The sequence below is a fragment of the Antechinus flavipes genome, chromosome 3 (genome assembly GCF_016432865.1).
Source record: "Antechinus flavipes isolate AdamAnt ecotype Samford, QLD, Australia chromosome 3, AdamAnt_v2, whole genome shotgun sequence".
Lineage (NCBI taxonomy): Eukaryota > Metazoa > Chordata > Mammalia > Dasyuromorphia > Dasyuridae > Antechinus > Antechinus flavipes.
The window spans coordinates 134,703,496-134,775,584 of NC_067400.1; the positions used below are offsets into that span (position 1 = coordinate 134,703,496).

The 72,089-nt window shown below is 31.9% G+C and overlaps 1 protein-coding gene across 3 annotated transcripts; it reads right to left on the minus strand.

Annotated features, from left to right (window-relative positions):
• Positions 1–17,248: 17,248 nt before the first annotated feature.
• Positions 17,249–24,221, minus strand: SLITRK6 (SLIT and NTRK like family member 6). 3 transcript variants are annotated; one of them, XM_051983991.1, is made up of 2 exons: positions 23,728–24,221; positions 17,249–21,033 (listed from the first exon to the last, which is right to left on the minus strand). In XM_051983991.1, the coding sequence occupies exon 2, from the start codon at positions 21,007–21,009 to the stop codon at positions 18,484–18,486; it is 2,526 nt and encodes an 841-aa protein (XP_051839951.1). In that variant the 5' UTR covers positions 21,010–21,033; positions 23,728–24,221; the 3' UTR covers positions 17,249–18,483. The 3 variants fall into 3 exon arrangements, with proteins under 3 accessions (XP_051839951.1, XP_051839950.1, XP_051839949.1); XM_051983990.1 differs by having other exon boundaries at positions 23,585–24,221; XM_051983989.1 differs by having other exon boundaries at positions 23,707–24,220.
• Positions 24,222–72,089: the final 47,868 nt, after the last annotated feature.

A 72,089-nucleotide genomic window follows, 5' to 3' on the forward strand; every position in this document is an offset into this window, starting at 1 on the left:
TTATAACCAAAAAAGATCTAGTGAACATTATGAAAAGTAAAATGGACAACTTTGATTACATTAAATTGAAAAGTATTTGCACAAACAAAACCAACAGAAACAAGATCAAAAGGGAAGTACAAAACTGGGAAAAAATCTTTACAGCCACTGTTTCTGATTAAGGTCTCATTTCTAAACCATATAAAGAATTGTGTCAAATTTATAAGAACAGAAATCAAATTCCCCAATTATAAATGGTCAAAGGATATGAATAGCTAATTTTCAGATGATGAAATTAAAGCCATTTATAATTATATGAAAAAATGCTCTATATCACCATTGATTAAAGAAATGCAAATTTAAATAACACTGAGATACCATCTCACACATCTCATATTGTCTAAAATGAAAGAAAAAGATAATGATAAATGTTGGAAGGGATGTGGGGAAACTGGGACACTAATGCATTGTTGATGGAGTTGTAAAATGATCCAACCACTCTGTAGAACAATCTGGAACTATGCTCAAAAAGCTATAAAATTGTGCATCTCCTTTCACCCAGCAGTGCCATTACTGGGTCTGTATTCCAAGGAAATCATAAAGGAGGGAAAATGACCCAATGTGCAAAAATATTTGTAGCAACTCTTTTTGCGGTAGCAAAGAATTGGAAAAGGACTGGATGCCCATCAATCAGGGAATGACTGAATAATAAGCTGTGGCACAAGAAAGTAATGGAATATTATTGTTCTGTTAAAAAAAAATTATGAACAAGCTGATTATAGGAAGGCCTGGAAAGATTTACACAAACTGATGCTGAGCAGAATCAGGAATATACTGTACACAATAACAACAAGAATGTCCAATGATCAACTATGAAAGTCTTGGCTCTTCTCAGTAGTTCATTGATCCAAAGCAATCCTAATAGATTTTGGACAGAAACTTCCATCTGCAACCAGAAAAAGAACTAAAATGATAATCAACACATGCTATGCTCTCTTCTTTTTTCTGTTTTTTTTTTTTTTTAATCTCTCCCAAGGTTTTCCCTTTTGCTCTGATTTTTCTCTCTGAATTCATAAAGCAATGTGTATTAAAAAATAAATATATTAACAATATAAAAGAGAATGACATTGAATAAGTATTTTAATTTAGGTAGAATTGTCATTTTTATTATAATAGCTTGTCACATTCATAACAATTGATTTTTTCCCCAACTGCTTAAATCTGACTTTATGTGAAAAGTGTTTTGTAATCAGAAACCTACAGTTCTTGGGTTTTATTTTCTTTGTAATCAGGAACCTATTTTTCCTGGATTTGTCTTAGATAGACTCACGGATATTTTCTATCATTTACAGTTATAGTCAATTGAAATTCTCTTTCTCTCTTTTGCTGCTGTGTTTCATTGGTAATATATAGAAATGCTAATGATTAATATAGATTTTTTAAATATATTGCAATTTTGCTAAAATTGTTCATTCTTTCAAGTCATTTTTAGTTGATTAAGTGTAACAACAGATCATTTGCAAAGAGTGATAGTTTTGTTTCTTTATTGCTCATTCTAATTCCTTTATTTTTCTTCTTTATTGATAAAGTTAACATTTCTAATACAATATTGAATAATGATGAAGAGCATTCTTGTTTCACCTCTTATCTTAATGGGAATGCTTCTAGCTTATTCCCATTATATATAACGCTTGCTGACTGTTTTATATAGATACTAATCATTTTAAGGAATGCACCCTTTATTGTTATGTTTATTTTTTAAAATAAGAATGGATGCTATATTTTGTCAATAATGTTTTCAGCATCTTTTGAGATAAACATGGGATTTTTGTTAGATTTGTTACTGATATGGTCAATTATGTTAATAATTTTCCTAATACTGAACTGGCCCTGCATTCCTGGTATAAACCACAACTTGTCTCTATTTGTTAATATTTTATTTAAAACAAGTTTTAAAAAAATCAATACACTGTTTTGTGGCCAGATAACAAAGTGGAATTTAACATCCCTGCTTTTTACAAATATGATTTTAGTTTTATTTCAAGTATAAAATAATATCAGTATGGTATGTGGATAAAGTCAAGAAGATATGAATTCCAATTCTTTTACAGACACAAATGAACTATATAACCATGAGTAAATCATAATCTCTGTGTTTAAAACACTAGGTTGGCAACACGTTATCTACATGAAAAGAAGAAATTTCCAAAGCTGTGATTCCCTATAGCTTACAATAGTAAAATTTTAAGTTGACACCTTATATAAATGCATACAAAAATGTATGAGTATATATAACTGAGTCATTTACACATGAATAAATTATAGAACCCCATATATACACTCATATATGTATAAATGAGGCAGCTAAATGGTATAGTGGATAGAGTGCCATGACTAAGCTATGAGACTTTGGGCAAGTCCCTTGATCCTATTTATCTCTTTCCTCAATTATAAAATGAACTCAAGAAGGAAATAGCAAACCACTTCATTATCTTTGCCAAGAAATGCCCAGATAAAATAACTGAATAACAAGAAGTATGTGCATATACATGCGAACATAAATATCTATCTATGTTCTATGTTCTTAACTCCTATATGTCTATTCATAATACCACTCTCCTCCCAGTCACAATGTTTTTTTTTTTTTGTTTTTTTGGTTTTTTTTTTTCTCATTTGCTCCTCATCTACTTTCATTCCCTATATTCATTATGTTGCCAAGTTGTGTTGATTTTACCTTTGTAGTATCTGTTGGAGGATGAACTAGAGTGGGTATAACTGAAACAAGACAAGCCCTAAAAACTTTATATAGTATAGACATGAATTGATGAGGGTCTTTTTTCCTTTAACACAACTTCCATTCTAGTATTTTTTGTCCATTAGGTCCTAGGAACCAAACATTTGGCCATTACCACACAACAATTCTGAATGTAGCCTGAGACAGATTAAATTATAACTGGAAAATGATTAAGAAAATAAACTTGCAGTAGAACATAAACAATTTAAACATGAGATTTTCTAAGTCAATATATGTAGGCTCTACAGGGATACTTATGTATGTTTTAGTGATTTTTTTTGTATGATATTGTGCCCTAGATATTATGCCCACATAGATATTATATGAAATTAGGTAAGAGATCAGACATATTCTTTCAGTTGGGTCTCTTTCACTGACTTTGAAAGAATACCTCAAACACACACACACACACACACACACACAAAACCCTCCACAAAATCTGGACAGGTCAATCTGAATTAATTGACTTAATTATTCTGTGATTGAATATGAGCGAATACCCAAAACAAACTATTTATCTAAACCTCTCCGTCTTTTCACACTATATTCTTTAATCTATTATTTAATATTCATATGCTAGTTTCTGTTCCATTTCTCTTCTAGTCATAAGTATAAAGAAGGTTATCAGAAAATAGCATCTGAGTTGAAATTTCTATGAATGTTTTCAACTCAGAGTGACCTGATGCATTATTTTGTCTCTTTCTTTTAACTCCTCTTATTGGGGAAATAAAGGATCAGAGTCACATGTGTGATTTTTCTAAAATAATTTGCCATTAATTCATCTATACAAGTAACTACTGAGGATTGTGAATATACTAAGCACACATCCTTATCCATATCAAACTCTGATTGGCTCCTCTGATTGGAAGATGGAAAGATCTTTGCAGAACTTCCACTTAAAGAGGGTTCCAAGGCTATCTCTTTATTTTCACCCAGGAGCCTTTGGACCTCATCATACTTCTACCAAAGGTGACTTTTCTCCCTGACTCTTTTTTAGCTTCCTATTGCATTCTTTCTACTTTTATTAGAAGTTCCTTGAGTTTGTGGACTGTCTTTCTTTGTCGTATTTATATCACTACAGCTTATCACAGCATATTGCATATAGCAGGTATTTAATAAATGTTTTTGGTTAGCTTGTGATTTTACCATACATGCAAGTTTTACTCTTGTTAAACTGTCTGCTTCACCTAGAAGCATGGATCTCTTAATTACTGTTTTAAGTAAAGAACAAAAGATACCAGAAGGATAATCCTATAATAGCTGGGGTCACACCTTTTACAGATTTCAAAAGTCATAAACACCTAAGAGACACCAAAGAAAAACAAGGAAAATAGATAAAAATTCACAAATCTGACAAATTTACAAGAATTTAAGCAAATATTTTATAACAATTAAATGCCAGGTACCAGGCATACAGAGATAAACACAAAACAATCTTTTCCCTGAAAGAATTCCTCTATTTTATTGAAGACATATAATGTGCTAGGAAAGACATTATTTATGGTATGTCATATAAGCAAAGTCTTCAAAGAAGGCAGACATTCTAAGAGATAAAATTAGGGAAGAAATTTGTTTTAGACAGCAGGACTGATTCTTCAAAGGGCTGATTCTTCATATGCATCCAGTTTATATGTCAAGCAAACCAATAGGCTAATTTGACTAAAACATAGAGTGAAAAAGAATATGACATTTATAGGGAAAGATAGGTTGGGATTGTTAAGGATCATGCCTAGGTGAAGCATCAGGTCAATTCTCCAAGAGTTGCAAAGCAGCCTTTATTGATACAGGTGTTCCTTGTGGATTGGGAATGAAATAAATTGGAGGCAGAGGGACGAAGAGAGAGGTCAGACCATGCAATTGCCTCTCAGTAAGGAGGTCAGAGAACAGCAACTGCCTCTAAGTCTCCTTGTATCATCATTATCCTCTCACGTGAAGAGAACCATTCTACAGGGCAGAGTTAGACCTCCAGCAGCCACTGGCAAGTGGCTCCTATATATCACAACATGGGATAAGTTTGAGGATGGATTTTTGCATGAGAAAGGGACACTGCAAACCCAAAAGCAGACTTTATTTCCATTCATCACCCTCTGCTGATGAAGACTGATTTAACTCCAGCCCTTACCCTCAATCTTTCCCCTTCAATAGCCAATGTTGTGAAATTCAAGTCATGGTGACCTTTGTGTTGGATTATAGGCAGAATAATATAAAAGTCAGCCAGCCAACTTCCTGGAGAAGTCATTGATTCAAGGGAAGAGTGCATTAAACTTGAGGCTAATACATTTTTTTTTTAAATAATAACAGCTAATCTATAAACCTAATCCCTTCCCCTTCCCTGAAATTGAGATGTCTATTGGCTGGGATTCAGGGGTATAGGGACATTATACCTCCCTTGTATTGTACAATTGTTATTATATCTTTGATTAAATATTCTTTTGTAAAAAGTAAATCTATATCTAACTATATTGTTTGATATTTTTGGTGTATTCTTTGCTCATTATGGATATTTCTCTTGTTGCTCTCATTAAATGTACTACTATATTTTTGTATTTATTACTAATACATTTATCTACAAATATCTAGAATGATATTTGTATCATTCTACATGCCAACATTGCTATTTATGTTTCAGTTATTTTAGTCACTATTGTAACAATGTTATTTCTTGTATTCTTTGATTTTTTTTCTTTTCTTTTCATTTTTTTGGAAAGGTTGAGTGGGAGGAGAGTCTGGATATGTGATTTTCATTTCTGGTCCTGTGATTTTCATGTCTGGACCTATACTCTTAGTTTGTACAATTTAGTATCTTAGGTAGGCAACTGCTTTTAAACTTGTAATATTAGAGTTATTTAGACAACAAGAGGTTAAGTGACTTGTCTGAAGTTACACAAACACTGCGTGTTAAAAGAAAAATTGAACCCAGGCCTTCTTGATCGGGACCAGCTCTTTGTCCAGTATCTTTCAGTCTCTAACTTCTGCATTAGGCATACAAAAAACAGGTTTCAAATGTCTCATAAAAACTTGCCCATAATAAAACACTAGACTATACTACATACTACACACACATACATACAAACACACACACACACACATATACCCCATTTTGAGATAAAACCTAGTGGACTTTGGATCACCATGACAGTCTTCTGTTATAGGCAGCTGTAGTTCATAGAATCTATACATGCAAAACATTGTTAAAAGATTAGACTATGAAAAAATACTGACACTTTAAGGTTCATACAGCTATGTGTCCAAAAATAATAACTTGCCAACTATAACTTGTCTCTCCCCACTTTATATCAAAAATCCCCCATGTGCCCTGAACAAATTCAAATTGATCAGGTTCAGACAGCTAGCAAAATAAGGGTATCCCATTTTCAGAAGGGTAATGAGAAAGCACTATCACCCCTCCCACTATACATGTCACCTCTGTGAGACAAAGCATCCCATCTGAATGGACTACTTGAATGGATCTATGGCCCTGTGCTCCACAATGTAGTGCCATCTTTGCATGAATATTATTCTATGTTAATTTGTATGTGTTTAATTTACATATTGGGTTCCCTTTCCCCTTTCTTGCTTTCCCCTCCTCTTCTATTCTTTTCTGTTTTATCAAGAAAACTTAAATACTGAACTGACCCCTATTATTATGACATATAGTTCATGACAGTTAAATTCATTAAAGTATTGTTGCTCTCCCATTATCCCATTCCAGCACATTCTCATGTCTTTGGCCCTTTCATTATTCATAAACCTGCTTTCTGGACATGGATTTTCTTTTTAGACAGTTGCACCTCTGATAAGGTCTTGGGAACTGTGACATCAATTCTAGAAAGTAAAAGTCAAAAGGGGAACCTCTATATTCCCAAAGGGAATTCCCTTTTCCAGAAGACTGCTACCAGAAACACATATACACCTAGCAACATGCCTTATATTTTTTTTCCAAATTGCATACTTGCTCCTAAAGATTATTTTTTTGGAAGAAGAGTTTAACATATTGATTTTACTTTTCAGAAGTTCCACTTAAAATGATAACTTGATACCATTTAAAAAATAAGAAAATATTAATTGATATTCTTTTCAACCACAGTATAAAACTCTTATATTCTCAAAGTTTTAATTTTTATAAAGCTTTGGAGTTCTTGCAGATATATACTTCATAGTACTGATGATCACAATAAGCCACTGAAAAGCCAAAAACCCTGCATTGGCATTTTTAAAAGGAAGCATAATGACACATTGATGTGTCAATCATCATTTGCACAAGATATAATTCATTTCATCTAATTACCAAAGGAATAGTTGTGCAATCAAATCTATTTTCTTAATCTGGAAAAATTGAAATGGAGAATGACAAGAATGAAAGCTTGTTCTACCTCATATTTTCACTTATAATTGGTTAGTAGTGTAGCATATTTTTTGATATATCCAATGGCTTCTATCACTGCTTTGAAATGTGAACCTGATCAGCTTACTAGGAACAGAGAAGTAGACGCAGAGAAGTAGAAACCCAGGCAGAGACATGTTCTCCAAACACTTTAAACTTCCAAAGTAATGTATTATACTCATGGTTCCCATTTTTGGCCAGACATTTTTCTGATCATGAAACTAAATAACAACAAAACTAACAAGATAGTCAGCAAAAAGTGTAATGTACAGAATAAACAACTCTAAGTTTTATCAATATTACTTTAATATCTGGCTCATGGTTATGATTGATTAAAAATTAATTTGCTAAACTAGAAAAAAGTTGAAATATCAAAAGTGATGTTGGATAGAAATAGACATAAAATCCAATATCAGAGTTTAAAAAAGAACAGTTTTACAAGTACCATATTGGGGAGATCTGGTACTTTATAGCAATTCATGAGGGGAAAAATAAATAATTTAGAGAATGCATCAACAGTATGACATAATTGATTAAAATAAACATACTCAAGTTGTCATAATAGGGATATGTTCATAAACAGAGACATGATAATTACACTATAATAAACTGCAATCAAATCATATATGTAAGTATTATGTACAATTCTGAGTGGAACCATTGAAAACATATATAATCAAAGGACAATGCACAGAAATGGGATACTAGGATACTGAATTGTTTAGATACCATATTATATGAAGAATATAGAACTGGAAATATTTAGAATAGAAAAAAAAATGTTGATTGAAGATATAAGTGTTACACCCTCTCCATATTAGTTAATGTTTCATTCATCTTTCAAATCATTCTTCCTAAAATGCAGAACTGATCATGTCATTGTCCATATTCAATAAATTTCAGTGTCTTTCTGTCACATAAAGTTCTCTGCTTGGTGTTCAAAACTCTTCATAATTTGACCCCTTCCTACTATTGCAGTCTTACATCTTGCTCACCCCACATAGTCTATGATTCAGTGACAATGGATTTCTTATCGTTCCTCTTATAAAACTCTGTCTCCTGACTGCATTTTCACTGGCTTTTTTTTTTTTAATCTTGCTCTCCTAGAATTCTAATCTCACCTTATCTCCTTTCCTTCTTCACTTCCTTTAACTATCAACGAAAATCTCAAACTGTACAAGAAGCTGTTTTGTATCACCCTAAATGTTTGTGCTTTTCCACTATTATCTCCAGTTAATTCTTGTTTATAGATAGGTGTTGTTGTTGGGGTTTGTTTGTTAGTTGGTTGATTGATTTATCTCTCCAATAAGACTGTGAACTTTCTGACATCAGGACTGCCTTTTGCCTTTCATTGTATCCTCAGTTTTAAACCCAGTGCTTATCATAGAGAGAGTGTTTAATAAGTGATAGATAGACTATATTCAAATAAGTATAAGAATAACAGTCATTCTCTGGAATATCAAAGAGCATAACTGAGAGCAATGAATTTACTTAAAATAGATTTTAGGTCAATATAAGTCAATCTTTATAAAATTAGAACTGTTTAAAAATTATAATTTTCCATACGAAGCATTTTATTATAAAAAGAGAATTGCTGCAATTGATGGAAATTTCATCCAGTTGGTCATGAAAACATTTTTAATCTAATTTTTAGTATACAATCACATAATTCATCACTAAGGTAATTTAAGGTACTAAATGGATTTAAGGATTAATAATTTAATCTTTATTACTTATTTATTTATTTAATTTTACTGGAGCTAATCAGGATTAAAGGACCTGCTCAGGGTCACAGAGCTAGTAGTTGTCTGAGATAAAATTTTAGCTTAGACCCTCCTCCCTCCAGGGCAAATGTTTTATCCACTGTGACATTCAACTGCCCTCATTTAATCACATTTTAAAGAAGTAATCTCAGTGTTATGTGATATAATGAAAAAGAAGTATAGTTCACATATCCAGAGTCTAGAATAGAGATAATTGACTTGTAAGTATGGTCGTACAGTGTGTTGATTGGCTTCAGTGCCTGTGTTTTCATGACTCTTATAGATGGGATGGGCCAGGAAAAGCTTTATTAATGTCATTTGACTGTCTTTGTCCTAAAATAACATCCTTAAATTCCAGGTTTTATTTTGTTATACTCTTTTGTTATTACTTCTTCTACTTAGGATTCAAGGGTGTTAATGGTCTATGGTTTAAATCATTTACCAGCTTGTTGTTTATTTATATACTATGTATTTTTTAAAATTCATATGTAGCTATGGTCATCCATACAGAAAGAATGAAAAACTGTGATGAAGTGGGGAAAAAATAACTTTCATGATTATTGTTTTTTAGCAATAAAAAGTTATAATTTACAATTGTCATCCTTACAACATAGATCAATAAATATTGAAAATATGCCTATTTTAAAGCAGAGGAAACTGAATCATAATTTGTCAAGTGAGCAATTTTTTGATGATCACAAGGCAATAATTTCTTGAAGCCAGGCCTGTAATCTAACAAAGGTAAAATTGTAATAAATGTAGCATTCTTTCTACTTTACCATATAGAATCTGATGAAGGAAAAAAGTAACAATTATGGAGCAGGGATGACTCTAAAAAATGGGTAAATATTAGGTGTTTTTGAAATACAAAAAAAGATTTTTTGTCAATGATTAGTTAACTGGGGACAGGACAAGTGGAAGATCGGAGCAAGAGAGGAAGGAGAGGATGAAAGGAATAATAATTTAGAAAAAAAAAATTAGGTCTCAATATTCTTAGCTATAAAATGAAAAAAAAAAGTAGATGATCTCAAGATATTCATGATATTTTAAATATTAACAATAATTGTTAAATTACCCAAATTTATTTAGGACAGGCAGGAGTCTGAGCATTATGGACATGTTGGTTCTGTCAAATGAGTCTTTGTAATAACTAAAATGAGGTAAATTAAGACACAAAGTCCTAAGCATGATTAATTTATTAGTCAAATACAAACTTACCAATAAATAGTATCTCAATTTCCTCAGTAAAACTAAGACCCTGTATACAGGTATAACTCCTTTATAATTTTGAGGAGTCCAGAATAAAGAACAGGACTTTGTGGAGAACAAGTTTTGATTTCTGAAAAAGAATTTGACATCATAAATAGTGAAACCAAGATGATTGGTCGGAAATGAAAACTGCTCATTGGTGGGAATAAGGTGTTAGTAACAATCTCCTCCTCCTTTCCTATGACTAGGAAATGTTCACTGTTTTAGAACACCAGCAAGGTTAGAAAGAATGGACAGACTTTTTTGGATAGCAAATCATACATCTTTGAACAATACCTTATGATGTAAAGACAATAGACCAGATTCCCCAGTGTTTACTCCAGTCCCTCAAGGATAACAGATTTCCTTGATGCAAAAATAGTGATTAGCAAGAGGATTGAATTGCTAAACTAAATTCTTTATAGTACAATTGAATTTCTGAAGTAAGTTCAGAGACAAAGAACAATGACTTAGGCAGTCCAGACAAAATAATTGAAGATAGGATAAATTAAAAAATGATATGGAATCAGTTTGATCATTTGATCTCACTAATAGGAGTTAACAAATATATTGTTTCAAGTTAGGATATTTATTGTTCATAGGGAACATCAGAAAATGATGATTTTAAAGAGATACAAAGAACAAAAGAAATAAAGAGTTAAGTAAAAAAAAGGAAAATAAAATTCATTTAAACAATTAAAGTAACTAGATTAAGGCCTGAATGGCACCCCATGGTGGATGAGAAATCAAGTTGGAGTTCACCAAGTTGTTTGTAGAACTTTGATTTAATATAATTTATGACAAATGAAAAACAAAAAAAAGAAATAGCATTACAATATGCAAAAGGGAAAAATCCCATTTGCCTATATATACACAAAAAAGGTGAAGTGTGCAATTAAGGGAAAATTCAGAAAGAAAAATCAACCTTATTGTTAAAAAAAAAGTTTTATTTATATAAATTCCTCATATTGACCATCCATATTGACTTAATTCAAATAATTCTTTTTTCTTCCCTTTGCCTCTTGTTACTTCACAGGTCTAAAATATGAAGTTATATTTATACAGATGTACATATATAAAAATATATGTATATCTAGATTTAAATATACACATACATTTTAAGAAATTCAGAATTTTCAGATTTCAAGAGTAGCTTGTGATTCATGCCAATGACAATGGCATAAAGACATGCATAGGAACTAGACAATATACACAAATGATCTGTAGAACTTTAATTGTGTTTTTCCCCCCATAAAAAAATACACATAAAATTTGAGATGAGAATGAGACTGGCCCTATTTATATAGATTAAACTGAAGCAGAATTTTTTTTTCCCCTCAGTTATCTGATTAATCTGAAAAACTAATGCAGTATCATTATGCAACAACATATGCAGTAACATTTATATGAAAGTAAAGATTTTGCTCTAACTGATAATACTTGACAATTTTCCTTGGAGTTGTCTTTTAATATAGAAGAATTCTTCCCTAGTCCTGGTAATCTGCATAGATTTGAGAATGTTCTATAATAGCCTGAATTTATTCTTTGAGCATCCCATATGTTATTATCCATAGTTAAACTTGCTACAATTTATATGCCAATAGAAGAATGTGTAACACAAAAATGATGCAATATCCAGAGCAATTGAGGATTAAATAGGAAGAGATAAATGGATTATATTACATAAGAGGAAACAATGAAAAAGCTTATAACATTATTGAACATATGTCAATAATTTTTGTTATTATTAATATTTTCTCATCGGTACATACTTATTACTTAGGGAGTTAAAAAAAACTAAACTAAAAGCTAATTTAAAATTAATCTTGAAGTATTATAACTAAGATTGCTGAATTGTAATATTGAGAAGAAATTTTAAATAGTTTCTGAGCATAATCTGTAATTTTATAATATTGATAAACACTAAGATTATATAATTCATTATTGCCTGTATAAAATCCCAAATCTGGAAAACTAGATTTTATTTTCTATTCTTTTGATTTGTTTAAATGTTTAACTCTCCCCCTCCCCCAAGGATAATTTGACTGTAATACAATGGATAGAAACGGTGAATTCCTAATAAACCATATTTGGGAAATTCAGTATTTAGAAACTGGCATAGCATTTTTTATTTTAAAAGCAAAATCAAGTAATTGTTCAGTCATGTTCAATTTTTTGTGACCCCATTAGCCTATTCTTGGCAAAATAATGAAGCAAAATTAGATTGGCCATGTCCTTTTCCAGATCATTTTACTGATGAGGAAAGTGAGGCAAACAAGGAAAAATGACTTGTCCTTGATCACATTGCTAGTGTCCGAGATCTATTTTGAATTTAGGAAGATAAGTCTGACTCTAGGCCTGGCACTCTATCTATTGCTCTACCTATCTGCTATTCTATTCTTTACACTTTTAGATTATTTCAGCCTTACACTTTGGGAATTATTTGTTTTACAATTATAATCATGAGCTGATTACTGTCTCAAACTTTTGCATATAATGGGATAATGCAAACAATGAAAAGGAAAGACATATCTGAATTGTATTGATTTGACTTAGTAATTTTTATTTGTTGATTGAATCCAAGGAACCACTTACTACTAATATGAAGACCTCATTTAAGAATGGGAAGATAAGCAAGAATAGTGACAGGGTGTACATAACATGTAGATTCTTTCAGTGGGAATAGAATATGCATTTGGTATACATATTAATAGTTATTGTTGTGCTCTGATTCATCTGAAATCTATTCATATGTTTCCTTGGAATTTCTTTAAGAAGATCAAGAAGCAAGTATAAACATGAGAACTTCAGAGTATTTTTCTTAAGTGAAGAAATATTAGGATTAGATCTCTGAATTCATGTAATACTTGATGTTACTTTATAAAATGTTTGCCATCAGTCTCATAAGCTTAAATTCTAATGATTATTTATCTTGCCTTTTTTATGAGATTGTGACCTCCATACAGGTATAACTCCTATTTCATATGTCTTTATATATACTAGAGTGCTATTATATATTCCTGAACAATATCAGGCACAAAGTAGGCAATAAGAAATAATTCTTGTTTGATTGATTAAGCCACAGTGAATAAGTATGCCATAGGGTTAAGCTCAAGGTTAATTCACTTTGAAATAATCAATATATTCCTCAAGGCAATAAATTGGTATTGGAGATCTCAAGCAAATAATGTTTAATAATTAGCACCTTATTTTTTTAAACACTAACATGTTTTCACAAGATACTTCCGAAAGAGTAATGAGCTCAATTGCTGAACTTGACAATCAAATTTAAAATTAATTATTTTTTGATCTATATATACCACCTTCTTTTTTCAATTTCAGTTCTTTCAAAACTTTAAAATGAAACAATATATTAAAAAGTCTATACATTTAAAATCAAGCATCTAAAAGAAAAGCCTAAATACTTGAATTAAAAAGTGAATTGCTTTTTTCTTTGCTGACTAATCCAATGGAAATTGCTTTTTTTTTTGAACAGAGGTACTTTTGTCTCTAATATTAATCTTTCAAAATAATCTAGGACATGAAATTTAGCGTCTTGTATTTTGTTTTATCTCATCTATTTTAATATTATTTGGATTCTGTTAACTTGTGTGCCAGCAACTTTCTTTGGTGTGTATAGAAGGGGGAGGGAAGGCCAGGTTGACTATTTACAGGTGAAAGAGAAAGGAATGTAAACTATTTTTATTTTATCTAATAATCGGCTTCTTGAATTTAAATCAAAATAGTTTCACAACTGGAAGAACCTAATATTGATTACTATTGGCACCAGGAAAGGAAAAAAGCTATGGGCATAACTTTTAGCAAATATAAGAGGATATTTCTGTCTTATAGTATTGAATTGAAACTACAAAAAGGATTACAGTTATGTCACCTACCCCCAACCTCAAATCCCCAACTTGTCCATTCTTCTTCAATGAAGTCATTTCCAAAGTGGCTGCCTAGATATATAGCCAAAGCTTCTGAGAAAGTGTAGTACTTGCCTCTTCTCCTTTAATTCAGTCTTGTACTTGTCATGATAATCCAAACGTCTCAGAAAAGAGAGCTGTAAATTTTCTTGCCTTTATGGAAAAGAACTCTGTAGGGAAAACAGACAGAAATCCACAAGTTCACTGCCAAACCCTTTTCTAATTAATGGGAAATTCAAAATTTAGCTTATTCTTCTATTTAAGTATTTTAAAAATAAACTACAATTATAAATATATTGGTTTGGTTGATCCTTATTTTGGATACAGAGAGCAGCTCTCTGTATTAACTTAGAAAAGATCATTTTATTTCATAATACCTGCCATTTTTCACCAGAAATTCAAATTTTAGGTAAACATTTTCTTTTCAGAAACATTTTCTATTAATTTTGCATCATTAAATTATCTCCTAATTCAAACATACACACGTCTGGGAAAGAATACTTATCATGAGAAGGTGAACACAAAAGTAATTATAATGAAAATTATATATATATATATATATATATATATATATTTATATATATATATGTGTGTGTGTGTGTGTGTGTGTGTGTGTATGTATATTTATATATTTAAACTGATTCTCCATATAAATTCCATAAGTATATATATACATATATATGTAAAGTGTGTGTATGTACAGTTAAATATATAAATCCTTATTTGAATAAGTTTGTTTTAAAGACAAACTTAAAAAGCAATCTCATTTTTTAAGAAAACGTCAGGTTCAAAGTATTCAACAGTTTTATGTAGGGTCTTTTCCCACCTACCTTAACCCACACCCCTCACTAAAGGAGCAGCAAAAGATAAAGATTTCATTTTTTCAGATAATGAATTCATAGTCCCAAGGGGAAAACTCTACTGACTTTTTGTAACCATCTGCTGTCTGATCTTTAAAGCTTAATAATGAAACCAAAAGGAAAAAAGAGTTAAGTAGGGTGGGAATCAATGTAAGAGAGCTAAATTTCACTTTAATTGATTCACCATAATTATTGCTACTTTAGACTAAATATCCTAAAAATGGTAATATTTTTAGTGAGATAGATAGATAGATGGATAGGTGGATGGATGGATGGATGGATGAATGAATGGATACTAGAGCTGAATTCACTTGTCTTACTCCTTAAGAAGAAATAGTTTTCATTTGATTTAGTTGTCCTGCTACACAAATATACATACTCCCAACACTGAAATGAATCAGATCTCAATTTTGTATACAAAATACAAATTATAAATTCTATTTTAAACTATTAATACATTAGGACTAGCCAAAATTCCAATTTGTATTGCCCTGGGTCAGTATTGAGACTATTCATCCAGTTTATCAGTCAAGAGTAAAAATAATTGTTTCAGCATATAATTGGGATGAATATGGCAAAATCTCTTTTGAATCAATAGGGAAAAGAAGAAAACAGGTAAAGAGAAATTAAGAAGAAATTAAATGCTTGCATTTTCCTCCATAGGTCAAATGATTCTTCATATTACTAAACATAACTTCTAACACACTCTAGTGCTACTGTTCCTATACTAATACTATGAGTATATTACTACTTTAAACTTACTACTTTAAATAAAACTAAAACATCAGGGGGTGGGGTATGAAACATTAAAAACATTGACTTATTTACTAGAATTTGTCAAGTATTTTTACATTGTGTTAAACCTGAGGCATACAGAGTCTAGATCAGCAGACTTCAGTGTTTGGCATATATTTTATATCTATCTATCTATATTTAAAGCTATTTTATTCACTATCAATAAGATAAAAATCATAGTGCTACTGTTGTCAATAAACAGAGTAGTGAGATTGAAACACCAAAATGCCCTTTTTCTTCCATTCCTCTGACTCTCAAGAACAACAACAACAACAAAAATTCTGTAGGACATGCCTCTATCTGCCACCATGGAAATATTCCAAGAGTCCTCCAGGCAAGGAAATTTTATTAATCTTCCTAAGTACCTTTGTGTACCTGTTTTGAATCAGCAAGTTTTGGCAGACACTCAGCTGATGAATAAACATGCAACAGCCTGAGTTCTGCATATGCATTGTCTTGCAGTTTGAAATCTATAATGTAAAGAAGGAGCTAGGGGAAGGGGGTAAATAATGGGAAGTTACCTTATTGCAGGGTGTGGACTATTGCCTGCTGGGTTTACTGGTCTTTGTTGTTAAATATAGACATCATTATAGACACATTTCCAACTTGAAAGCATTCCTCTTACAAAAACAAACAAATAAATAAATAAATTAAAATTAAATGAAAACAAAAGGTTTCCCATTACATTTGTTCTTACCTAACTTTTGGAAAATAATGTAAAACAAATGTTTAGTTAAAGGACATACATGTTCTACTTCTCAATCATTATAAATATGCTGATTAATGACACTTTTAAAACATAAATTCCCCAAACTTGACTACATTATGTTCTCTATTAACATACTGTTTCATTAAAGCGATGTGGGGAAGTGATTTTATAATAGATTCCTAATTAGCCATCACACTTTGCATCTTGTTCAGACCCCTGCTGACTGTTAACATGATCACTTTTCAGCTAAAGTCTGAGAAACAGCTACATTGTGTGGCTAATGTGGATCACTGAGTCTTGAGAGACAAACATTTTAAGCATATACAGTAAAAAGTAAAACATTGAGAAACAAATCGACAACTGATGCTGATACATTTCAATAAACCTGTACCTTTACCCACTATGCATTGACCTGTATGCTTAATAGAAAATAGAAGTTGGCTGCTTCCAAGAAAAGAGCCCTGTCTGTCTCTGTTAGTAGTTAACATTGATGCATGTTTTACTGTACAAAACGCTATTGCTTGACTGATTCAACAACCAAAAGGGAGAAAATAGAAATGACCAAAATGTGTATTATATGTGAAAAGAATTTGCTGTAGGGGGGAAATTCTGGTCAGATTTTCAGTTTGGCACTGTGTCAATCATGCCCAGAAATTGAATAGCCTTTTTTGCACACTGTGAACAAGATGCTTCTGTGTACATGACAACAGACAGAAGCATCTTTTTGGACTCCTGACTTGATTGAGTTGCAGATCAGAGAGAATTTTAAAAAAGCAAATTTTAAGAAGACTTTTTTTTTCAATTTAGTTTTATTTATAGTGAGCAATTCCCTTGAAAGGCACCCAAGAATAATTATTTTTGTGAACCAAAAAATATATATACAAAACTGTACAGAATAAATAGTTTATAGAAATCTAGCTATATTTTCTTGTAAAATAAAGCTGCAGTGCTCCACATTCTAAGTCCTTTGTACAACTTACCATCAGAAGTGCCTTTTGCTACTTATTTGGGGCAAACTTGCATCTTTACAGATAAAATGAAAACAATGATCTCTACACACACCCAATTTTTGTTTTACACCTTTAAATTGATGGCTACAGTGAAATTAATTTTCTCATGAACAATCAAATCCACCAAAGAAGCCACTGCTGTGAAAGAAACCAAACTTACTTACACTAAATATATTTACAGTGGATTCTCAGTAGCTTCAAAATTGTCCAAGATTAAGGATTGAAATTGAATATGTGATCATACAACAGATTACAGCAGCATTGAAAATGAGATTGTCCAAACTTGGATATAACCCCTATGTGAAGAAAAATAAGAGATTTTGTTCCTTTCTCCTGAACTTTTAGTGTTTTTGTTTCTATTTTATTTTGGTCATCTTTTATGTTTAAGACCTTTCACAGTAGCAATGGATAAATAAATCTCACAGATTTCAGCTTTTTTTATGCCACTGGAGTTATACATAGCTAACTATATCCTTTTATATTCTATTTAGATTAATCAAATTCCAGTTTTGCTTGTTATGAGAAAAGTGCAATTATAGACAATGTTTACCCCCTGTAGTGCATATACTAAGCATTTAATCAATATGCTTTTTAATTTTAAAATTTTATGTACAAACATATCTTAAAGTGATATATTCCAATTCTTATTGAATCATTGGGAACAGAATTTCAACTTAAAATGTTTAATTCCCAAATTAAGTATGTAAGAGGATTGACCAAAAAACTAAAAAACAAAACAAAACAAAAAAAAAACCCTAGAGATCTATGATCATCTTCTTTGCATGATTAATTACATACAAGTTTTGATTTAATTTGGGGTCCGAAAATAATACGATGGCTTCTACCAGTGATCCCTGAGTTTCATTTTCTTTTTTTGCCCATACCCTTCCATCCCAGCACTACTGCTGTGCTTAAATTCTGATTTATAATACACTATTTTAAGGCACTTTTATTTACAATGTTCTGACTTTAAACAGAATCATAGCATTCCTTCCCAAACCCCCAAAGTGTAGTCTTATGTTTGCTGTTCCAGGACTTCTAAATAGTCAGGTTCAGCATGTAAGTTAGCTTTGAGCTCAAAATACTCATTTTTTGTCTTTTCCACTAACACCTTCCTTGGTCTGGAGTACATTAATGTCTCCATTAATTTTAGCTCCTCATGTGTTCCAGGATAATGCACCTCTATCTCAGGCTGGAGCTGGGCAATATTTTTTCTCAGGTACTCTGTGATCCCCAGTTGCTGAAGTTCCCGTTCTTTCTCCAAGATGTTTCTATATAAGGAACTGGCATCCTGGAAGGATAGAAATTCTGCTGTTTGATCTGTAGCTTTATACTTCACATTTGAACCCGTGAGAGGTGAATTATTTTCCCTTTCTAGAAGACTCCTCTGGAGATGTTTTGAGTCATTTCCGTCTTTGTCATTTTTCTCCTCCTCTTGTTCTAGATGTTTGGGGCTGAAAGATGGACTTCGGTAGACATGAACCATTGGGCTCACCATATGCTGCTCATACATTGATGCACTGGGCCGCTCAGTAGTATGATGTGTCATCTTATGACCATACATGCTATACTGAAGGTGCACAGGACTGCTGTCCCTCATTTGCTCATCAACTTGTTTCTTTTTGCACCTTCTCCTACGATGGAGGACAAGAACTACTATTCCTGCAGCACAGAACACAATAGTTATAAACACAATGAGCAGACCCAAAATTAAAACAGAAAGTGGAACTGCATCTGTGAGTGATCTTAAAATGGTATCAGCAGTATTGGTTGTAGTTGTAGGAGTGGTGACAATTATAAAACTAGAGTGGGTTGGTTGGGATGGACTATTAATTAGGCCTGGACATAAAAGTTCACTATTCAATGACTTTAAATCTTTTTTATCTAAATGCCCTGGGGATGTACAGAGAATGTCATCAGTAACTACATCTTTGCTTAGTTTTTGTATCCATTGCTGTAAACCTACTAAATCACAAGAGCAGTCCCAGGGATTATCCTCAAGCTCAATCTGGATCAATAAATCCAGTTCATCTAGGATGTTACTTGCAGGCAGATGTGTAAACTGGTTTGTTTTGAGGTTTATCCTGGTCAAGGGAACTCCTGAAAAAATGTGAGGTGGTAAAGCTTGTAGTAGATTGTTATTCAAATAGAGGACCTTAAGTTTTGGCATTGTATTAAAAGTTCCAGGTAATATTTCCTTTATAGCATTATATTCAAGGTACAGGTACTCAAGATTGTGGAGTCCTAGAAATAAGCCACGGTTTAATTTAGTCAAATGGTTACCATTAAGATAGAGCTTTTGTAATCTGCTAAGGTTCATGAATGACCCTTCCTCAAGAATCTCAATTCGGTTGTTCCCCAAGTGAAGCAGTTCTAAAGTGGAATATTCCACCAGGTCAGATTTCATTAGAGTTTGAATAATATTGCCTGCTAAAATAAGTTTTTTAGGATTTTGTGGAGGAGGCTTTAAATCAGATAAACTTTCGATATTTCGTTCCTGGCAATGAATTAGAAGTCCTGATGGAGAAAGGACTTTGCAGTTACAAGGAACTGGACAATAAGGTCCTGGGAGTGGAGTGGATGGCTTTGTAGCATAAGATACTAAACCGGGTACTTTGGTAGGACTTTTTGTAATAGATGTTGTCTTGGTTGATATATGACCATCATTTATAGACGAGGTCACCACTAAGTGTAATGACCCTGAAGGATCCTCATATTCTTCATGTACTGGGGGAGTAGGACAGATAGATTCCTTTTTCAGTCTACTTAAAACACTTCCTTTGACAAATGAAGGACTGTTGCAAACAACATCACCAATGATAGACTGAGGAGGCATATTTTCCAACCATGTTTTTAACTGCAATAAGTCACAATTGCAGACCCATTTATTGTCTTCCAGCTGAAGGTCCAATATCCTGCCAATGTGTTCCAAAAACCCAACATATGGCAAAGTTTGCAGTTGATTACCACGGAGGTCCAGATGAGTCAATGGGACAAAGCGAAATATATTTGGAGGAAGAAACTCAATGGCATTATCATTTAAAATTAAGACTTTTAATCTATGGAGCTTGCTAAAGGCACTTGGTTCAATCACCGTGATGAAATTGTTATCTGCTTGAAGGAATTCCAAGTTCTCTAGGCCATGGAAAGTGTCCTCTTTCAGAATTTCTAAAGAATTATGATTAATATGTAGTTGCTTCAGAAGGCCAAGGCCATTAAATGCACCAGGTTCAATATCCACAATATTATTAAATCCAAGATGTATTAAGATGGCACTGGTAAGTCCAGAAAAGTCATTGGTGTGTAGTGTAGTCAATCCATTTTTTAATAAAAATAGATGGAAGGGTCTTGATGGTGGAACATTTATTTGGGATAATGTCTTGATACCTCTTTCCTCACAGTTTATAAGCAGTAAACCATCCTTTTCCTCACATGAACATAGAGAATCACAAGATCCTCTAACTGGTAACAATGCAGGTGGAGACTGTAAAGAAGCTGAGGCAATCAAAGCTGAATATAGCAGATGAATCCAGAGCTTCATGTTGTTGTTCAATGAATTCTTATTCTGCAAAATAAAAATTGAATATCATGGAAGTTCAGTTAGGGCAGTGAAGGGCATTTTCTCTTACACATTTTCAAACTATCATTTGCTTAGTTGAACATTAAAATATTCTTTCTGTGAGAAGCTTATGAATTTACTAAAGAATATATTTCTTATTAGGAAATGAATAAGATCAGACTTTCTATTAATTCTATCACCCCAGGTTATAAAATTGATATAAAGAATTACTTTCAAAAAAACTGATATCATTTTTATATAAAATCCTCATCTTTTTTTCTTAAAGTTAACATTAATAAAATACAGATCTGAAACATACTAAAACATTTAACAGAATAAAAAAAAAAGATTCATGTATTTGATATGTTTGAGTTATATATGTTTTGGGGTTATACTGATATTTTTCTATCCTAAACATGATGAGTTATTGATTTAAAAGAAAAATAAAATGCATAGGTTTTATCTAATACAGAAAGAAAGGGGAAAAAAAATGCAAGAAAGTAAAGTTTGAAAGGAGAGCTCTTTACTTCCTAATTCTCAACTTGTGATTTAGTCATTAGAATTACTTTTTCAGTAGATTGATACATTGGCTAAATGTCAAGAGTACCTCAAATTTCTGCTAAAATCTACAGACACTTGAGGAAAAAACACTTTCAAGTCACCAAGGCAAGCAATTAGTAAAGCCATAACTTAGGGAAATGTTACCACTGATTAGCCAAAATCAGAAACATATTACTGATAAACAACTTTACATTTAGGTTTTTATGGTGCAAAGCATTATGAGATAGCATAACCTTACCAGGAACCATGTGGTAGAGCTCATACTAGGTTTTACATAAGGCACAGTAAATTAAGACGATCAAATTTCACACAGAGAGAAGTTTTTTTGATGCTCATAATGAAATCATAGGAATATTTACAATCTATTACAAAGCTTTCAAGAAGAAACACTGAACTAAAATACAACCTGTGCTGTAGGTTATTATACTAAAGGCAGATAAAACATAAGCTGCTTCTCAAATAACCTACTAGCAAATGCCAGTTGACCTCCCCAAGCATAGTTTTGAAACGGGCTAGAGGGTGCTGAATGTCATCACATAATTAACCAGCTGATGTGTTTCCTTATTAAGAGCTTAAAGACTTTTTTTACAATGACCTCTGAAACTAACTGTACTCTAACAGGAGCATTTGAGAATATGATATGAGTGATTTGGTAAACTGACAATGAAAATTAACTTAGAATAACACCACCACATATGCTATTTCATTAAAGGAGATTCAAGTATTTTAACAGAAACTTTTTTTTTAATCTATAGATTGAAGAGGTCTTGAATCAATGTAAATTCCAATCAGGCAATACTAAAGATTAATTTGATCTATTATTCTCTTTCCTGAAATGTTGTTTATAATATTATCTATCAGCTAAGATGGAAAATCTCACACCCACCCATACACAGAGAGTGGATGTTATTATAGTCACTAATTTATGGTGTTGTTTTTCCTTTTCTATTTTAATAATGACACATTCATATGAGAAATAGGACATTATAATGAAAACCACACAAAATAACTTCCACCCTAGAAACACAGCATAGGATTCAAAAATTGAATGGTAGAAATTTGATGGTAGTACAAATTATCTTTTTTAAAGTACTAGTCATTTTTAATTCTCTAGCAAATAAAGGAGAGAAAAACATTTTTTTTTCCTTCCCCAACAAATTGCTAGAGAAGCTTCTAAGTGTGAAATGTTTCTGAGACATTCAGGATCATGAGAAATATATTCAATATACTTTCAGTTTTTGTAGCAAGCAACATGTAGTTCAGTCCACAAGTTGTGATTCACTCAAAATAACAAACAATGAACTCCCCCACCCCTTTATATGCTATAGGAGGAAATATAATGAACCATTCTGTGAGGTTAAGGACTTTAGGAAAACAGGAGATAATTTCCAGATGTTCATTCCACATTTTCCTTTACATCTTAGGGAAATTATGTTCTGCAAAGTCTAAGTTAAAAAAAAAAAAAAGAGGGAGAGACTCAGAAAGATCTATGAAATCCATGTGTTTGTTTTTTTTAGGTTTTCCAGAAATAGTCAAATATGAGAAATAAGTTGTTGCTGATAAAAAAAAATTATAATGCTTAATTCATCTTAAATACCTTTCTGTTTATATCACACACAGAGACACACAAAAATGTCTCCAAGCAGGAGATTAAATAGCAAATACATTTGTTAATTTTTGCTCATACTGAAATCAAGAATACTTAGAAATATTTACAAGTAAAAAAGCCTGCATTTAGCTCACAATATCCAACTGTACTATATAATCTACCACTATCCCAACTATTCTGCACAGCCAGCTGTTTTACTAAATGTCTCCTCTTAGAATACAGGCATCTGGTACTATATTAGGAATGCCAGTGACTGAGACTAGGAAATTCAACATCACTTAAAGCAAAGTTACACACAAATGACACAACTGTAGCAAAACAATTAATTAAGAAAATTAAAAGAGCGATACAAAACTACTTGGAAACCATTTGAAACATTCACCTTACCTGTACAGCAGACACTCCTCTAGACACAGTCAGTTACAAAATGCACAGTTGGGAAAGCAATTTGAAATAATTCAGGCTTTGTTAAATAATGCAAAACACATCAAACAGATAAACAAACCCACCACTAAGTGATTTCTTCTTACATGTCACTTTTCTGCAAGTCCAGACATAGCTGCAGCATTGCAAAGTTAAAACTCCAGGTCAAGAGAGAAAATGTAGAACATTTTACTGGAAATCTTTCAGGCAGAGTGAATGCTAGACCATCCTGAAGCAGTTGCCCTTTTTCCTCAATTAAAATTCACAGCATACTTCACAGCTATGCTGACTTTTTTTTTTTTTTTTTTTTTTGCATATAGTTAACCATTTGCAAGCTTCCGAAAGCAGTAAATAAGATGTTAAACAGAGCTTGAATTGATCACTCTTGCTTTCTTAGGCTTTAGATGTAAGCTGCAGCTAGGTTCTCTTTCCTCTCTTTCTAGTCTTTCTTGTTAGCTCAGTTTGTTATTAGTCAGACTGCCAAGGGCTGGGAGGTAGGCGTAAATAAAGAGACTTCTTGGCTTTTGACTCAGCCTTTAAGCCCTTCCCCATCAGAGAGCTTTAATCTGCCAGTGTCATTTAATACAAGAGACAGCTCCACCTTGGGACTGCTCAACTCCTCCTCTTTCTGAAAATGGTCTCACCTCTTTCCCTTCTCTCCCACCCTCTTTTGCACTACTTGCATACTAAGTATAGGGTGAGTGAATTTATATGGAAAGAATTGCATACCACTTAATAAAACATTTTAATGAATGATTTTGCTAATGAAGCAGGCATCAAGGATATTTTACTATATCTTAAATTCTCTGATCTGTCACAATTCTATAAATGTGGTGTGTGTGTGTGTGTGTGTGTGTGTATGTTCTGGAATAACAACAAAAATATTTTTTCTATAATGTGATTTTTAGTTTTTCTTTGGTTTGATTTCAGGAATGAGATTTAAGCTTTCATCTCACAAAATTGTCTTTTAGATTGAAATTTAACAAACACTGCTGAGAACTGGCAGACTCTCTTTATGAACCTCAAAGCAGGTTACCCCAAGTTCTGTGGCAAAAATCAGCTTATACATTTGTTGACAATTTGACTTTTTAAAGAAATGTAACTAATTGTTGATGTATATTATCTAAGTTTGCAAACCAAAAATTAATAACCTTTATCCAGAATAAAAACAGTTATATTTTAATTTGGTTGCTTTCCAAAAATAGCTTAATATTTGTGGAGCAAGGTACCTAGCATTATTTCAGGTCTTTAAATTATGACATATTTCTAAAAACATCCCTTGGGGAATTACATATAATTGAACAATTCTATTTATAAAATCATTGGATCACAAGAGCTAAAAGAGATGCTAAAGGCCAACTAGTCCAACCCCTCCAATTTTTAGGAATATAGTTAAAATCCAGATAATTTGTCAATTGGCAAAGGTGAGGGTGGAACTAAAGGGGATGGAAAATGTTATTACTTTCCCTTAAATATTCAGTTTTCCAACTGTCTGGTTTTTTTGAGCTTTTAAGAAGTATGATAGAATATATGCTCTATATTTCATTATTCCTTTCCTTACAGATAAAGTAAAATAATAATAGAAATTGGAATCCATTAGAGGTATCTTAAAAAGGATAGCTATTGATAAAGTGATGTTATTGTTTTAATGTAAATCTAAGAATTACAAATAATGCTATAAATCTAAATATATAATCTGTACTCAATATCTAGGATTTATATCTTTAAAATATTATGACAAATTGTTATGAGCTGAAACTTTGTACTATTTTGTTTAACTCAAAGCAATGTATTTTAAAAATGACAATAGGAAAATATAAGCTTATCAATAGTGTATGGATCTGACAGTTTTCTTAAGTGAAGTCCAGTTTTGTGCTCCATATTTTTAAAATCTCTTACTAAAACTTGCTCTAAAATGTATTTTCTTTTTTTTTTAAATCAGCTTATCAGTTTCTTTAACTGTTATAAAGTTAGTCAAGCTTCACTAATAAAACCCACAACTGTCAGCATCCCTTATTTCCCAAAAGGCCTGTTTTTAAAAAAAAAATTATTGCTTTTTAACTTGGCACAAAGAACAAGAACTTTTGCATATCCAAAATGAGCAAATTATATCTGGTACTTAAAATGAAATCATATATATAAAATATAATTCAAATATTAAAACATCTTTTTAAACTAGTGCTTTAATATATCACATACCATTTTCTTTAGGGATAATTTTTTTTTAAATGGACACTATTTTCATGTTAAACAACATATAAAATTCTCAATTTGCAACATGAATGAAAAAATTAGCAAAATGTTTGAATGTCTTGTGTTATCTGCAACTTACCACAACCAGTAATTTCTGATGCCATTTTGTGGAATTCCTGGCTTACCTTCCTTTATATTCTCTCAGTCATTTAGTATATGCATATATATATATGTGTGTGTATGTGTGTGTATACATATATATATTGCTAATCACCTTATCAGTATGTCATAGTATTCAAAATGACTGATTATAATTTTGATTTAGAGGAAAAATAGATAAAAGGAATCATTGATGTAATATACTAATAAATGGTCAAAACATAGGCTAAACTGGTGATTATATTTGCTCTTTTCACTATTTCTAGCAAGCCAGAAATGAAGAGAAAAAGTTTTTTTTTTTTTTTTTAAACCTTATTACCCATTTCCATTGCTAACCAATCCTTGTTAGCGCATCACATTTTGTTTTTCATAAAGGAGTGGAAAATTTAAACAAAGAAAGAGAGGAATAACCTAGAGAAATAGAAGAAAGAAAACTGGAAGAGGATTTTACCCACTCAGCTATAGACAAGGGGAATTAAAGTCTTCTAGAGAAGATATGAACAATTACGTTTTCACTCTCAAAGTCATCAGTCATGTTTTGACTTCCTATTCTTGTCTTTGATATAAATGTAATGGCAACTCTCTGAAATTATTCTTTTCATAGTTTTGTAGAGTATCATTACTATATTTCAAACTATGATTTCCATGCTTAAAATTCTGTTTAAAATACATCATGTGATTAAAAAAAAGAGGGGAAGAATATGAGGACTAGCCCTTTTGAGTAAGAGGGTTTGGAAAGCAAAGTAATGGACAAAGAAATGGATTCTGGCACAGCTCATTGAAGGCAATCTGAGTAATTCTGACCTAAATTAAAGGCCTGAAAAAATCATATTATCAAAGATTTAGAGTGGAGAGCGACCATAAAAGTCTTATGATTGAATCCCTTTCTTTTGAAGATGAAGATATAGAACCCTATAGATTATAAACCACTTGCTCATTTAACCATTAAGTGTTAGATAATAGATCAGAGTAGAATTTAACCAACATGCCTTGAGTTCAAGAACAATGCATTCTCCAAAATATCTTGAATCCTTCCACTAATGAAAACTTGTAAATATTCATTCCATATAATGACAATTAAAACATACACACAGTTCAAGCTAAAAAACCCTGTTTCATTATTGACCACATAATGAATACCTTTCAATAATGGATAATGAGAAAATATCAGTCTTCAATTTCAGTCTCTATAAAAAAGCAATGGGCTATTAGTTTGTTTCAGTGTTCCATGTTTCAGCTGTGAAAATTACATGTCATCTCATTTTCTCCACAAATTTTCTTCAAAATAAATAAAACAGTCATCATGCTTGACTGTAAAGTTTCAGCATTTATTATGCTCCAAGTGCAATGAATACCATAGGATTGATTTCTTTGTCAAACTTATCTATTCTTGAATTAATGGTCATACTATATTTCACAAGTTGGATGGAAAATGAAAAGTTCTCTCAAGTAGTTGGTATATAGACTGAGTCTATAAGTTATATGCTATACCTTACAGGTATATTATATAAATATCTTTCTTTAGAATATAAATTCTCAGAAGACAAAGCTTGAGATTGTTACCTTTGTATAGCATCAAGCACAGTTATGCACAGGTGAAAAAATTCTTGCTCATTGAACCTATTTATGTTTATAGAATGTGAACCTCACCTAACTTAAGGGATACAAAATGTACATGCACTTTTATGTATAGAGTATGGACTAATTAAACAGAAGATATTATGAGAAATATATGTACTAAAGTGTGATACAACTGATTGATGAAATGGTAAAAGAGCAGCATCACACCCCTTACCCATTACTATAAAGAAAGCTTTTTGGAGGGAAAAAAAGGATACTATGAGATGTTTGCAAGTTAAAGAAATAGAAGCCATAGATTTTTTTTTTTTAATATTTGTTGCTGAGAACATTATTTTGAAGAATGTCAAGAAACAGTTATGTACCATTGATTTTTGTACATATCAGGGTTGGAGATCAATGACTTTCCCATGATCTATTCTTGAAGTTATCCACAATGCAGATTGAATAAGAGTTTTGTAGTATTATAGGATTATAGTATTAAAGCTTTGAGATTATACTGAGTAGTAGCTCTAGAATGAAAGAATTCAGGTAGCATAAGGACACTGAATTCATAGAGGATTATGAGTACATATTTCATATATTTAGAGAAAGTAGAAATCTTATAGGTTACTTTATCTAATGTCTTCCTTTTAACTCATGTGCAGAAAGTGACATGGTCAAGGCCACACAGGTAGTAAATGATAGAGCAAGGATATGTGTAAAAGTATTTAACTCATTCAAAACCTGAATTATTGGAAAGAAAGAGAGACAGACAGAGACAAAAACAGAGAGACAGAGAGAGAACAGAGAGAAAAAAAGAATGAGTGAAAGAGAGAAAAGAGATGTTTCGTTTAAAGTGGATGGATAGGTAAATATTTAGCACTAAATGGGAGGCAGTAAGCATGGAAATTAAAATATGTTCATTTTCCACTTTTGTCTAAGGTAGGCTCTGCAACAAAGAATCCAGTTCTCTTTTAGTGTATTTTTTTCTGTAGTAAAGCTGAAGAAAAGTATCACTATTTTCAAACAGAGAATATGGGATATATAATAAGAGAAGGTTCTTTTTTATGGAACATTGCTATTTTTAGACAATGACATATGTAGATTTTCAATTTCATTTTTCTCCATTTACAATTATTTAAAATATATTAAATTATTAACTGACAAGGTTATTTTGAAAAAAAATTCAAATATTTAAACCTAGGAAAAAAATAGTTGGAAATAGTTGCTATGTTGTGCCATGAACATTGTGAGTAGGCCATACTGAAACTTACTTTAATGTCTCTGAAATAGAAATTTCAAAAAGACAAGTATATAAAATTTTTTGATTGAAGTACACTAAGAGATTAGAAGACACTGTTATTCCATTTGCTTGTAAATCCTTTACTTGTCCTTATAAAAACTTGACCTTAATACTATGATATTTTAATGAATTTCATCAATGGATGTGGCATTCCTTCTAACAATGAATATCACAAAAATATGAGACATTCACTTTTTAAAAAATGTCTTTTTATGTGAATACCATATTTTCAAATAGCATTGGGGGAAGTTTGCTTGAACTAATTTTATATTATATTTATTTATATAATTATAAACTTACCCCTGAATTCTGCTGGTAATAAAAATAAAATGATGGTGATTATTTTCCTTTAATTTTTTCATATCAAAATTCCATAATTATTAAAGTTTTACATAATTAACATGTGAATGTTGAAGTTGCAATCCATGTTCTAAAGTAGATTAAATTCATAGTAATACACAGATAGAAATAAGGGTCTCATCTAATGGATGCTCAATCAGTTTGAAGGCCTAGTATGATGACAATGAGTTATACAATTGTGTTGAAAGGATACTGTCTTTTCACACCAGAAGAATGGATGGTTTTATCATTATTCAGTAAAATATATCATTGGGGTGACAGAGATATTTTACATAAGATTATAAAGAAAATATCTTACTTAAATATATATTAAAGATCATGACAACTTTGAGGTGAATTTAAGATATGAATTTTTAGTGGAATCATTTTTAAATTCTCAAATGAATGGATCACTAAATGGGTTCATTTTCCTCCAGAACTCTTTTTTTTTTTTTTTTTTTTTTTGCTGAGGCAATTGGGGTTAAGTGACTTGCCCAGGGTCACACAGCTAGACAGTGTCTGAGACCATTCCTCCAGAACTCTTAAAAAGATTAAACACATTTTAATTTAACCTAACAGTGTTCTGTATGTTAAAGTTGATTTGAAGCTAAAAGTGTAAAAGCAATAATTGAATATCTACTCCAAAATATTTGTGGCATCTTAGTTCCTGTTTTGTGACTTGCACTGGCCAGGCACCAACCATCTTGCATCCTTGTTCCTATCAGTAAAGAAATTTCTCTGATAAAAATTTAGTCCCGAAATAGAACATTTCCACCCCCACGCCCCATACAACACTTTAGACTATTTAAAAGATGCTTTCATTTATTTTTACTTCCATTAATCTTGCGCATCCTTTAATTAAAAAAAATATATATATATATATTTCTGATTGCCTTAAATTGCAGAGTCAACTGTAGGAGAAAGAAAAATAAAATGAATTGCCACAAGTCTAGAAATTAGATGGTGTGCTTCCTTACTTAATTATTGACTGTTTTTGCCTTACAAAAAAGTTACTTTATTTTTCTGTATCTCTACTTCTGTAGAAGATAAAATATTTTGTTATATTCAAATGGTTTAATGTAGTAGGTAAGATACATTTCCTATTAAGTTCTAAGTTCAAATTCTACCTGTGACACTTTGTAGCTGACTAACCTTGTAACTCAATCAATCTACATGTGCCTCAAGCAGTTCTCTAGGATTTATCCACTAAGACAGATGTGTTAAAAATATACATTGAAAGGAATAGTTTCTACACTGGCATTCTCTATGCTTAAAGAATGGTAGAACTGTGCACTATTCATTCATATATAGATACCCACACAATAATGTTCTGGGTATATACTCCCAAAAATATATATGAAGAGTTAAAAATTAAATCAATCTTCAAGATATTTCCAAAAGCTTGACCTTATCCTGGAGCAAAAAGGAAAAAGAAAAGAAAAATTGACAAGCTTGATTAATTGGAATTCTGATATTTTGACATTAGATAGGCATTACTACTGACTCAAATCATAATTTCAAAAATAATCTAATCTATTTGAATCATTACACACACACACACACATACACACATATACATAAACATATATATATGTATATATATATATATATATATGTCAGTATACATATATACAGATAATATGTATTTACCTACCTATATACCACTTATATATGTATAAGTGCAAGCATGTTTGCACAGACATAATAGCAGATTTTTAATATTTTAATACCAGGCTAACTTCTCTCTGCCAATGTGTACATGTTTGTAATCAATGTACTTGTACTCTGGAAATGCAAACTCATTTCAATATCAGGAAAAAATAATTACAGAAGAAAAGATTTACTTTTCCTTCATTTTCTATTGTGTATTGAATAGGAATATTATTTTCCACAGATAGCAAATGGATTTTCATAACACACAGACATGTTTGTTGAGGAAAAGAAGCAATAGGTTAATTGATAAGTCATAAGCTGTGATTCAAATTGTAAAATTATTTGTTTTAATTATTAATCAGCTAAGGAATTAATAACAAAAGGCAGTTGCTGAAATATTATAGTCAGCACTGGTGTACTAATGGTAACCATAAGTTGAAATATTCTTAGTGACACATTTCAGTGAATAATGTTGGCATTTTTGTTGAGAGAAAACTTGCTGAAGAAATCTAAATGTAAAATAAGTAATATTAAAATTTTTATATTAAACTTTTAAAAGTCTTCAGAAACTTAGAGTATGAACTTTTGGGATTATGAATAATTCATTTATATTCCTATAATAGTATATTGCTTCAGAACTCAACTATCTTCAATAAATAAAAAAAAGTATGCTTCATTTATATACATAGAAATTGCCCAAGGCTAGAAATAAATCTCTACATTTGTGCTTAACTGAACTTTTGATGATGTTATTGTTCTACTGATTTTTTTTTTTCTAAACAGCTACTTTTGCGGGGGGGGGTGGTGTGCTGGCTTTTAATGCTTGAGACATGGACCGAAATATGTACAGAAAAATATGCTTCTTCTATAAATTTAAGAATATTTTCAGAGAGAACAATTTAGAGTAGCACAGAAGCAAAAATAAAGCCAAGGTCTATTGATTGGGGGAATGGGTAAGCATGCTGTAGTAATTACAGCACACAAAATGTCATTGAAATATAAGAAATAAATATGATCTTTACAGAGAAGCATCAAAAGATTTTATGAACTGATGCAAAATGAAAAAGAATTTGAACCAGGAAAAACAATAAAATTTAACAAAATAAACGGAAATACCATCAAAAAACAGAATTGTACCTGGCAAAATTATTATCTGCAAGATTGGCTCTAAAAAAGGTGTAAGTTAAGATACTTTCCCATGTTTCTTTGAAGAGATACAAAACTAGTGATGTGCTACATTACATTTAAAATCACTTTTGACATATTGATTAATTTTTCAGATTTCGTTTGTTATTCTTTGGTATAAATGGCAGCTTTCTGGAAGGAATTGGAAATTGGAAGGGAACTATATTTGGAACTGTGGGTGATATGAAAACCAAATATCAGAATTGTTCTTCTCACAATCAAAAAATATCTTGGGATAATCTAAAGAATCTATGTGTCTTGAGTTTAACTAAAGAATACAAAATTGCTCATATCATGTCCAAAAAGCTGGTCCTTTTACCATTAGGATACAATAAAAGATTGCTTTTAATTTTTATGTCTTCCAATACAATTCAAGAAGTATTTTTCTATCATATGCCTGGTAGGTTAAATAAGATTTCAAATAACACAACATGACCCATCAAGAAGTTAACAGTTTAATGGAGGAGCACAATATATATAGAAATAAGGGCATATATAGCACATATACAAGATAAATACTAGTGTGAGAAAACAAAATACAAAATATTCTTATAGCATGTAAAGAGATTAGGATTTATTCAGTCAATACAATCCTTTCCCCCCTATAGACAAAAATCTCATGAAAATTCAAACTTCTATCCACTTAAGGTTTATAAATTATTTCCTTCTGTAAACTCCTGCAATATTGGTAGTATGAATACTATTGTCTTCTTTTAGAAATAAAAAGACAAATTCTAAGTGTGAAGAAACTTATTCTTCACTATAGAGTAGCGCAATTCAGAAATAGAATCTGATCTCAGAATTTAAAATACTTTCAGTGGTCTCCTTTTAGAAAAATTAAATGCATATGAATATCACATTAAACACATCAAAATAAGGGGAAAAACACAGTGACCAAAGAAATAAAATTCCCTTTTTAGAGACAGTTGGTGACATAGTGTATTTAGTTGGATCTGGAGTCTTGAAGATGAGTTCCAATATTGTTTCAGATACTTACCAGCTAAATGATTCATGAAAAGTAACTTAGCCTCTGTTTTCCTCTGTTTCCTCAGATGTAAATTGGAGATAATTATAGCTTATGACTAAAAGGATTTTCATAAAAATCAAATGAGATAATGTTTGTAAAATTATTTAGTATAGTACTTAGTTCATAGTAGGTGCTACATAAAGATTTATTTTCCTTTACTTACCCCTACTATATGTGTCTTAGCACCAGAATTAAGTCATAAAATGAGTCATGGATTATTTCTTCATACATAGTGACTGAGTAATAAAGAAAGTGCCAAAAGAATTTCATTACTTATAACCTTTGTCAAGTGATGAATGAAAATTAAACACAAAATAACATTTCCTAATAGACAAGTGACAGGTCAAAATAATTGTTTGATAAAAATAAATTTGTGAAATCTTAGCTTGAAACAACAAAAATAATAGTCTATTTCATAGAAACACTTTTCAGTAGCAAGGGTCATGTTAGTCACTACAATTTGGAAGAAAAGAGGAAAAATAAATTTATAATGTAAAACCAACCCCCAAAATTTGTGTGCCAGCAATAAAATTTCAGAGCATTCTGAAATTCTAATTATACTGCTTGCTGACAAATTTATTCTTTTCCTTTTCATTTACCACCCTCTAGTGGTTTCAAAGAAGTATTTACTTCTTAATTTGAAAATAATAAAAATGTTGACATCTGGTGCAAGCAAGCTTAATTATGAGATTTTGGAGTGTCATGTTTATTGCTCTCATTTGAATTGACAAATAAGCTGGGATGAGATGTAAAAGAAATAAACAATGATTCCAAACTCTGAATATGATCAGTAATAACAGTAATATTGACAAGTCTCCATTTTTTCTTTTTTGAATTCACTTTTGAATTAATTATTTCCACTAGAAAATTATTGACATTCATAAGGGCTCCAAGATTAAATCTGACTAAGAGATATAAGTTCTATTTGTTCCTGTTCAAATATATGCAATGAGAATTGGTACATGGTCAAATTTCTAATGTGGTGCAATTAAAAATTCATATAAATGCCTAATGAGATATTTGTTTATATCAGATTACTGAAATTGCTAATCATTTTCTGATTTCTTTAGTAAGACTCTGATACCTAAAAAAAACACCTATGAGTACTGATAAATGTGCTTGCTTAACATCTCAAAGATATATTGAGAATGTTTATGTAAGCATTTAGATTATTCATAATAAAAACATAAAAGAAAAATGGGAAGGAATTTCTGGTGATTTTCTATAGCACACCACATTGTCTAGCTCCTCTCATTTCTTCCATCTTGATTTGTGTTTCTGTTTTAAAAAATAGTTTTATTGATTTCATTAAAAATGCCTTCATAATTAACACATATATGTATACATGTATACATATATATGTATATGTAAGTGTGTGTATGTGTGTATGTGTATGAGAGAGAGAGAGAGAGAGAGAGAGAAAGAGAGAGAGGGACAGAAGTGATTGTGTGTGTAAATTGTGTAACTCTGGGCAAACAACCTTTAAACTCCAGGAATTCTAATTTAATTGCTGTTGTGAGAGACTCTAACATCTAATGCAGATTTCACCCACTTCCCCCACTTCACCCTTCTCCCCTCCCCCACAAAGGAGCTTAAAATAGTCTCTATCCTGGCTATGGGAGAGTTGTTTATGATCTGTACCAGTTGAAGGGAATGCTCACATACATGAAATCATTAATCCTTGAGCTATTGAGGTTATTAAAAGTAAAAATTTAACTATAACCACCCTAAACAGATAACTTTAAATTATATTTATAGGAACCTTAAAATGAAGATAAATATAGCAAAAAAAAAATAAATAAAAGAAATTGTCAATTCTTCAGGCATTGAATTTCACTGAAATAAATGCCTATAAATATATTTTTTTCATTCCACTTCTAGACCTTGTCCCAAAAAATTCACTGAGAAATATTGTAATTTTTTGATAGGAAACTACTCCCAGTACCCCAACCCCAAAATCTAACTTGTAGGGTTTTCTTCTTCTTCTTCTTCTTCTTCTTCTTCTTCTTCTTCTTCTTCTTCTTCTTCTTCTTCTTCTTCTTCTTCTTCTTCTTCTTCTTCTTCTTCTTCTTCTTCTTCATCTTCATCTTCTTCCTTCTCCTCCTTCTCCTCCTCCTCCTCCTTCTCCTCCTCTTCTTCTTTTCTCCTCCTCCTCTTACTTCCTTCTTCTTCTTCTTTCTTCTTCTTCATTTATTTGTTTGTTTTATTTTTGATTCAGATAGGACAAGGATGCAAAATGTATAGCTGGAGGCATGAGAAGATAGACAATTAAAAATTAATACACAAGGAAATCAGATAGCCCAGAAATGCTGTTTCTGCATTACTGGCCCCAACAAAGAAAATGATGACTTCCTTTTTATCAAAGTCAGAATACTACTCAGAGATAGGATCTAGGGGAAGTTGGACAGATAACATAGGAAAAGAAAAATCAATAAAGGGGGACTTCAAAAGAAATGATTTTAGCAAAAAGGAAATTAGATTGGATTGGGTACGGAACACTGGGTAAATACCTTTGAGGAAAAATATTCTTAAGTCTAAACAATTATATAAAAGGTTAAATACTATGGGATTAATGTCAAGGGTCAAGCAAAAATAACTGATGTAACACAGGAGAATAGCTGACCTCAATAGATTATCTCGAATTTTCTATTTTCTTTTCCTTAATAATCCTAACTGGACTCCTACTAATTTCCTGAGAAACTTGCCAAATACTGACTGCCTGAATGATTTAATCAGAAAATTACTCAAAAGGTTCTATGAGTCTAAGATTTTACTAGATTCATATTAGGAATTTGACTGTGTGTATATCTGGTTTGAGATAGTCCTCTGACACAGATGGATCCCTTGTGGGAGGAAATAAGTTTCGCTTATTAACTCTTGCTTTTTACAGTTGGATTCTCATTATCACTCTTCCAGGGTAGGCATAATTGTCACTAAATTAAGTCATTTTTCAAATACCAAGTTTATTTAAAAGGGAAAGGTCCATGGGGCAGCCAGAGATGAATAAGGAAAACATTTTTTTCATAAGTCCAGATGTTGGGAATAACATAAAACAATAGGAGTCAATGTAAAGTTTTATTGCAAGCAATAGGAAAGAGGAATAAAAGAAGAAAGGAAAAGGACATTTGGCATACAACTCAGGCATAGGTACCAACAGAGAATATAACATATAAGGAGCATGTAATTTTAGGGAGCACAGAGATATGAGTTCATTCATTAGAAGAAATAGTTTTCTATTGGCAATGGGTGTTTCTGCTGAGGGGGGAGTATGCTCCAAAATGCTCTTTTGAAAATGTGGGTCTTATACTATTACTTTGGCTTACTACTTTGAGGTTGGCCAAATCGTGTATTAATGGTCAGGACAAAATAATGTTTGGGTTTTTTTTTTGGGAGGAAAAAAAAAAAACAAGCTGATGAGAGAAAAATATTTGGGAGACATAGCCGTGCCAATCTTAAAAAAAAGTTATTGCTAGTATTTTTCCATGAGTATATTCGAAAAGCAGATAGCCTCTCTTAAGAGGAGACTGTCATGTTGGTTTCAACATCATGTAAGATTAGAACAATAGTTTCCCTGAGTAGATTCTATAAGTTATAGCTGTCCTTAAGGGGAAACTGTCATGATGGAGCACCATCAGTTCCAATTTTATAAAAGTACCAATTTAAATTAAACAATTTCAGACAAATTCAGATGAGAATTATAGCGTAACTTTTATTTATCTGCTTATTTCCATTTTGCTTCTGTCCTTGCCTCCCACCCCATTAGACTGTATGATCCTTGAGGCTAGAAAGTACCCTTTTTATTTGTTTCTGTTTTTGCCTTTCTTTATAATTCCAGTGTTTACCATATAGTAAAACATTATTAAATTCTTGTTGACTAAATGATTAATTGAAAGACTGATTGACTTTTAAGAAATTTATAGTAAAGTATGAATTACTTGACAGGTCAAACCTGCAATAGATAGAATGGATAAGCATTAAGGATGTAGAAGAATAAAGGAATTTAAAATGAGTAATACAAGGAAAATGAAGAAAGTTGTTGAGACTAGTCTTCCTTCAGCAACCTGCCATTGATAAACAAGTGATATTCTGTCTCTTAAGAGGAATTTCTTCAGACTTGAGTGATATTGAACAGAGATATTTATTTATCTGCATACTTGTTTTCAGATTTCTGAATTAGGAGATAGATGGGATACTGGGATTATGAGTAGCTTTTACTGGCTTATGGGATAGACATTGTAGTACCCCCAGTTTCTTGCACTGAATCAATATGAAATATACCAGCTAACAGTATAGACACAGACATAATGCATCTCCTCTTGAATATTTGCCCTGAATTTTGAAGAGACCTGAAAACCCTGAAAATAACATTCGGGAGCATCTCAGTGAGGATGGGAATACTGAAATCCTGGGGTCTTGTCTACCTTTTACTGAAGCTTTGATGTCAGAAGATATCTGAAGAAGATTAGGGGGAATAAGAAAACATTCAAGGATATAACAATTGCAACATTAAAAAAATATTGTCCTTGTTTAGATTAATGTTTTATAGATAGGTATGATATATCTATAGTATATAGAATGGATAAGAATAGCAATCACTAGAATTTATATAGGATTTTAAGTTTTATAAAGTTTTTTTTTATGTAACTCTTTATTCCCACCACACTGTGATATAGGTATTATTATTTTCCCAATTTTATAGATGAAGTAACTAAAGCACAGAGATAAGTGACTTCTCCAGGATTATGGGGCTAGTAAGTATCTAAATCAAGAGTTGAAATGATTTCTTTCTGAAATCAAATCTTACACTTTATGGCCTGGGCCACATAACTGATAAGGAGTAGGCTTCTGAGTACAGGGTTTCTGGGTTTTAGTTTTGCCTTTGACATATAGTACCTATCTAAATAAGTCACTAAAACTCTCAGGACACCTACCCAACTTTCTACAACTTTAAATTGCACATTTATTATGGATCAACACTGGGAGAAGTTTCCTTTCCAGTTATGCTTTATGCCAATGGAATAACACATTAGGATTAAAAAAGCAATGGGTGGGGAGAAAATTAAATCATTGACCAAAAAAAAGGCAAGAAAATATAAGGAAAGAGACCTTAATTCAAGGAGTGGTAAATAAGCTATTCACTTGATTGGATAATCCAGGTTGAGTAGAAAATGCTAGTCAACTATCATTTATTAAGCACCAGGCATTTTTGCTAAGTACTGGGGATACAAAGAATAAGGTGATAAAATGAGGAAAGTCTACACTGGAGGAATTCACAGTCTTTTTGCTTAAACCACATGAAAAAAATTATGTAAAGTCAAAAATATAAACAATAAATTGGAGATAGTTTTAGGAGGAAGCTACTCAGTTAAAAGGAAGACAGAGAAAAACTTCTTAAAGAAATGGGGAACGTTACCTGAGATCTGAAGGAAGCTAGAAAAGATAGGAGATGAAGATGAAAAGAGAGAATGTCTCAGGTATGAAGAAAAGCATGTTAGAAGATGGTGTGGTATATGGGAAGAACAACTAACTTGATTGTAGAATAAATTAAAGAATGATAGATATAAGACTGAAAAGGTAGCAAGATTAGGAAGGAGTTTTAAAGGCATTGCACTTTAAATGTGATCCTAAAGGTAATGGGGCACTATTAGAATTTATTAACTGAGGAGTTGGAATGATATAATTAGACTTGCATTCTAGAAAGATCAGCTCTTAGAGAGCAGATTGGAGTGAAGAAAGACTTGAATCAAGTATCTCCCAGCAAGTATGCTATTGAATTTTTATGAGAAAAAATATTCTATGATTTTAAAAAGGCATATGAAAATCTAGAAAGTCATCAGTGTATATTGAAAAGAGAGATAGACTTGAAATTCAAAGATTTCAATTCTGCCACATAAAAGCTGAGGAACTGTGAGTAAATTACTGTCCTTTGACACTTCTGAGTATTTTATCATCTATGGAATGTATTTTACTTGCATAAAAATGTTGTAGCTTATCATATTAGTGGTGAAAACTAAAATGTAAGAAACTGCATACTTCTTCCATATTGATATTAAAGTTTGCTGTTTGAATTATGAAACTAGACTTACAGCAAGTTTTCCTGTCTCAGCTTTCTCTTCCATCTATACCAATTGCTCATTAAAACTGCCAACCAACAAGCAGGGATTAAACACTTAACAATGTACCCAGTGATAAATACCATAAATATGTATTTGTGGGAAAAAAGTATGAATTCAAATAAAAATACACATACATTTGTATGTGATATAATAAAGCATAACACAAAATGGTATAAATTGATGTGATATAATATGGCATAACACATATGTATATATATATATACATTAGGCAATTGAACTTAATGATTTTCATGTTTGTTTAAAAACTCTACAAATTCTATGAAAAATTATCTACTAAGGTTTAGAGAAGTTGGGATCAATATCAAATGAAAGAGATAAAATTGTGCCTCCTTTGAAATACTATAAAACATTAAAATAATACATTGTTACAAAAAATCAATTTTAATATCATTAGCAATTAAAAATAGAATAAGATAAGCAATTTAAATTTACTTTATTTATGAATATGAATTCAAGTAGATATAAAATAGTTTTAATATTTTACAGCATTTTATAAGAATTGTAAGATCGCATAAGAATTTAAAAAGCAATACATACATAAATATGCATATTTACATAAATCACTAGTGGCAGGTTTCATTTTTGCAAGAACATACCTTTTTATATAAGAAAATTTCAATAGTATTGTATCCCTTGCAAAACATGTTTATTTAAAAAGAAAAGAGATTTCAGCTAAAAGCTTAAAGAAAGATTAGAAACTAAGCAAAAACCTTTTCTTAAAGCATAAATAATTCAATCTCCCAAAAAATGTGAACTGAGACAATATTCAGTTTGTAGTTCAATATCACCCTCTGCTGGTAGCCAATATGTAGTGTTTCATGAAATAGCTAGTTTTTTAATACTAGACTATATTTAAGTTCTAAAAACATAACAAATTAATTTGGGTGTTTCCCCTTCCTCATTATGTCTTTCTTTTTCTCAAAGGTATTTGAAAAAAATTCAAGTTATTTTAAATGATGATTTTAGTAAATATATACTCAGAAACATTTTTTCATATGTGCTAAAACCATGTTTATTATAATTAAACAAACTCATGATAGTTTATTATAGATAAATGTAATTAATAATTCACTTTTAACTGGCATATAATAGGTGTTTATTAAATATTTTCTGATTATTTTGTTGATGGATTATACAATTCTGAGTAATTTCTGTCCTCAAAGATCCCAATACATAGATTTGAAAACAAAGGTATCAATCAGGTAATAACTTTTCTCCCACCAATCATCATCCTAATATCATGCCACTATTCTTCAGCTGCCATTTCACTCTATTTCCACAGACTTTTTCTCCCATTGGCACATTTTTCTCTGAATTTTGGGAAAAGGCCTAAAACAGCAATATTAATTCTGAAATTTAGCTACAATAATACTCATATAAGTTCTGTATTCTTCCTTTCCCATTACCCTTTTTAGTTACTATTTTATGTGGTTGCCTTTATTTATTAGAATATAAACTCTTGAGGGCAAGAACTACTTTTTTAACTTCTATTTTTAATGAGGATGTAATATCATTCAATACTTAATATATATTAATATATTCTTGTTGATCTGCCATGGTATCCTTGTAAAAGAAGAACACTTTCCTAACAATTATTACAGATATATCTTTTCCAAAATAGAAAGGAAAAATGGAGAAATTATCTTTGGGGCTGCTTCAACTTCCTAGTCTCAGGAAACAGGGCACCATCATGCTATAGTGAATGGAAATTAGGAAGTTGAATATTCCCAATCTTATTTTCAGCAAACAGTAAAGAATGTCTTACTACCTTTCCTTTTGAGAGATAAGTCATATATTAGGTATATTCTACTTTTTCTCTTCCATAGTGTGGCTATTTACTATAGTGTGGATGGTTACTAATGAGTTATATGATTTTTCATTTGGACAGGATTTTGCTGCTAAATGGAGGAATTAAAATGGAAATAACTGATCCACATGTTTCTTGTTCAGTTGTTTTCAATTGTGTCTAATTCTTTGCGATTCCACTTAGGATTTTCTTAGCAAAATACTCTTTCTCCATTTCATTTTGCAAATGAGAAAACTAAGGCAAACAGGGTTAAATGACTTGCCCAGGGGCACATCGGGAATAAGTATCTGAGGCCAGATACGGAGGCCAGGAAGCTAAGTCATCCCAACATTTTCATTTAAAATAACTATCGATAACATAAAATATTTGGGAATCTATCTGCCAAAGGAAAATCAGGAAGTATATGAGCAAAACTACAAAACACTTTCCACACAAAGTCAGATCTAAATAATTGGAAAAATAAAAAGTGCTCTTGCATAGGTCAAGCAAATATAAGAAAGATGACAATACTACCTAAACAAATTTATTTATTTAGTGCTATACCAATCAGACTTCCAAGAAACTATTTTAATGACCTAGGAAAAAAAACAACAAAATTCATCTGGAAGAACAAAAGATCAAAACTTTCAAGGGAACTAATAAAAAAAAAAAAATCAAGTGAAGGTGGCCTGGCTGTACCAGATCTAAAACTATGTTATAAAGCAGCAGTCACCAATAACATTTGGTATTGGCTAAGAAATAGACTAGTTAATCAGTGGAATAGGTTAGGTTCATAGGACAAAATAGTCAATAACGATAGCAATCTAGTGTTTGACAAATCCAAAGACCCCGAATTTTGGGATAAGAATCCACTATTTGACAAAACCTACTGGGAATATTGAAAACTAGTATGGCAGAAACTAGGCATTGACCCACACTTAACACTGTATATCAAGATAAGATCAAAATGGATTCATGATTTAGGTGTAAAGAATGAGATTATAAATAAATTAAAAGAACATAAGATAGTTTACCTCTCAGACTTGTGGAGGAGAAAGGAATTTGTGACCAAAGAAGAACTAGAGATCGTTATTGATCACACAATAGAAAATTTTGATTATATCAAGTTAAAAACCTTTTGTACAAACAAAACTAATGCAGACATTACTATAAGGGAAGCGATAAATTGGGAAAACATTTTTATAGTTAAAGGTTCTGATAAAGGCCTCATTTCCAAAATATATAGAGAATTGACTCTAATTTATAAGAAATCAAGCCATTATCCAGTTGATAAATGGTGAAAGAATATGAACAGACAATTTTTGGATGGAGAAATTGAAACTCTTTCTAGTAATATAAAAGGGTGTTCCAAATCACTACTGATCAGAGAAATGAACATTAAAACAACTCTGAGATAGGACTACACACCTGTTAGATTGGCTAAGATGACAGGAAAAGATAACACAGAATGTTGGAGGGGATGTGGTAAAACTGGGACTCTGATACATTGTTGGTGGAACTGTGAACACATCCAGCCATTCTGGAGAGCAATTTGGAACTATACTCAAAAAGTTATCAAACTGTGCATACCCTTTGATCCAGAAGTGTCACTACTGGGCTTATATCCCAAAGAGATCTTAAAGGAGGCAAAGGGAACCACATGTGCAAAAATGTTTGTGGCAGCCCTTTTTGTAGTGGCAAGAAACTGGAAAGTTAATGGATGTCCATCAATTGGAGAATGGATGAATAAATTATGGTTTATAAATGTTATGGAATATTATTGTTCTTTAAGAAATGAGTAGCAGGATGGATACAGATAAGCTTTGAGAGACTTATATGAACTGATGCTAAGTGAAATGAGGAGAACCAGAAGATCAGTATACACTTCAACAATACTAGGAGAATCAATTCTGATGGGAATGGCTATCTTTGTCAATGAGCAGATCTAATTCAGTTTCACTTTATCAGTGATGAACAGAACCAGCCACATCCAGCAAAAGAATACTGGGAAATGAGTGTAAACCACAACATAGCATTTGCATTATTTCTGTTGTTGTTTGCTTGCATTTTTGTATTTGTTTTCAGGGTATTTTTACCTTTCTAAATCTGATTTTTCTGGTACAACAAGATAACTATATAAATACGTACACATGTATTTTATTTAACATATACTTTAATATGTTTAATATGTATGGGACTGCCTGCCATCCAGGGGAGGGGGTGGAGGAAAGGAGGGAAAAGTTGGAAGGTCAATGTTGAAAAATTAGCCGTGCATATATTTTGTCAATAAAAAGCTATAATTCAAAAAAAAAAAAAAAAGAATGTTTAAAGGGAACAAAAAAAAAGATCCAATGAGGAATAAGACAAGGAGACAGCAATGTGAGCAAAAAGCTTGAAAGGAAATAGTATTTTGGTGACAATGATCAACTTTATCAAACTTGTAATAGAGATTATATAGAGGAAGAAACAAACATTTGTACAATACCAATTATGTGCTGGTTGCTATAGTAAATAATTTACAAATATTTTGATTTTCACAACAACCCTGTGAAGTACTGTTATCATTTCACAACAGAGGAAACTGAAACACATAGGTTAAGTGACTTGCCTAGAGTCACATAACTAGTAGCTGAAACTGTATTTGAACTTGGATCTTCATAGCTCTAGATCTAGCTCTATCCACTTAATATCTAGCTATCTAAAAAGTTGAAGATTTTCAAATTTCAGAACTTCAAATATTTCTTTACTTCCTGATTTATCAATTAATTCCTGTATACCTATGAAGAAGTTTTGTATAATTTTCTAATTGAAGCATGAAGAAGAGGCAGAACAAGAATAACAAGAACAAAAATAAAAAACAAGAAAAAAATTACCAGAACAAGAACAAAAAGAACAAGAAGGAGAAGATATGAAAAGAAAGTCAACCATAGAAAAAAGGAATTTGCAGATTCTTAAAGAAGAAAATGTCTCCTTGAAAACTAGAATGAGGCAAAAGGGAATCAATAAAGTTATAAGAAACCAAAAAAATAATTTAAAATACATGCATACATATATATATAAAATGAAAATACATGAGAGAATGTGAAACATATCATAAGAAAAACCACTAATATGGAGAACAGATGAAAAAGAGAGCACATGAGAATAATTGAACTACCTGAAAGAAAGAGCCTTGGTACAATAATACAATAAAGAATTAAATAAAATTGCTCTGAATGTTAGAACAAGAGGAGAAAGCAGATATTAGAATAAAAATCCACTGATGACCTAAAAGAGATCTTATGAGGAAAACCTGTAAGAATAACATAGCCAAATTCTAAACTTCCCCCTCACAGAGAAAATATTACAAAGCAAGCCAAAAAATTTTTTTTTCCAAATAGAGTGGGGCCAAAATTAGAAATACACAAGACCTACAATTATGCTCACTATCTATATAAATGACCTCAGGTTTGGAACACTATATATTGAAGAACAGAAGAACTGGAATTGGGGCTGAAAATTTAAGTGTATTCTTATTGCACCAAATTTTAAGATTTTGTATGTACTACATACATATATACTTCATATGTAGTACAGTTCAACATAATCCTGAATTGAAAAAAAAAAATAAATTTTCAATTAATTGCTAAACTTTCAGGATTTTGTTGCATAAAGACCTGAATGAAAAATATAAGGTAATCATCAAAGACTAATTTCAAGGGACTCAATAAAGACACTGTTTATGTGTTATATTTAGAAATGTAAACTGTATATCTAAAATTGTAATTAGTAATTAGATATTTCAAAAAAAGGACTGTGATAGAGCTGAGTATGTTGAGATCAGGTGTGCAGAGTAATAGGAATGGGATAAAGGGGGAGGAGCTGTGTGTGTATGATTATAGATATGCATGTATTTGTGTATATGTATGTATAATATATAATATATAATAATGTGAGTATGTGTAAATATATTAAGATTTAATTATGGTCTTTGTAGGGGTGGGTGGGGAGGAATCAGGAAAACAAATAAAGCAAAAAGAACATGGCAGTGAACAAAAGAAAGCCTACAAGGAAGCAAAGAAAAGCTGGACTGTTATGAACACAATATGTAGTATTTATTATATAGATTTTTGAGAAAAATAAATAGTGTTTCATATTTCAAATCCTCTCAGAAGTATTATATACTCTTTTTTAAAATATATATATATGTATATATATATATATATATATATATATATATATATATATATATACTCAGCAATTTTTTTCTTTTCTGTTTTTTTTTTTTTTCCCCTATGGTGTGTATGTTTTTTCTTTCTCCATTTGATATGTGAGTTCACTTAAGGGCTATTATTTATAATAATAATAATAGAAAATTATTAAAATTTTTTTGGGCTTGCTTTGTAATATTTTCTCTGTGAGGGGGAAGTATATATACCAGTTATCTTTGTCGAAAGGCTTTCAATCCCACACCTTTACAAGAAACTTGAACAAAATTCTTTCCACTCTTATTCTTCAGCCCATTGACAAGATTTCCCAGACAGAACATAAACTCATCAAGAACATAAACTTTTTGCAGTTACATTTATTTTTCAAGTACCTTGCAATGTGGCTAATTTGAGTGATTATAATATTTGTAATATTTTAAAAATCATCCCTATTATGCAACAAAATAAACTTATTTCTTGACTTGCTTGCTTCTTGCTAAAATCTTAAAATTTGGTGCAATAAGACTACACTTAAAATTCAAACTAGTTAGAATACAAAATGAGTAAAACATTTTAATGTAGTGATAGTAAGCATAATTTCCCATCAAACTCTTTAAGGGCTTTTGGAAATTCTACAAGTTAATTAATTGCACATGAAATTTCATGTGTTGCAAGAAGATGAATATCTTATGAAGTAGAACTATAACTCATACTAAATTACAGTATCTCATAGCTCTAGGTCATAATACTTCAAGCTTTTTTGGAAAATCTTCTCTTATTCTTGGGAAAAAAATATTATAGTGACATCATATGCACATTCCATAGATGAAGAAATAATTTACAACCAGTGATATAACACAGAAAGACAAAATTACCTTGAGTACCTTTTTAATTTTCTTTTTTAAAAATATTGAAAACAGGGGCAGTTAGTTGTTATAGTGGATAAAGTACCAGCCCTGAAGTCAAGAGGACCTGAGTTCAAATCTGTTCTCAGACACTTAACACTTCCTGGCTGTGTGAGCCTGGGTAAGTCACTTAATGCCAATTGCCTCAGCAAAAACAAACAAACAAAAACATTTAAAACTAAATACAAAAGAAAATAAGAAAAAAAGAAGACAAATAGAAAAAGAAAAAGAAAATAAAAAACAAAACAAAACCTTGCCATGTGTCCAGCAGAACAACAGGGAGAATTCAAATTACATATCAATAAATTTGCATTTCAAGAAAACTTCTATAATAATAAAAGATTGTATTCACGACTTTGCTTATTTGTAGGTTATGTTTTTCTTTCTGCTGTGTACTTTTTAATTATTCTTGTTTCTCCCTTTCTTTCTGCCCGCAAGTGCCTCAAGCAGGCTACAGTTAAGCACAGATACACACACACACACACACACACACACACACACACACACACACACACTCACATACATACACATACCTATATATACACAGTCTTTCTTTTGAATTCCCAAATTACTGATGTCAATCAAAGGCATAAATAATTTATCCTTGTTGAATCCCTTGAAAATTATCTTTCATGTTGGCTCTTACATATTAAATTATGTATTGAGTTCAGTCTTGGCTAAGACAAAAGTCCTGAAACTTGTAAGTTTGTTGAGTGTTGTTGTTTTTTTTTTTTTCCTGTTCAATATTATGGTTAGTTTTACTGGATAAGATATTTTTTGGTTTCATGCCTAGTTGTTTTGATGGTTGATATATAATATGTCAGGGTTTATGACCTTTTCTTGTAGCTATTGATAAATTTTATACAATTCTAATTGTAGCTCCAGTATATTTGAATTGTTTCTTTGTTTGCTTGTTTGTTTTGTTTTGTTATTTTTTTTGTAAAATTTTCTCTTATCTGGTAGTTTCAAAATTTAGCAGTAATATTCTTGTGTTTTTCTTGTAGAATTTCTTCCAGATAGTGATTGGCGTTTTTCTTTTTTTTTTCTTTTTTCTATTTCTACTTTTCCCTTGTGTTATATTATTTCAGAACAATTTTCTTTGACAATTCCTTGTATTATTGTGTCATGGTTCTTTTTTGTGGGGGGGGGGTGTCACATTTTTCAGATAGTTCAATTATTCTTATGTTTTCTCTTCTTGATCTATTCTCCAGATCTGTCGTTTTTCTTATAAGATGTTCCACATTCTCTTCTATAATTTCATTCTTTATATTTTGTATTTCTTGGTCTCTTCTAGCTTCAGTGGTTTCCCATGGACCAATTATGATTTTCAAAGAATTGTTTTCTTCTTTAAGACTCTGGATCTCCTTTTCTAGTTAGTTAACATTTTTTTTTAAAAATAGCCTTCTTGCTTTTCTTGATTTTATTTATTTATTTTTTAGTTTTTCCTCAATTAGTCTCGATTTTTTTTAAGTTTTTTTTTTTTTTTCCCCCATTTCTATTATAAATTCTTTCTGGACAGGTAGCCATGTAATGCTACAGATAGAAGAGACTTTTTTTTCCCTTTTTATTCAGTGTTTTCCTGGAAGATGAACCCTTTCTTCCCTATTCCCATAGTAACTTTTTATGGTTGAGTTCTTTCTTCTTAACCTGTTTACTTCTTTCAAAATGAGAACAATTAGTGTAAGCATCTGTAACCCAGGCAGGGATTAGTTGGGATAGGAAGGAGACTGGTGCCTCTGGCTTTACTTCAAATATCCCCAGTGACCTGGAACCCCAATCTTAACCAAAGGAAGAACTCTACTATCCTGCAAGTGCTTGCATCAAGCAGTGTTCCTATTCCACTGCTTCTATATTCACTAGTTATATCTAAGTGAATAACAATAATGACAATATACCACAATTTATGGGATACCAGCAACTTAATTTCTAGGGCGTATTTTATATTTCTAGCTGCGAATAAAATAGAGAAAGAAGACATTGATAAATTGGGCATGGAATGAAAAAAGCTAGAAGAATAATAAATTAAAAATTCCTAGTTAAATATCAAATTAGAAACTCTGAAAATCAAGGGAAAGATTAATAAAATTGAAAGAATGAAAACTATAGAATTAATAAATAAAACTAAAAGTTGGTGTTATAAAAAATCAAAATAAATAAACACTTGGGTAATTTGATTGGAAAAAAGGAAAGAAATTAAAACCATATAGAGTCATATGAAAAAATAGCCTAAATCACTATTGACTAGAGAAATGCAAATTTAAATAACTTTGAGGTACTATTTTACATCTGTCCTAATTGGATGAAATGACAGGAAAAATAATAAATTTTAGAGGGTATTTGAGAAATCTTGGTCACTACTCCATTTTTGTTGGAGTTGTGAAAGAATCCAGCCATTCTGGAGAAAAATTTGGAACTATGTCCAAAAGGTATTAAGACTGTGCATAATCCCATAAAGTTATCAAACTGTTCATACCCTTTGATCCAGCAGTGCTACTACTGGGCTTATACCCCAAAGAGATACTAAAGAAGGGAAAGGGACCTGTATGTGCCAAAATGTTTGTGGCAGCCCTGTATATAGTGGCTAGAAACTGGAAAATGAATGAATGCCCATCAATTGGAGATTGGTTGGGTAAATTGTGGTATATGAATGTTATGGAATATTATTGTTCTGTAAGAAATGACCAGCAGGATGAATACAGAGAGGACTGGCGAGACTTAACATGAACTGATGCTAAGTGAAATGAGCAGAACCAGGAGATCATTATACACTTCGACAACGATACTGTATGAGGATGTATTCTGATGGAAGTGGATTTCTTTGACAAAGAGACCTAACTCAGTTTCAATTGATCAATGATGGACAGAAGCAGCTACACCCAAAGAAAGAACACTGGGAAATGAATATAAACTGTTTATATTTTTGTTTTTCTTCTTGGGTTATTTCTATCTTCTGAATCCAATTCTCCGCGTACAACAAGAAAACTGTTTGGTTCTGCACACATACATTGTATCTAGGATATACTGTGACATATTTAACATATAAAGAACTGCTTGCCATTTGGAGGGAGGGAAGGGAAAAATCGGAACAGAAGTGAGTGCAAGGGATAATGTTGTAAAAAATTACCTGGCATGGGTTCTGTCAATAAAAAGTTATTATTATTAAAAAAAAAAGGCTGTGCATAATCTTCGATTCAGTAGTGAATCAAAGGTTTGTATCCCAGAGATCTTCAATAAAAGAGAGAAAAAATCCCACATGTGCAAAAATGTTTGTAGCAATTCTGTTCGTAGTAATAAAGAATTGGAATATGAGTGGATGCCAATCAATTTGGGAATAGCTAAAAAAAATTATAGTATATGTATGTAATGGAATACTGTTGTTCTATAAGAAATAATGAACAAGTTGGTTTCAGAAAAACCTGGAAAGATTTACATAAACTGATGCTGAGTGAAGCAAGCAGAAACACAAAAACATTGTAAGTGCTAATAGAAATGATGGTAATTGTAATGGTAATGATGATCAGCTATGAGAGACTTAACTCTCCTCACCAATTCAGTGATACAAAGCAATTCCTCTAGAGGGCTGAAACTCTTGAGTTCATGCACTGAGGTTCAGACAACCGAGCACTTAAGGCTAATTACTGATTGGACAATACTCTATAAGCATATATTTGGAAAATGGCCCTTCCCACTATCCTGTATTAGTTTGATAATTGGTGTTTATAGAGAATTGTAGGAGGGACTAGGGGGTGAATTAAGACTAGCCAGGTCACTCTGGGTGGGAGACAAAGAAGGAAGGTCACAGCGATTCTGCTTCCATCCAATTCAATCCTACCTCTAAAGACCAAGAATAAAGACTAAGGACTTTTGTTATCCTGACTCCAGCTCATTCTAAGGTATCCAGGGTACTAACGGATCATCACAAATTCCAAAAACATTTGGATGGAAAATGCCATCCACATCCAAAGAGAGAATTTTAGAGACTGAATGCAGATCAAAGCACACTATTTTCACTTTTTCTCATTGTTTTTTTTTTTTTTTTCTTTCTCATGGTTTTCCCCCTTTCTTTCTGATTTTTCTTCCCCAATATGATTTATATGGAAATATGTCAAAAATAAATGTTCATGTATAACCTAAAAATTGAATTAAATTTAAAATAATAATAAAATGTTTGAAACCTTGAGTTTTTTGTGATTCTGAGATATTTATAAAAATATTAAAATTGCTCATCTGAAATTTAAAAATAAAAAACTGATGACAAAGTTCTGGAGCCATCTATGACTTAATTTGCATTTACATATCACATAAGGTCCCCTGAGCTTTCAGAGGTCAGAGAGAATGAGTGATTTACATAGCTGGTTTTTATAATCACAAACGTGGAGTTGGAAAAATGGTTGAAACTTGTTTTAAACAAAATTCATTTGGATATGGCATTAGCTTCTCCCAGACTTTCTTAATCCTACACCAGAAATCTTTACTCTTGATGATATCTTTTGTAACCAGAAAATATGCTGGGAAAGAACTTGTATTCAGTGGTTAGCAGTTAACCTCTTCCCTATCTTCCTTAGAATAGTCTATTTTTAACATAAACTCTAGCTCAAGAGAAAAAAATGAATTAATCTCTGGTTAGCCTTTCTGTAGCTGCCAAAAATGGGGATTCAGCCTTTGATCAATTCTTCTTTTTGTTGAACTAGGAAATCTGTTATTTCAAAAAATCTTATAAACTTATGATTATTTTATTCTTCTAAATGGTCTATTATCAAATTATAGTCTTCTCAATCCATTCTCTAAATCTGTAGATAATTCAAATTTGAGATTATCAATTTTAATTTGTCTTAGTTTAGAACTAGCTCTTTCTAAAAAAGAAAATTTAATCTTATAATCAAACTAAAAATAAATTTTATTTATATTAATATATAACATTAATAGTATTATAATGATATTTATTAATAAATAGCTAATTTCTTTTTCAAAATTCACAAATATTTAGATTGTTAGAAAGAAGAAAATTTTAAGATCACTTATTTCATTTTTCACATTTTAAAAACAAACTGAATTCCAGGGAAGCAATTTGCTTAATATTATGCATCTAAGTATTTATAGATGAGTAGAGTGTGAGTACAAACAGAAGAGTAACTTTTTCATTCATACTATCCCATCTGTCTTCTAAATCATTGATTTCTTACACCTAAAACAATTTGCTAATGTCAACAAATTACCTGAGCAATTAAACTGAAGTTTTACTTTCTTTCTTTTTTTTTTTTTTTTTTTTTGATACAGTAAGGTTACCTTCATTGAGGGGAAAAATTCCAAATAGAGTACTCAATAAATATAAAAGAAAAATGGTAAATTACCTATTTCCATTTGAATAATACAATGAGTTCCCTTTATTCACTTCCTTCCTTTATGTGAAGTAATGTCATTAGATTTATTATAAACAATGTAGGTATCCCTGTATACCTAGTATTAAAAAGTCCTGTGCTTATAGGCATAAATATTTGTATTTCTGAAAAAGTTAGAACAGACTTTTCAGAGTCATTCCTTTATATAAATAAAATAATCAATCTGATTTATATGTAATTGGGAACACATTGCCAGAGGATATAATACTTTTCCATCTGTTCTCCTATTTAATGTGAGGTTTCACCAAAACACTAATCCAGATAGCTTCTGAAACAGTTCCCTAATTAAGGGAATATAATCATCATTGCAATAAAGCATATTTCCCCATTTGGCAAAATTCATATACATTTCCACATTGAGTGCAAATGGATATACCCATCTCAAATTCAAAATAAAAATGACTTCATATGATTTATTGACCAATTCCAACAATCTAATAAAACATTTTTTTTCAAATTTTATGAAATAGAATGGAAGGAAAAAATTTCCTTTCAATCCAAATGATTATGATGATCTAGTTTGCATACACTGACTATAACTAAAAGAATAACAGTTCTTTATTGCTAATACAACCTTATGCAATTAAAATTTTTAATTTTTCAAAATTGTGAGATTTTAGGTACATGCTAATGTTGAACTAACATAAAAGGAAAAACTTAATTTAAATCCTGCCTCATTTAGCTGTGTGACACTTGGAAAATAAATAACTGCTTTCAACTTCAGTTTTCCCATGTACAGAATTGTTGTGAGTATAAAATGAGATAATATATAAAGTGACCTAAACTTTTTAAAGTATTACATGCTTTGTTATTATTATTATTATTAAAAATGACAAGCTTCAGGCCTAATATTTTTCTTCTAAATATTTTCTTCAAATCTTGCACTCTGGATCTTCTCAATCATCATCATTATTTCTCTTATGATCAGCTTATTTTAAAATTTTACAATTTTGTAAATGGAAAAGATAAATATATAACAGTATCAAACTTCATAATATACATATGAGGAAAATGAAGTTTAAAAAAAAATGAAATAGTTCCTCCCATACACACATAGATTTTCTGTCATCTTATTCCTAAAAGAAGATAGTCACAGAATGAAATTAATTATTGAGTAACACAGTATGTAACATAGTAACTAAATTTAGAAAAAAAAAAAAAAAAAGCTTTGTTGATATAATAGATAGAGTTGATGTAAAGGTGAGGTCAGGAGGACCTGAGTTCAAATTTGATTTCAAACCTTAACACTTCCTGGTTGTACGACCCTGGGAAAGTTATTTAACCCCAAGTGCCTCAGGGAAAAAAAAAAAAAAAAAAAAACCTGGAATGCAGTCATTATCTAGTAATCATTCTTTTGTTTGTGATATCTAACACAGAAAATTTTTTTTTTTTTTTTGAAAAACACAAAGAATTCAGAAACAAAAATCTTTGAAAAATTATCATCAGCCAGTAGCAAAAATTAAAAAAAAAACACTTAATGGTGTTACTGAGAAATGATAGTGATTCTTTTTTCTTCCCCACCTATTAAAATTTAGAGTAATCTAATTATATGACATTGTATGAACAAGAAGTCTCTCTTCATTGTCAAGTATAAAAGGATCAGAAAATATGAGATGGAAGGAACCTCTCCAATCAACTAATCATAATCCCTTAATTTACCAGTGAAGAAAGACTTAATATAGGTGTTTTTTTTTTTTTTTTAGTTACATTATGTCATTGGTATCACTAACAAGAGAGTTACTCCACATCTGATTTATAATAATTATTATTATTTCATATTAAATATCTTTATATTATATTCTTCCTCCTTTTAATTTTCTGTTTCATGGTACCCTATGACTTATTTTAAAGTCAATTATCATAAAGGACTGATCAGTTACAGTCAGACACAGTGTATCTTGACTACAATAATGTGATGCCATTGTGTTCCTTTAGAAGAATGAAGGAAAACTACAGTGAACTGATCATTCAAGATGCAAAATAGTTGGTTAATGTGGGTTCTCAAAGATGACTTGCATGATACCAATCCAATCATCATCATCATTTGTGACAATTTGATAAAATTATTTCTTGAATACTACAGTACATTTTTTAAAATAAAATCTTATAGTTGCACCATATCATGAATTTTTTGTTTATCTCCATTAACATAAAACAGAAAATATATTTAAAAGAGCCAAAATGAGAAATACAAGTTAAAAAGGTATATATGTTATATATATTTTTAAAAGCAAATCTACTACTTGGATAGAGAAATTAAAGAAAATAAATTCTATTCAAGTAGTCTTAATTGTCCTTAATTTTAATATAGCTTTCCCTACATACATTTTTTTCTTAGGCAACTTACATATTAACAAAATACCTTCTTCCTACTGCAATTCTTCTAAAACTCTTCCCATTTTTAACCTTGCTGTTCTGAATTTTTGATACTACCATATTTAGTAAACAGAGAAAGAAATTTTCTGATCACTTTTGACAGTCTCTTTTCTACCTTCTCCATAACTCTTGTTTCTGAGGAATCATGGACATAATGCAATTCTCTTTTATCTTTTATCTTTCACCTTTACCATCACCTCAACCTAATATTACATATATGCATATGTGCCCACTTTCTTTGAACTCTTATCCAGGTACTTGGAGAAACTCAATATTGCACAATAGAAAATCATGGATCCATTATTTAAATCATTGCTTTGCCACTTTGCACTGGAGTGAATTTGTATGTCACATATCTTAATAAGTTATTTCCTCATTAATACTTATAGAGGGGTAAAACTCTGAAAAGATGTGTTTGAATCTGATACCCCAAGAGTACTTAAGACTAATTACCTATTCCTTGTGAGATAATGACTCTATAAACCTATATAGATAGATAGATAGATAGATGATATGGCAATGTGATGGCTCTCCTCATGATTGGCACTTGCTGAATATTTGATGCTGAGGTAATTGTAGGGTAGGATTGGCGGGCTGAGGGAGAGAGGTCACTCTCACTGGTGGCAGGATGAGGAAGAGAGAGGCTGGAGATTCTGGACTGCACAATCCAGGATACATCTTTGGCAAGCCATGTGGCAGCTTGCCTGCTTCCTTCACTTCTCTGCCTAAAGACAAAGGACTTTGATTTATCTGACTGATCCTGAGGCCCTACGGGGAGCTAGCCCATACTTTACATATTGGTGCCCAATGTGGACTAAGGACCATAATGTCAGTGAAGAAGTTCCTGTGACCAGGAAATAGGGTGAGTTTTAAAAATAGACAAACAGGAAACTTTGTTAAGGGCTAAGCTAGTAACTTTCATTTTCTAGCTGAAATGGGGCAGATATTAGAAAAAGATTCTCCCCCACCTCCACCCTGAGGGAGCTTTATAGAAAGCATACTTAGGTTAATAAAGAGGCAAGGTTTGCTTGTAACTTGGGAGCAGATTGATGGACTCTTAGAAACATTAGAATCCACATCCCCTTGGTTCTTCAAGGAAGAAGAAATAGAAGCAGATAATTGGAAATTAGTAAGAGAACAACTAAGTAAATATTACAATAATAATTGTCCTAATTCAATTTCTAAGGAAATATTCCATATATACAACATAATAAAATTGGCCTTAAAGCATCTTACAAGTTTTAAAGAGAACAGCCAGACAAGGAAGTATGAGGAGAAAGAGGAAGAGAAGGGAGATAGTACTGATAAAAGAGCCTAAATGCATGAGGACTTGAGTAAACTTAAATGATATGGTGATTTTCACTCTCACAGCTCAGCTTCATCTCCACCTACACCAGAGCAGGCTCTTGACCATCCCCTATCAACTTTACCTTCCTGGATGGAGGGAAGAGGAGGGGCAGCACTACTACTCTAGCAACTGCCCCACCCCCCATGACTCCATTGCAAAAGGTACTATTTAAAGCCAAAGAGGAAAAGCAGAATTCAGCTGATTTGAGAATAGAAATTGATCTTGTGAATGAACAACTTAACTCCTCAAATCAAGACAAAAGAAGATACATTCCTTTCAATCTAGAAATGATCAAAGATCTGAAAAAGGCTTGCACTCTTCATGAGTCTACATCATCTTGTGTTAAGAAGTTATCAGAGAATTTGGCTTATGAAGTTTTAACCCCTAGTGATTGGAAATCTATAGCAAGAACATGTTTAGAACCTGGACAAAACTTGTTGTGGCTTTCTGAGTATAATGAACTCTGTAGGATACAAGCTCAATGAAATAGGCAAACTGGAGTTAATATACAAATCATCTGTGACCAAGTAACAGGTGTAGATCATTATCCAGATATTTCAGCACAGATTAATTACCCTAAGCAGCATATGTGTAAATTGCTTTTGCTGCTATCAAAGCATGGGGCATGCTTCTAGGGAAGGCAAGATAGAAGGGAAGCCTTCATGAAAATAGACTAGATCCAAATGAACCCTTTGTTGATTTTGTGGGACGTCTGCAGATAGTTGTTATACAAACTAATGGTGAAAATGCAGCAACAGAAATTATGATAAGACAGCTTGCTAAGGAAAATGCTAATGAGTTTTGTAGAACTATACTAGGACTACACAAGAATGCTCCTTTAGAGGAGATCATAAGATGCTATGTCATAGTGGCACAAATACCTTCTATAGCCAGGCTATGATGCAGACTTCCCAAGATCCGAACATGGGAAGACAGAGACCTTTTTGGAATGAATTTCCAGAGAGACTCATCAATGCTTTCAATGTGGTAAAGCAGGGCATCTGAAAGCTCAAAGTTGGCATAGAGACAGAGTAAGAAAACAGAGTGGGAGAACAAGACCCAAAACCCTATGTCCAAAATGCAATAGAAGCTTCCACTGGGCATTAGAATGTAGATTCATTCAGGGAAACTGGATGGGGGGCCCAGCCCCAGAGCCCTAGGCAAAAAAACACTTGGGGCATGATGGCAGCCAATACTACACTCAGAGAGTCTTTAGAAGTTCAGTACTCAGACATTACCAATCAGCCAAGCAATCGATGGGAGAAAGCAATTACACAATCAATCATCCAGGAAGCAACCTGATGAGTTGGGAGAAAGGGATTACAATGGGGGAGAGTTGTACACAGCTGGGACAACTGAGATTCCCCCTGGAGAAGTGAAATCTGTTCCTCTCCAGCCTATGGATCCCTTGCCTCCAGGCACAGTAGGCTTGACCATTTCACCTCCTGAGAGTACTTACAAAACAGTGTCCATCCATACACCGATGTGGGAAACTGGGGAATGTGTAGATAATATCCCAGTGACTAATACAGGTAAACAATGTGTGATCTATCACCCAGGAGAAGTAGTAGCATCAGGTTTACTGATACAGACTCCTAATAAGCAATCTGGTGCTGGTTGCCCAGATTCTAACTCCCAGCAACAGAATCCAGGAATATTCTAGACAGCAGCAGTTACAGATGAAAGAACTATGCCCACTATCTATATAAATAGTGTATTATTAGAAGGATTGGTAGACACAGATGCAGATCGTACAATCATTAGAGGTGCCAACTGGTCCAGTCACTGGACAAAGATTAAGACAGATTAAGGCATATGTCTGGCATAGAAGGATCAATAGCAGCTGAAGTTAGTGTTACCACTTTGAGATGAATATTTATAGTTGAAAAAAATCCCCATCAATCTGTGGGGAAGAGACATCTTACAACAATTAGGATTACAAATGAGTTCTTTGGTTTTTAAGCAGGGCTGCTATTGAAGGCCTGCCAACACTCTCACTTGTTCCTATTCAATGGAAAACTGATACACCAGTGTGGATAGAACAGTTGCCCTTAGCTAGTGATAAAATTCAGGCCTTATTAGATATACTATATGGAACAACTTGACCAAGGGCACTTACAACCTTCTCTAAGTCCTTGGAATTCCCTAGTGTTTGTTGTAAAAAAGAAATTTGGAAAATGGAGGATGTTGACTGATTTGAAAAAAGTAAATGAACAGATGGAAACTATGGGAACTCTTCAGCCTGGACTTCCATCTCCTACTCAATTGCCTACATAATGGCCTCTTTGAGTTATACACATTAAGGAATATTTCCATTCTATCCCTCTATTCTAGATAAGAAGGATATGAAAAAAATGCCCTTTCAGTGCCTAGCATTAACTTAGCTGAGCCTTATAAAAGATATGAATGGATAGTTTTGCCACAGGGAATAGTGCCAAATATATGTTGCTGCTGCTCTTACTCCTGTAAGAAAAGCATTTCCAAAAGTAATGTTATTACATTACATGGATGTTATATTGGGATGTGCACCTGAGGAGCAAATGTTAGAAGCCTATCTACAAAAGACCATAGAAACACTAAGGAGCTACAAATTGCATATAGCTCCAGAAAAAATTCAAAGACATGCTCCTTTTCAATATTTAGGATATGAAGTATACCCTAAGGTGCTTACAGTACAAAAACTTTCCTTAAGAACAGAGAAGCTAAATACCTTAAATGATTTTCAGAAATTAATAGGAGATATCCAATGGATGTGTCCAGTGTTAGGCTTGACTACCTATCAATTGCAACCATTATATGACATTTTAAGTGGAAAAAGTGCTCTTTAAACTCACCATGCCACCTTACAAAAGAAGCTGAAGAGGCTTTCAGAGAAGCTGAACTGACTTTATCCAATGGGATTGAGTTACTCAAAAACAGTTTTTGCTACAAAAGAGGCACCCACAGCAGTTCTTCATCAAGGAGACAATGTGATAGAGTGGGTAAACCTCCCAGCACAACCACAACAAAGCCTTACTCCTTACCAAGTGCTTGTGGCTAGAATTTTATTAAAGGCTATTAAGTGAGCAATACAATTATCTGGAAGACTGACAAGATATATACCTTTTATATCAATATACAAATTAATGTATGCTGTGATGTATGCCATCCCAGAGTGGCAAATTTTATTGGCCACAGCTCCAAATTTTACACACAGGTCTCCATTAAAGATAACCCAACAATTACATAATTGGTGATGGATTCCTGAAGAAAAGGTTTCTAAAGTTCCTCTTAAAGGACCAACTATCTTTACAGACGCATTCAAACATAATATTTATGCTGTATACTTTTGTGAATTAACTATAAAGAGAATAGGCAGAACTCCTTTCCAGTTCAATAAGCAGAATGAATTGTATGCAATCATTCTAGCTCTTACCTATTATCTAGGAAATGTAAATATAATATCTGATTCGGCCTATTCAGTAGGTGTGGTACAAAGAATTGCCACAACCCAAATAAAATTTGTAGCTTCTAATACATATCAGCTCTTTAAGGAACTTCAAGAGCAAGTGAGAAAGCATTCAGTGTAACATTTATATCTTGCATGTGCACTCACATAGTGAACTTCCAGGTCCTATTTTTGATGGTAATTCAAAGGCAGATGGCCTTCTAAGCATGTTGGCCAATACTCCTTTATTTCAGGCAGCCCAAGAATTTCATTCTAAATATCACTAGGCTGCTTGAGCTTTACGTTAGCAATTTGGGATAACAAAAGAGGAAGCTAGGAGCATAATAAAAGCCTGTACAGCTTGCCTTCCTTTCTACAATCCTACACTGCCTTCAGGGAAGAACCTTTGTGGTTTGAGACCCAATGAAATTTGTCAAATGGATGTGACTCATTATAAATCTTTATGAATTCTGTCTTTTATCCATGTTGTGGTAGACAACTTTTCAGGATTTACTTTTGCAAAAGAGACAGTCCCAGTGGTCACTGAATTCCATATACAAGCATTTGCAATTATGGGTGTGCTACAAGCAATAGAAACATATAATGGAACTGCATATACTTCTAAATATTTTGCATACTTTTGTGCACAGTATCAGATTTTACACACCATTGGAATACCTTTTAATCCTCAAGGACAGGCGGAGAGGAGAAACAGAAACATCAAGGCATTCCTCCAAAAATAAAAGAAAAAGTAAAACTACAGGTACCCATACAGAACTTCTAAATTTAGCTCTTTATACAATTAATTTCTTGATTTTTGATAAAGATGCACTGGCTCTGGCAGACAGGTTTTATAACCCACCCAAAAGGCAGTGTCCAGTGCGAGCAGTTCACTATCTTTAGATAATCACCAGGTGATGTGGAAAGATTCAGAAAGTAGTGAATGGAAGGGACCAGATTAGTTAACTGCTTGGGGGAGAGGATTTGGTTGTATCTGTACAGATGGAGCAGGAATCACATGGGTGCCAATGAGTCGCATTCACCTTGTCTAGTTGAGAGAGACAGAATAGACCCTTGAAATGAAGGGGAAGACCCAAGAAACATCAGGTGGTTCCAACGCTGATTATGCCCACCACTGAAGGGCATGGCAGTTATCGCAATTGACTCATGGACATCAGAAGTTGTTAATGAGACTGATGCAGGACTTCAAAACCCCAAGGAATCATTGGAATCCCTGAAACATGATGCAACTGTTGTAGGACTTTAAAAACTTGCAGGAATCATTGGATTCTTTGACACATGAAGCAATGGACAATAGATTGGTTTTGGATTATTTCTTTGCTGCTGAAGTAGACATATGTGTGATTGTTATTTACATACTCTCCTTCTAGGACTTCTGGAAATCTTTTTCAATACCATGTTGATTCATCTTGTTTGTTATATCACTATTTGCATGTATAATTCATGTTTGTTACACCACATTGAGCCTGTGCAGGCTGTGGGGAGAGTCATCACTAATAGCTTGTGCTTTATTGCTATGTGCTTGTGTAATACCTCCCATGCTGATGGATTTGTGTATACCTGTTTCTAGTAAGACCCTTCAGCCCAGAAACCCACTAACATATCTGGCTTGACTCCCCACTTCTCTTTGATATTTTTCATATCTCTTCCTGAGAAGTTAGGGAGGGTGTGATCATCTCCTTTTTAGTGTTTTCACCTCCCTTCCTGAAAAATTAGGGGCTGTGTGATCACCTCTCTTTTGATGTTTTCACCTCCTTTCCTGAGAAGTCAGGGAGGGCATGACCACTTCCTTTTGGGGGTTCTCACCTCTCTGAGAAATCAGGGAGGGTTTGACCACCTGAGTTTTAAAACAAAAGAAAGCCAGACAAGAAGAGGGCTGAAACTCTGAAAAAGTATGCTTGAATCTGAGACCACAGAGCACTTAAGACTAATTACCTATTTATTGTGAGATAATGGCTCTATAAACATATTTAGATGATATGGTAATGTGATGGCTTTCCTCATCATGAGGATCTTTGTGGCAGCCCTCTTTGTAGTGGGCAGAAACTGGAAACTGAGTGGATGCCCATCAATTGGAGAATGGCTGAATAAATTGTGGCATATGAATATTATGGAAATGACCAATAGGATGATTTCAGAAAGGCTTGGAGAGACTTACATGAACTGATGCTGAGTGAAATGAGCAGCACCAGATGACCATTATATACTTCACCAACAATACCATATGATGTTCAGTTCTGAAGGATGTGACTCTCTTCAACAATGAGATGAACCAAATCAGTTCTAATCGTGTAGTAATGAATAGAACCAGCTACATCCAGTGAAAGAACTCTGGGAAATGAGTATGAACCACTACATAGAATTCCCAATCCCCCTATTTTTGTCTGCCTGCATTTTTTATTTCCTTCACAGGTTAATTGTACATTATTTCAAAGTACAATTCTTCTTGTACAGAAAAATAACTGTGTGGACATGAATACATATATTGTATTTAACATATACTTTGACATTTTTCACACGTATTGGTCTACTTGCCATCTGGGGGAGGGGATGGGGGAAGGAGGAGAAAAATTGAAACAAAAGGTTTTGCAATATGCAATGCTGAAAAATTACCCATGCATATATTTTGTAAATAAAAAAGCTATAATAAAAAAAAATCATTGGCACTTGCAGAATGTCTGGTGGTGAGATAATCATAGGATAGGATTGGAGGGCTGAGGGAGAGAGGTTACTCTTACTTGGAAGCAGGTTGAAGAGGAAAGAGACAGGAAACTCCTGACTCCAGAATCCAGGATACATCTTTGGCAAACTGCAGGACAGCTTGCCTGCCTCCTTTATTTCTCCACCTAAAGACCAAGGGCTTTGATTTATCCTGGCTTCAACTGATCCAGAAGCCTTCCAGGGAAATACCCTGTGCTTTACAAATACTCTTAAAAAGCCATACTACATGATTTCTGACATTGCATCTAGCTAGAGGATGCTGATTCTATTTGTGTGTGTGTGTGTGTGTGTGTATGAGAAAAATAAACATGATCTGAATTATGTAGAGCAAAAATACATAAAATGGCAATTGGGTAACTTTGAGCATTTTGTCAGAAGACCAGGATTTTAATCTTGATTCTTTTATTTTCTCTTTTTAAAATTCATGACAAGTCATTTTTCTTTCTTACACCACAGATTTTTCACTACCACACTAAAATAATAGGATTGGAGCAAGGGGTACTTTTAATGCTTCATTTTATGTTCCAGAAAATTTGAAATGAGATTAGTAAAAGATACCTGTGTCATCAAGTCCTAATATCCTTGAAATACACTGGTTCATTCTAGGCTCGTTAAACCTGCAAAAACTCTAAGAACCAGCCACATTTCACATCAATAAAAATGATTACAGAGTGATTAGTTAATATTAGTTACTTAGCTTTTCTTGCCACTTTAGGTTGTCTCCATCTTAGATTCATAGCATTGCTAGAAATCACATATTAAAGAAACAACATAAACCATCCTGATTGTGAATATGTGCAAAATGATAAAGAATTGTTATCCTAACTCATATCATTTTCAACCTTAGAAAACATTTTCATCACAAAAAATCAATGAGATTAATAGTATTAGCATTATCACATAATTTTGAAGACAAGGAACCTGAAGCTTGAAGAAAGTTAAAAGATTTTTCCATAACCACTCACTTGGTTGATGTTGGACATGGGATTTATTTTTTTCCCACAATAATATTTTTTCCAATACTTGTAAAGATAGTTTTCAATATTCATTTTTGTAAGGTTTTGCATTTCAAATTTTTTTCCTTCCTCTCAACTCCTCCTATCTTAATATGGAATCTGATGTATATGAAACATGTATAATATTTTTAAATATATTTCTATATTTGTCAAATTATACAAGAAAAATCAGACCAAAAGAGGGGGGGAAACATGAGAAAGAAAAAGCAAACAAACCAAAAAAGAGGTGAAAATCCTATGCTTTGATCCATATTTGATCTTCATAGTTTTCTCCCTAGATGCAGAAGGCATTTTCTATCCCAAGTCTATTTGAATTTGGACACAGAATTTCAATGCTTATCTCTAGTTCCAGAAATTATGTGCTAGCAAGATATGACTCAAAAATAGATTAAATTCTGCTTAGTATTAAATTACTTATATATTTTGTTACATATCTATTCTTTGGATATTCATAAACTATATATGAATAGTGAACATCTTTTATCTTATGATAATAGTAGCCACTAATGTAACACTTCAAATTTTGCAGAGCACTTTACAAATTCTATTTGGTTCTCACAACCCTATGAGATAGATGCTACTACTATCGTTATTTTAGAGAAGAGGTAAGTGAGCTTGAATAAATTTCTCATGTAGTAACTAGGAAATATCTGACAGGATCTGATCCCAGATGTTCCTGATTCTATGTTAAGTGCTCTAGTCATTCTTTTTGCATTGCATCTCAATAATTAAGTTTAAAAATTAAATTATTCCCAATAATTCCACATACCAGTTATTGACACTTAGAACTTTTCCTTGAAAATAGGGCTGCCCATGATGGGTGGGAAAAATGACAAGTTGTATTTCACTTAAGTGAAAATGGAAAAGGGATTTGGATTATCAGTTATATTTGAGTATAAAAATACGCCTATACCTTTTAGAAGTTGACTGTTAAAAATTGTACTGAACAATGTGTAGACGTACAATATCCTTTCAGTTTCCCTAGAAGCACAGCCTTCTGTGTGATCTTCAAACTGTCTATTACTTCTCAAACTCTATCTATCCCATTATTAACTCAATACTTTTGATCCTGACTGCCTCCTATATCTGACTCTTTAGCTGAGCAGTTTATATATGTGGCATAAATGTTTAATTTTATATGACAATACTGTTCTCAAGGGGAGAGACTTTCTTTTTTTAGAAATCACTTATATTTTATTTTTTCATTATATAGTTTATATTTCCCAAATTATATATTAAAAATGTTAATATTTTTCTGTAAAGTTGTGAGCTTCAAATTCTATACCCTCCCTAATCTTCTTCTCTCTCCTTGAGAGAGCAATCAACAATATATAGGTTATGGATCTGAATCATGCAAGACATTTCCATATTAATTATTTTGTATAGATTAAAATTTAAAAAATGAAAGAAAGTGAAAAATAACATATTTCAGTATGTGTTCAGACAATATCAGTTTTTCCTCTTGAGGCAGATCATTTATTTAGTAATTAGACCTTTGGGATTGTCCAAGGCAGGGAAACTTTTAGCCATGTCATTTTTGTATCAAATAGGAATTGTTCTCTTACTACTCAATGTAATTCATCAAACTTTTATTGAAAGCCTATGTTCTAAAAAAATTTCATTAGAAACAAAGGATATAAAAGCTAAGTAAAATGGGTTTCTTAACCTCAAAGAATAGAAATATCCCACTTCTAGTTTCTATTAACCTCTGACATATGCACAACTAAGAGTTGGAAAAAGATTCAGGCTTTTTAAAGGACACTACCATTGTTACCCTTTTTGTACAGATTCATTACTGTTTCAATATTTTGGCATATTCTATTCCTAAAACCCTAACTATTTTATGGAAGAGTCTAATAATCAATGTTTTTCCTAGGGCACAGATAATACAGAGGCACAGAAAAGCATAGTGAGAAAACTACTCAAGTAATCAGAATCTCAAGAGCTCTACCATAAAAACCTTTTCCTGATTTCCCTTTGTTCTAACATTATAGTGAATGAATACCATCCTAAACTTGAAGTATTTCTATACATTTCATTAAATTTGCTTTTAAAATATTTATTAATTCCCTGACATATATTTGGAATTTTACTAAGTTCATGAGGTGAGTGTGCAAAATAAAACTGGACTTATCTTCAAGGAGTATATTATACTGGAGTGAGAAAGGAAAAAAAAAGTGTGCATGTATTAGTAAATTCAAAACTTGTACAGAGTAAAATATAAAACAGACTCTTTTTTTAAGGGGAGCAAAAAAGAATAGTTTGTTCTGAAAACTAAATTTGTTTCATTCAGTACACCTTTAATTGCTGAATGTCTGAAACAATAGGTAAAGTTCAATTATGAGGAACAGTTTACTTTAAAAATGTTAACTGATTTTTCCTTCTTTGATCTTATCTAACAACTAAAAATATTTTGTTTTTATTATTAATTTCATTTAATCAGTACCTACAAGCAAAGAACAAGCATAGCACTTTAGTTTCTGTAGTAAATAGTTTAACAATGAAGGCAATTTCAGTAGCTAATAAATCTTCCTTTTTAGTGAAACTTTTAAGAAATAGTATTTTTTTGCATGAAAATGTGAACTTTCTGTGCTCATTACTCATTTTTCAAACTACACTATGGAAGTTCAAAACTTTACTTCAGGGTCAAAGATTTAGCATTAGGAGAGAAATTAGAAACTACTTGTCTAACAGCAGTCAGATTGGCCTTCAAGACTACACAACTATTTATTTATTCTAATTTTATTTTTAATTTATGGAATAAAACAAGCACTCTCATAAAATAATACAGTAAAAAAGGTGATGGTTTAGAACACTGAAAGTTTATTAGGCACAACTTCCTATTCCTTTCAAATGAATTGAAAAATCTTGTAAATGTATTTATTTTCTTTTCCTATTTTCCTTGCCCTCCTTACCATAGAGATATCTCATTAGATACATATTAGTTATATCTAGGCAATTTCATTCTTCAACAAGCTACAATCTATATCAAGGCATGGAATATGTTACCACCCTCTTTTTACACACCCATCACACTGAACAAAATATCTTGAAGATAGTAAATATAAAATATGTCAAATTATATTATATTTAATAATGATATGTATATATTAATCAATAATATATTAACTGTATTATTTATATTACTGGTAATATGTTAATTATATATTCATTAATCAATAGTTTATTTAATAATAATGATTTATTAATAATATTGTCATGTTCAAGCTTTGCAAGCATTTTCTTCACAGTTTTTAAAGTTAGATGGTAAGTGCTTAATTTTTATTAATCTTTTAAATATTTATATTTAACATATACCTATATATCTATAACATAAATAGATATAAATAAATAAATAGATATGATATGATAGATATAATAGATATGATATCTGTTATAGGCTAAGTGGCACAGTTGCTAGAACATTGTGTTTGGAGTCAGGAAGACTCATCTTCTTAAGTTCAAATTTGGCCCCAGACATTAGCTAATTATTATCTGAGCAAGTAAATTAAACCTGTTTACTTTAGTTCCTCATGTAAAAAATGACCTAGAGAAGGAAATACCAAACTGCTTCAATTTCTTTGCTAAGAAAACACCAAATGAAGATCACAAAGAAGATCACAAATTTGAAAATAATAAAATCAGATACAATATTTTATATATCATATAGATATTTATATCTATTATATACTAAACATATTTATATCTATTATATACTAAACATATACTATGTATCTATTCAGACATTAGTACATACTACACATAGTATAAAATGTATAGTAGTCCATAAGTATATATACTAGTGACATAACAATTTACAGGATTAATCACCATGCATTTATTGAGCACCTACTCTGTGCCTCAATATACTAAATGCATGTATATATATTTGTAAGTGTGCATATATGTCGGTAGATATTATTACATGCATGTATGTGATATATACACCAAAGTGTATTTCATTAATATATAGTTTATGCAGATATAGCATTATATGTATTGTTTGCATACGTACATTATATATATACAATTTCAAAATTAGTATGCAAATATGCATGTAAATTTGTATTTGTATGAATCTGAATCTGTATATTTTTATCTAACTAGATATCTATCCATTTACATATTCTATTACTAGAAGCTGCTTATTAAATAGGAAAAAAAAACACACTAATCTTGAAATAAGAATATTTTAGTTCAAAATCTTCTCTGAGATCCTTATCACATGTTTGGCAAAAGACAAATTGGCTAACCTTGAATAGTTTTGGGCTCTTCTTCATCAAATGGGGATAATAATACTTTCAATAAACTAACTGGTTAATCAACAAGCATTTATTAAGCATCTATCCTGTGTCTCACAGTATCATTGTGAGAGAAGCATGTTGTAAACCTTAAAACACTGTCTTAATGTATTATTATCGATGTTAAAATTATTATTATTGACTCTTGTGCTATTGCACTAGGTTTTATAAAACAATATAGAGAGGATGTTGAAATAGTCTTGGTCCTCATTAAGGTGATAGTCTAATAAAAGATAGATTTAAATAAATAAATTGATGCCCTTCAAGTATAAGTCTCTTCATCAATAAAATCAAATGGCTCACTGTTACCTCCATGGTCAAAGATAGATTGCTCCATCTGGCATTTAAAGATTTTCACAAAGTTGCTCCAAATTACCTTTCAGGTTAATTTATACATTATTCACTTTGACATGCTCTGATAAAGTAAACTTGACCTTCTTAAAATATCTTTAGATCTGGAAGGGACTTAAGAGATTAACAATAATTTCACAGTTGGATAGTTTCCAAGGAAACTGAAGGGCCTTAGGTCCTTGGCCAAGGTCATAGAGTAAATAATCATCCCAGGTGAGATTTGATTCCATATACTTTTCCCCCTGTTACCCACAATGTCCCTTGTTCCTCCTCTTCACATATAGATTTCTATTTACTATCTCTATGCTTTTGCACAGGCTGACTCACACTGTTAGAATATCTTTTCTTCTTACCTCAGCTTCTTAAAGTTCCTAGTTTTCTTTAAGGCTCACCTCAAAAAATAATTTTCTATGCCCTTCAGGTGTTGTGTCTCCTTATCCACCAAAAATTGTACTATGATTATTTTGTATCATTAGTGTTCAGTCATTTCAGTATGGATTGACTTTATTAACCCATTTTGAGGTTTTCTTGGCAAAGATAGTGGAATGATTTGTCATTTCCTTCTCCAGTTCATTTTAAAGATGAGGAATTAAAGCAAACAGATTAGATGACTTGCCCATGGTCACACAGCTAGTAATTGTCTGAGACTGTATTTGAACTCATGAAAATATATCTTCCTAATTCCAAGCCCAGTATTCTATCTACTAGACCACGTAATACACGCCAAAAAAAATCTATAAAGTGATATGGACAAAAAGATAGGTCTATATGATTTTACATTCACACACACAAATTTGTTGTTTCTGATAAAATGCAAGCTTCTTTTGATCAGGAACTGTTTCATTTTTCTTTGTAATTGTAGCACCTAACAATGTAGTTAATTAATGTATAGTTATAAATTGATTGATAGGTGGCCTCTGAATGTAAAGAGATATTTAGAATCAGGGGCTAATAATGATTCTAGCTGCTCTCTGTGTGAATTCTGGCAAGTCATCCAAATAGAACACTATCCATATATTCTTATCCTATGGTATTCTTATGTTCATGGAAGATCTAGATGATGCATTAAATACATTTCTCTGGTTGCTTTAACATTTCATAGATACCAGAAAAAACTCTAAGACTATCCATTTGCTATAGCTCATTCTTACTACAAAACCATTCATCCCTACTTTCTAACCATATAAAAAGCACATACACATGATGATCTATACCAAGCAAAAAGTGTTTGGGATGAAACCTTTTCATGGATTAAAAATGTAGAGTTGCTTTTCTAAAGAAAATTCCTCGAAGAAGCTGTGAGCATTTTTTTGGTTGTTGTTGTTGTTGTTGATTATCCTTATCTTTGGAAGTTGATAGGCTAGATAATCAAAATAGTCAACATCCTCCAAAAAACTTTGATAAGCTTCAAAAAATGTGTTTGCTCCATTTTTAGTAGAGATAAGGTTGTGACTGCTTCACACTTGTCTAAAAATTATACTACAAGAGGAAAAAGCTTAAGGCCTTCTAATCTTCTTAGATCTTATCGTCCCAAAGGTTTTTGACCTATCCTTTTTAAAATTTACCCTTACAAGTATTAGGAATAGAGCCTTCAAATGAGGAAGAAATTATTGTGTTAGAATGTAAAAAGATGCTGTAAAATTAAGGAGCAATCTTTAGAAGTGATCATGGTTACCTGATCTTAATGGAAAAGACTCAGTGATGGTGATTTTGGCTATGGATTTGTTGGGACTGATGCTGTTGTACTGAGCATAATTTTGAGGATTCATTACCCCAAAGATTGAAGTGGTTTAAGTGAAAGCATACCTTTAAATTATTCAGGAAAATATTTGTGTAGCTATTCTTTCTATTTCCTTGAAAATCTCTCTGTAAAAACTAGTTCATATTATGTGGTTAAATATAAGCCACTGCCTATATGCTATTGAGAGGAACACAACTGGTGGAGTTATGGCAATAGGGAAAAAGCATCCAAATTCCTCCTTTGTGCATTGTGTGTGTATTAACTAATGACATTCTATTTGCTAAGCTTCCACTAAAAAAGCAATATTTTGAGCTACTTTTTTACATTTCATCTCTCTCTCAGATATATAAACATAAACACACATATGTATATTTAAAAATTCATATAAATATTTATATAATCAAAAATTAAATAAAAATATCATATGAATGCAAACAATATTCTCATTTACTTTTAATCAGTTTCATTTTTGTTTTTATATTATCTAATATGTTTCATGGCAATAGAGAATATGAATAATTTATAATTTTTTCCATATGTAATATAAATCCCCGAGAGGGAATCATAATTTTTCATCCCCTTTTAATATATACAATATCTTTATATGAACAGCAAAGTTCTAATCATTTGCTTTTTCCTTTTTCTTCCCATTTACTACCATATGAGATAACACTAAAATAAATAAATTAAAAAAAATCTATGCCAGTTTAAATGCATACTATTTCCTTGAGTTTATGAAATTTTTTTTCTTTAAAATGAAAAGAGAAATTTGTCAAATTAATTTACTCTTTTCATTTCTATAGTTAATAGCAAAAGGCCATTTAAGAGAGGGATTTTGTGGTAAGTGAATATTTGTAGAGGGAAAGGAATAAAGAGAAGAATAAATGGCAAAATTTACTTATGCAGTAAGATTAATTGAAGGATATTCCTTATAGTCAATAGAGAATTTAGCGATGCTAAGCATATGTATATGTTGAAAATCTGCAAGTCTTTGCCAGATTAATAAGTATGTGGGAGTGGATAGCAAGGGAAGATGAAGAATTTCAAAACTGGTTTCCCTGTTTTCCAATTCTGTATAGAAATTCTATTTCTGATATGTTTTGGCCACTCTCCTTCATGCCCAAGTTGGCTAAAGAAAGTAATCAATAGGAAAAATCCTTACTAATTTATGGAGGGACATAGTCTGCTTCATTGGAAGCAACAATGACATTGATAGATCTATTAAATTAAAGTAAATAACAAATCAATATTAACAAGTCATCTATCCAGAAATATTAGTAATTTAGACATCATCTGAGAGTCATAAGTATCTGAAATGCCCACAGAATAATTAAAGCATATCACACATTCATGCACTAAAATTAATGTATTTTATTCATATGAGAAATCCTTGGAACTTCATTCAAGGAGTTCATTCTTATTTCATATGCAATTCTATAAGTTGTGGTGATTCTTTTTCCTAGGAAATAGGAGGTTAAAACCATTACATTAGAAAAGAATAGGAAAATATAGGTTATCATTAAAAAAAGAAACAAAGCAAAGAAACAAATAAAAAAAAAAAACTGATGGGAACTTGATAACCCTCTTTAGTCTTTGAAACACGATCATTTGGCTTCATTTAGTTGTCCCAGAGGTCAGAAGTAGGAGCATTGGATAGAATATTTGAAGGGCAGATATAAGCATGATATAATGAAAACTATACTAAAATCAGAGCTGTCCAAAATTAAATAGTTTGCCTAGGAGGTAATAAGTTGCCTATCCCTGAATGTCTTCAAAAAAAAGATTGAATGTGTAATTCTTGTGAAGTACATTAAAAGAAATATTAATCAGACTTGAGTTAGAATAGCTTGGCTCTGAGTTCCATGCCAACCCTGAAATAATGTGAATCTGTGGTCACTTGAGAAAGATATATTGATACTAATAAGAAATGGCAGCAAACAATATGCTAATGGGGGAAGGAAATAGCCAATAGCACGGGCAATACATACACAAATATACATACATAAATCAAACAGAAACACATTTCCAAAACGCAACAACCTGTTGCTTATATGAGGGAAAATAAATCCTAAGAATAAAGATCTTGGAAGAAAAGGGCTATTTTTTTTTCTTATCATTTACTTATCATTTACTAGAGTATTTTCCAAAAATATAGATATGTAGGATATGATTACTGAGCTCATTTCTTGAACTCTTCTTGCCACAAAAAACATGCAGAACATCATTTTATAAAGTACATTGTTGGAATAAAGGTGACAGAAGGGATGGTTTTAGAGCATTGTGAGGCTATTGACTTGAAGGAGAGACTATAGAGAAAGAACTTGGCTGGAGAGGAGGGAGTGAAGAACATTCTGAGAGGCAGAGATTTACAGATAATTCATCTAATAATTAGATAATAAGGTAAATTTCATCTATGTCAAGGCTTGTGATAATTAGAATATTTCCTCATCTCAGAAAAATCACTGTACTGACTACTTGAGAGAATTGGATTTGGAAATAAGAATTCCTGTGACCACAGGGAAGAGGAACTTTTATGAGTTTTATTCCTTTTGGCTAGAGTCTCATAGTTTCAAGAGGTCATCTAAGTCAGCTCGTTTCTGGACAAGAATTCCTTTTCCAACATTTCCAATGTTAGCATCTAGAATCAGTTCTCTATATTGTGAGACTCAAGACCACCTACCTCCTGAATATCTATTTCAACAATACTTGAAATCTTTTCAACACTGAAATCTAGTAAGAAACTACAAGTCAGTTACTTTTTATACTTGAGAACTTGTGGTGTTCTCTTCTCTAAAATACGATCATTTTCTGGGAGCAGGTTCCTTGGGGAGCTTCTGAAGGCAGCCTTAGTTTCAGTTCTGTGTAATAATCATCTCAAATGCAGCCAGCTGTTAAAAGTTCAGATCCTTTATTGTCTCTTCCAAAATAGCCCGGTTAGCTTTCTTAGAGGCCTATCTCTCTCCTTGGTTCCAAGAGCTCTTGCCGCTAGTCTTTTGCCTCTGCCAGCTTTAGCCTCTCACTCTCTCTGTATTCAGGCTTCTCAATCTCCCCAACTGACTCCTGGTTGAGGCTCCTCTAGTGGGCTCTTCCTCTAGTGGGCTTGTCCTTCAGTGGGCTTGTCCTTCTGACTTGTGAATCTTCTGGATTTGTGAATCCTGACTTGAATCTCCCAGAATGCCTATCAATTCCAGTGACTTAGCCCCTTGTAAGAATTCTAACAAAAACTGAAGAAAAAAAATCAGCCAGGGAATAGAAAACAAGAGCATGGAAACAAAACTGAAGTCTACATCTCTCAGTATGATAAATAGATTAATATAGAATATAATCTGTAAAA

What these genes read in the sequence shown, in the direction of transcription:
- SLITRK6 (XM_051983991.1), bottom strand. Translation starts at nt 21,009, where the DNA reads ATGAAGCTCTGGATTCATCTGCTATATTCAGCTTTGATTGCCTCAGCT.